Source organism: Panthera tigris, chromosome B1, assembly GCF_018350195.1.
Source record: "Panthera tigris isolate Pti1 chromosome B1, P.tigris_Pti1_mat1.1, whole genome shotgun sequence".
Lineage (NCBI taxonomy): Eukaryota > Metazoa > Chordata > Mammalia > Carnivora > Felidae > Panthera > Panthera tigris.
Window position 1 is genome coordinate 94478975 of NC_056663.1, and position 72089 is coordinate 94551063.

Genomic DNA, 72089 nt, shown 5'->3' on the forward strand with positions numbered 1-72089 from the left:
TAAGTTTCTCAAAAAAAAGGAAATAGCCTTAAAAATTGAGCAACACTGTCCTAGACCACCGTGAGTGGATTTTAAAAATCTGAATATGACTGTGGAAATGCCATGAGTAAGGATGTGATGCATTCCTGGGAAGCAATTCTGTGAACGCTTGGCTTAAGTCCAAAGAAGAGGGAAAATAAGTTCAGTGCTTGTGCCTAGTCCAGATTGCTTCACCAAGGTTGGGAGTTTCATGGGGTTTGGAATTAAAGCAGGTACATATGCCTGAACTGTCCAACCACTTGGGCATTTCTTCCTACTGAGAATCTCGTGGGTGTGGTGGCATGCTGGTCGAGGATCAAGTTTGGGTGGCCCTGTCTTCTTTATACACATGCAAAACCAACCACAACTTCAGTCAGTACCATCAGCTGCATCCTTATGCTACATGGAATTATGCGTGAAGATATTCTACTGCACATTTCCATTCCATCAAGTCATGATGCTGCCATCTGGATGTGTAAGATTCAAGCACAGCTCTCAACTCTAACGTTATGTCTAAAGCCATTAGAAAGGACAATATGAACTAAAAAACTAATATAATCTTACATTTGCAACTGATTGTCAGTTTGATATTGGGCACGTCCTTAATCTATTTGTGGTTAAGTAGATTCACTTCTGAGATGGGAATAATAATACCTGCATTATATACATTGTGGAGTAAATATGAGAATTGAAATTGAAAAGACATGAAGTATAAGAATATGCTTTTTTAAGCTAAGCAAAGTGCTACTTAACAATGTGAATTATACTTGTTGATATAACCAAATTGTGATGCAAAGATACAAAACATGAAAGAGTCTCATTTTTCTTGAGAGTGATATGGCCTGAGATCGTGCACTCCTTATTCATGGTTTCTACATTAGGGTAAAGAAAACACATTTTGATTGCTGAGTATTAGAATCACTTAGAAGCTCCGAAATGGCAGGCAAAGAGATGCCAAAAAAGTTACACATAATGCCATTCTGTTACATATGGTGTGTTCCAAATGGTAATATCTAAATATTTTCTAATTAATTCATCTATTACTCTCTCATGTTTAATAGCTATATCATCATTACCATGCAACCTGAACTTTCATTGTCAGCCTTTCCTTCCATACAGTTCTGTTTTTAAATGATTTAAATTTTTTAATGTTTATTTATTTTTGAGAGAGAGAGAGAGAGAGAGAGAGAAAGAGAGAAAGCAGGGATGGGGCAGAGAGGGAGGGAGGCAGAGAATCCAAGCAGGCTCCACGCTGTCAGCACAGAGCCTGACGCAGGGCTCGAACTCACATATCATGAGATCAGGACCTGAGACAAAGTCAGACACTTAAATGACTGAGCCACCCAGGTGTCCCCATACAGTTCTGTTTAAAAGTATGGTGATTAAGAGATTACAAATGTTCAAATTCCGGCTGTGTTACTTATTATAGGTTATATTGTCCAGTGGCTAACTCATAACTATTCTCTTCCTCAGTTTTCTGTCTTGAAAATGGAAATAATAAAAATACCAACCTATAGGGTTAATGTACGATTCATATAAATTGATATATATATATATATATATATAAAATGCTTCATAAATATTAGCATTTATTATTAATATCTTAGGAAGAAGCACATCATTTCTTAGGAAAAAATTTTAAAAAGACAAAAAAATTCAGAGTATACTCTTGATTCTTCTCTTTCTGTTATAATTGAAAACTGTGAGTTCTTCCTTCAAGGTATATCCTAAGTCTCACCTCCCTTATGTCTAAAACCCCCATAATTATCACTCAGCTTGCATCCTTGCTTTCTTTAACCAAACTACAATTTATTCCCCTGTCTCTGACAGAATGATGTCTCTCAAATCAAAATTATCCAGTGACTTATTTCTTCCCTAGGGTTAAATCTCAATTCCATATTTTGTCCTACAATATAAATCACATAAATATCTAACTGAGCAAATTTTAACTGTTTGTAAGACTTTATTGAGATATAATTGACATATAACATCCTGTAAATTAAAGATGTACAAAGTAGTGATTTTGTATATGTATATATTTCAAAATGATTACCATAATAAGATTAGTTAAAACATTATTGTCTGACATAGTTACATTTTTTTTGTATGGTGAAAATTTTTAAAATCTATTCTCTTAGTGCATTTCAATACACAATATATTATCATTACTTCCAGTCAGCATGTTGGACATTACATCTCCATTCATCTCATGATGAATCTTTTTGGTTTCTTTAGATTCCACATATAAGTGAGATCATATAAGATTTGTCTTTGAATTATTTCACTTAGTATATTGCCTCCCAAATTGACCCATGTTGTCACAAATGCCAAGATTTCCTTCTTTTTTAATGACTGAATATTGTTATTAGTATGTGTGTGTGTGTGCATGTGTGTGTGTGTGTGTGTGTGTAAATAATCACATTTTCTTTATTCGCTCGTCCATTCATGGACATTCAGGTTGTCTTCATGTCTTGCCTATTATAAATAATGCTGCAAATGGACATAGAGGTACAGATGAAAGTAAGCATATTTTTATCATAAGTATCTAAGAATAAAGACATGTTACTTCAGTATAAGAGATATTAGATACTACAAAATTTTTCAAAAGTTACAAGGAAAGATTATTCAAAATATTAAGATGTTTGATACACTAAGTATGTAATAGCTGTGCTTTTAGTACTCTGCTCTTAAAGGATGAGCAAATTAGTCTTAGGTTTCCTAATATTTTCATTATTTCCAATCCCATTTTATTTTACCATTTTTTTTCTGTGTAGGCTTATAACCTATACATGACTGATCTCAGCTAGTGTTCATATGTTTGTCTTTTATTTAAATATGTCAATGCTCAGACAGGACATCACTTTCAGTACATCTTCTTTGAATTCTTTATATTTTGATTGATCTTTTGGTTAACTAGATCTTTTTCATCATCAAGTTTTCATTTTCCAAAAAAGAAGGTATGTATTCTCTAACTTCTTGCATGCCTAAGCCTATCTACCCATTGTTTTCATGGTCAAATGGCAATATGAACAGTTATTAAATCCTTGAATCATAGAAATCAGATATATGGTTCAGGAATCTATACCAAACTCATATAATATACAACATTGATGAGATTAAGATAAATATTATAAAGGTGGAAAATAAAAGATGAGAAAAAAACACAAAGTAGTAACTCTTCTGGTGCACAAGAATATTTTCTTAGGCCATGATAGCCCAGCAGAAACAGGAGTGCTTTGGGGAGCCAAACTGGTGACCTTTGATCCAGCTTTCTCTTGTTCATTTCCTATGTGGCTAGACCTGTGATTGTCAGTACAGAGATTTATTCTTTTGGTAGATGTACAGTTTTATCAACCCTCCTCCTGTGGTATAAATGTTGGGGGTTGGAATATTGCCTTAGAACTTGAACAGTCATAGAAAATGTTCAATCAGGCTTTGACTGTCTTTGGCAGAAGCCCTCTTATACCAGTTAAGATTCCAGTATATTTTCTTTTCATTATGTCCACCATCAGCTACATTGCCCAAGTATTCATTTTGGGTCTAGAAATATTTGGCTCTTGACAATAGACTCTATAATTGGCATCAGTTTTGCATTGAATAAGATTCTAATACCTCTGAGTGGGAAGAGAATGATTATCTGTTCCTTGTACCTTGCTGGTATAAATTGCATTTTACAAATGAGAAAAGTCCTCTTCAACCAGAGATGGTTTAACAAGAGTGCTTGCAGATGGTATCTGGTAAAGGAAGATAATATTCAGCTAACTTACGTCTACTCTTATTTGCTGCTAACTCCCCCATCCCTAACACTGATTACATTAACTGTGATTTGAGGTATGACATTTTAGGGATTCCATCTGGTAAAATTTCCAAACAATCTCAGTAACTTTGGCATAAAGTCTCTCTCTTAGCATTTTTTTAAAATTTTTTTTAACGTTTATTTATTTTTGAGACAGAGAGAGACAGAGCATGAATGGGGGAGGGTCAGAGAGAGGGAGACACAGAATCGGAAGCAGGTTCCAGGCTCTGAGCCATCAGCCCAGAGCCCGATGCAGGGCTCGAACTCACGGACCGCGAGATCGTGACCTGAGCTGAAGTCCGACGCTTAACCGACTGAGCCACCCAGGCGCCCCTCTCTCAGCATTTAACAAAGTTATAATTTGTTTACCTTCCTCTCTCATACATAAAGCCTTTTTTACCTTCAGCATGAATTTGCTCCTTTCTTGTAGGATTTTAATGAATGCTATAAAAAATAGCCAATACAGACCTATGTTACGATCTAAGCACTAACCTAAAACAAGCCACTCTTCAACCATTTTGTTAAGGCATAATACATACTGATTCTTCCTAGCCTGAAAAAGCAGGGTTCTCTTTGCTCTATGTCCTAAGTTCAGCAAGGTGCGTATGTTAGGATCTGTTACTTTAAAAAATCCATATAATACAGATTTTTAATCTTCTCTAAGACTGTAATATCTTGTTCCTACTGCTGTAAAAGACTATATTTTTGGACAAATTTGTAATGTGGTTATATTTATAGAAATATCTTTCTCTGATCATAAGATAGAATTTGAGGAAAGGGCTTCTCAAAACAGTTTCACATAGATTTTGGTTTATATATCCTACAAAGGAACTGAGAAGAAGAATGAGAACAAAAGAAACTGTTCTGCACATAGCCTTGGGATATGTAAGAACACAATTCATGTCCCAAATAAACAAACAAACAAAAAAATCTTGGCCAATCCGGTTATTTAAAATTTAGGCTAACAAAAAATGAATTAAATCTTTATCTTTCTAAATTAAAAGTAGTATCTAGATAGGAAAAGCAATAAGTCAAGATTGGCTAAAACATATAGAATACTGGAATCAGTTCTGTATCATTTAGAATTTTGTTTTTCCTTCAAGTGACAGAGAGCTGATCACAGTAATTGAACAAATTTCTTTTCATGGCAAGAAGTCCACAGTAGGTGGTTACTGACACTAGGTCAGTAGTAGTACATGGCTTGGCCACTGTATTTGCAAATTATTTGTACTCCTCTCAGAATATCAAGGCTGCTGCAGCTATAGTAATTGCATTTATTTTTTTGTAGGATGGGGGGAAAAAAAAGATCAAATCTCATTATCAAAAAGAAAAAACTCCCAGGGGCATCACACTTGACTGTGACCCATATCTCATGGGCCAGAGTCATCTGACATGGCTCTTGTGTAAAAACTGACAAGAAAGCAAGGGGTTGGAATGATGGTTGGGTCAGTTAACAGCTGTAGACTGGACAGCCAGCTCCTGAATGTTCACAAAATCTGACTGGTAAACTTTCAGGAACTGTGAGAACCAGTTAAAGAGCCATTATTAAAAATTAAATTATATAGGGGTGTCTGGGTAGGTTAAGCATCTGACTTAGGTTCAGGTCATGATTTCATGGTTCGTGAGTTTGAGCCCCACATCGTGCTCTCTGCTGTCAGTGTGGAGCCTGCTTTGGATCCTCTGTTCCCCTCTTTCTCTGCCTCTCCCCTGCTCACTTGTTCTCTCTCTCTCTCTCTCAAAAATAAATTCCAAAAAAAAAATTAAATTATATGAATTTATATTAAAACAGAAATATTGAGTATTCATGTTTTCCTAATTATTATATTACATTGTTCTATTATTTATATTCTTGGGGCTATTTATTTCAATCACATCTTTATAGAGGAAATACTATTTAAGTGGTATGTTTCTGTGTGTCTCTTCTCAACTCTGCCTTCAAAGATGTCACATTGGTACCTCACTATTGAGAGCGTGGGAGTATTTATACCACAGAAATTAGAAAATCCTACACACAAGTTGGGTCCTTTTTTGTGTTTGTGGATTGTCCAGAGTTTAAAAAGTGAAAAAGAAAAATTTTCAAAAACCAGATTAAACTTAAAAGTTTTCCCTGCCCCTAGCTGTTGCATCATAATTAAACTTAAAAGTGTGTCTATGTCTACAGCTATTACATTCTGAACAACTCAAAAATTTGAGAAATATACTTGCAATGTTCGAAAACCATGATCCAATCCAGCGAAGAAATCCCTTATGTCATTGACGAAAGAACAAAGACTTAGGCCTTTGTTGTTCTACTTTCATCTTACTTATTAAAGTAAGCCAGCATACCAACCAACATTCATATCAAAACTGTATTCAGAGAGCCGGCTGTTAAACATTTACCAGTAGGCTACAGGACAATCAATTATGTTTACCACAAATTCCATGTCCCACAATGTAGAAGACATACAGTCCAAATGGGAGAGGTCCAGAAAGAAACAAAAAATAATAAAAGGATGTCATATAAAAAATAAGTTAATGTGCTTATGATGTCTTATTCTGTAAAATATAAGGTTCACAGTGTATAGTATAGTGTTTATCAAATAATTGAAGCTTTCAGACTTCCACAGCCCCAGTAGGTAGTCTCATCCATGGATATAGGCTAAACAGTGTACATATTTAATTCAATCTGAGGAAGAATTTTCTGGAATTCAAAACCTCCTCAAGATGGTAATTTATGATTTATGGTTTACCTTGGGAGGTAGTGCATTCCCCACTCCTAGAAGTGCTCAGATATGAATTTAATGTGATCAGAAGCATCTAACGTTCAAAGTTTTCTAGACTAGGTGAGTCTCTTTTGGTTCCTTGCAATATTAAGTCCATATAAGAATTAAGCCCAAGGATTAAGATATTTCTGAACATATTTATTTAGTGTCACATCAAATTTTATCTATTCATTCATTTAATATGCATTTTTTTTATATCAGACATAGTTCTGGATACCCGTGAGAGTCAACAACAAAACAAATAAATGCCGTCACCTGGTAAAGTTGGAAAAGACAAATGATGGACATATGAAAATATATGATATTTTTTCTTTTTAAAAGTTTTTTAACGTTTATTTATATTTGAGAGAGAGACACAGAGTGCGAGTGGGGGAGGGTCAGAGAGAGAGGGAGACACAGAATCTGAAGCAGGCTCCAGGCTCTGGGCTGTCAGCACAGACCTCAATGCAGGGCTCCAACTCACAAACTGTGAGATCATGACCTGAGCCAAAGTCGGATGCTCAACCAACTGAGCCACCCAGGTGTCCCTCTTTTATTAATGTTTATTTTTGAGGAAGAGACAGAGAGAGAGAAAGAGAGGATCTGAAGCAGGCTCTGCACTGACAGCAGAGAGCCTGATGTGGAACTCAAACTCATGAGCTTCAAGATCATGACCTGAGCCAAAGTTGGACACTTAACTGAGCCTCTCAGGTAAGTGATAATTTTAAGATAATTTTAAGATTTAAATTTAAATAGTGCTGGGTACTATAAAAGAAAATTTAACAATATAAGGGATAGAGAGTACTGGAATGGAATGAGGAAAGGTTACTTTGGCTAAGATTGTAGGGAATGAGTGTCTTACATACTCTCTGTGGAGATGTTATTTTAACAAAGAATTGTATAGTGAAAAATGGTGACCAGCTATAACAGCCTAGGGTAAAAATAGGAAGAAAGACTAGCAATTGTAAAGATCCTAAAACAGGAATGAGTTGTGAATATTTAAAATAAGGCCTTCGTGGCAAGAAAGAGAATAGTACACGTAAAGGTTAAAGAGGTGGTAAGGAAGTAGATGCTACACCGTCTTATGGGACATACTAAGGAGCTTAGATTTTAGCCCAACTTTAGGGGAAAACCATTGGAGGCTTTTAAGTAGGAGGTTCATGTGATTTAAATTATATTTTTAGAGATCAAATGGCTTATGTTCTGAAACAATTCAGAAACATCTGAATGTCAGATGTAGATAAAAATTGACAAGTGAAGCTAGATTTGAGAATGCCATTTGTATTTGAAGCCAAATCAGTAGAATTCTCTGCCTTGACATTCTAGATCCTGGATACACATGACCAAAGAACCCACAATCTTCAAGCTCTCTAAGCCTCAGTTGTATAATGGGAATGATGATGAGTACATACTTTATAAGCTTATGTGGGGATAAAATTAGATAAGAATGTAAAATCCATAGTATGATCAATGCTCAAAAAACATTAATCTGAAGCATAGTTAAGTAACATTTATTTGCCATTTTATTCTTTGGGGTCAGTGGCTCAACAAATTCTTTTATTCATTTTGTAAATCTTTGAGTTGAAGAAACATAGCAGTAATTTCATGGGCGAATATCAGGCATACCAGAAGAGAATATTTCAATATCAACTCCTTCTTTCTCCATATGTAAGATTTTTAAATAAGAATAGTTAAGAAATTTATTTTATTTTTATTCAATTAACCAAAACACATTTTGTATATTTAATATTATACTATTTTCTTGTTAAAATTGTTCCTATAAGAAAAATTCAGACACACACATATGCAGTGTAAATATTTTCCTATCTTACACGTATACTCATTGTTAACATGTGGTTCTATATTGGCTTCCTTTAAGGCAAATTATTACCCAAATGCTTTAATCTAGAGAAGACTGCTTTATAATGACTACATATTTGATTGTATTAGTAAATTAAAGAACTTTCTAAAATTTAATTGGAAACGTTTTGATAAAAAGAAAATATTATCTACCACAAATAGAAAACTTTAAGAAATATGACACCCAAAATATCACACAGAAATTTAGGTATCAATCACTTTAGTTGATGTGATATAGATAGAGCAGGATAAAATAACCAACCCTATATATATATATATATATATATATATATATATATATACCATTTCAAATAAAGTCTCACTACCATAAATCCCATACTTTCAGTTATACAAATTAGTGTGCTGTCCATGCCTAAGTGGAGTCAGACAAGAGTGGTAGGAAGGTATAACATAAGCCTAGTTGATCGCCTAAAAGAGATGCAATAAAATTTTCTCTCTTACTATCAACAAAACTTTATCATGGTGTGAAGAATGAATAGATCAGTTATTTGCAAATGTACTGTTTTGGTGGGAACATAAGATCTACCTGTTCATTTATTCAACCCTCCTCTATGTTAACATAATTATCTTATTGCATTTTATCCTTATAATTATTAAATTTTCATTGTTTCAGATAAAAAAAAATCTGAGCTTCAGAACAGTCAAATAAATGGTTTACTCAAAGTCACAGAATAAGTTACAGAAGTTGACATTAACCTCTGCTTTTTCCGTGAAAACATACTCTAATATCTTGATAATGAACACCAAGGTCATAGTTTCTTTAGCCTAAAGAGTATCTTCTGCTTGCAACCATAATGCTGGAACAACAGTTACCATGTCCCCCACTAACCAACACTCTCTCTTGCTCCCAGACTTGAGAAAACATGTTTTGCGCTCCCATGATCTAAAAGTGGCCTTTCTTAGGCCTTTGACAAAATCCAGCACCCTTTCTTAATAAAAACCCTTGAGAAAGTCGGGATAGAAGGAACATACTTAAAGATCATAAAGGCCATTTATGAAAAGCCCACAGCTAACATCATCCTCAACAGGGAAAAACTGAGAGCTTTTTCCCTGAGATCAGGAACACGACAGGGATGCCCACTGTCACCGCTGCTGTTTAATATAGTGCTGGAAGTTCTAGCATCAGCAATCAGACAACAAAAGGAAATCAAAGGCATCCAAATTGGCAAAGATGAAGTCAAGCTTTCGCTTTTTGCAGATGACATGATATTATACATGGAAAATCCGATAGACTCCACCAAAAGTCTGCTAGAACTGATACATGAATTCAGCAAAGTTGCAGGATACAAAATCAATGTGCAGAAATCAGTTGCATTCTTATACACTAACAATGAAGCAACAGAAAGACAAATGAAGAAACTGATCCCATTCACAATTGCACCAAGAAGCATAAAATACCTAGGAATAAATCTAACCAAAGATGTAAAAGATCTGTATGCTGAAAACTATAGAAAGCTTATGCAGGTAATTGAAGAAGATATAAAGAAATGGAAAGACATTCCCTGCTCATGGATTGGAAGAATAAATATTGTCAAAATGTCAATACTACCCAAAGCTATCTACACATTCAATGCAATCCCAATCAAAATTGCACCAGCATTCTTCTCGAAACTAGAACAAGCAATCCTAAAATTCATATGGAACCACAAAAGGCCCCGAATAGCCAAAGTAATTTTGAAGAAGAAGACCAAAGCAGGAGGCATCACAATCCCAGACTTTAGCCTCTACTACAAAGCTGTCATCATCAAGACAGCATGGTATTGGCATAAAAACAGACACATAGACCAATGGAATAGAATAGAAACCCCAGAACTAGACCCACAAACGTATGGCCAACTCATCTTTGACAAAGCAGGAAAGAACATCCAATGGAAAAAAGACAGTCTCTTTAACAAATGGTGCTGGGAGAACTGGACAGCAACATGCAGAAGGTTGAAACTAGACCACTTTCTCACACCATTCACAAAAATAAACTCAAAATGGATAAAGGACCTGAATGTGAGACAGGAAACCATCAAAACCTTAGAGGAGAAAGCAGGAAAAGACCTCTCTGACCTCAGCCGTAGCAATCTCTTACTCGGCACATCCCCAAAGGCAAGGGAATTAAAAGCAAAAGTGAATTACTGGGACCTTATGAAGATAAAAAGCTTCTGCACAGCAAAGGAAACAACCAACAAAACTAAAAGGCAACCAACGGAATGGGAAAAGATATTTGCAAATGACACATCGGACAAAGGGCTAGTATCCAAAATCTATAAAGAGCTCATCAAACTCCACACCCGAAAAACAAATAACCCAGTGAAGAAATGGGCAGAAAACATGAATAGACACTTCTCTAAAGAAGACATCCGGATGGCCAACAGGCACATGAAAAGATGTTCAACGTCGCTCCTTATCAGGGAAATACAAATCAAAACCACACTCAGATACCACCTCACGCCAGTCAGAGTGGCCAAAATGAAGAAATCAGGAGACTATAGATGCTGGAGAGGATGTGGAGAAACAGGAACCCTCTTGCACTGTTGGTGGGAATGCAAATTGGTGCAGCCGCTCTGGAAAGCAGTGTGGAGGTTCCTCAGAAAATTAAAAATAGACCTACCCTATGACCCAGCAATAGCACTGCTAGGAATTTATCCAAGGGATACAGGAGTACTGATGCATAGGGGCACCTGTACCCCAATGTTTATAGCGGCACTCTCAACAATAGCCAAATTATGGAAAGAGCCTAAATGTCCATCAACTGATGAATGGATAAAGAAATTGTGGTTTATATACACAATGGAATACTACGTGGCAATGAGAAAAAATGAAATATGGCCTTTTGTAGCAACATGGATGGAACTGGAGAGTGTGATGCTAAGTGAAATAAGCCATACAGAGAAAGACAGATACCATATGGTTTCACTCTTATGTGGATCCTGAGAAACATAACAGAAACCCATGGGGGAGGGGAAGGAAAAAAAAAAAAAAAAAAAAAAAGAGGTTAGAGTGGGAGAGAGCCAAAGCATTAGAGACTGTTAAAAACTGAGAACAAACTGAGGGTTGATGGGGGGTGGGAGGGAGGGCAGGGTGGGTGATGGGTATTGAGGAGGGCACCTTTTGGGATGAGCACTGGGTGTTGTATGGAAACCAATTTGACAGTAAATTTCATATATTAAAAAATAAAAAAAATAAAAAAAAATTAAAAAAAAAAAAAAAAGTGGCCTTTCTTACCAAACTGCAATATACTATATTGGAATTCAGAAAATAATATTTTCACTTTTAGCCACTTTACATTGTTTAGCATTAAACATATCCTCCACTCAAATGCAAGCTATTTTGAGTGCAGAGACCATCTTGTGCATTCTTTCTGAAAATTCCTCAGCTTTTCTCCAATAGTCTCACTCTCTGTAAATTTCTGTTTGTGCATTATATTTGCTAACCTCATGTGGAAAGGAGGCCCAGCTGTTAAGTCCAGTAGGACTGGAAGAGAATGTACATGGACCAAAAGATTGAATATTAGAAGCCTTTCCAAAGGAAGGTGAAGCAGAAAGATAGGTGCAAACTGTATCATTAGAGATGAGTTGTGCAGGCAGAACCAGTGTTTAATCTTAAAGCAAATGTTTAGAGCTGTGATTTGTGCTAAACCAGGAATCAAAGGGATGGAAGTGGAAGTTGTCTTGATACATTGCAGACATTATTACAGTAACTCTCAGAGGATTAAACATTATTTCAAGAACTTGCTTCCTTGGGTGGATTGGCATCATTTAAAGGGGCCAAAGGATAATAAATTCACATTGAATAAATGTTTAAAAAGCATGTCATGGGAAACAATGCATGATATGCTCTGCACAGTCACATATTTCATCACTGAACATGAAAAAGCTTACTGATTTTTCTCCTAACTTTTAAAGGATGAAACTTTGCCTTCTCCATTATTCTTCTATCATTACATCTTCTGCTCTTTTGGTGTTTCATGTCCCTTCCCAATAATCTAAAATTCCTTTTATTTAAGCCATTGAATCCCCACCGTGTACTTGTCCTAGATACTTCCACTGAGCTTTCATCCACCCATAATCCTTCCTCCCCCAGATCTTTCCCCATCTCCCTTCCTCCTGTTGACATCCCATTTTCTTTTCCCATTTCCCATCCTCTTTTCTATCTGGTCCCTTGGTGCAAAGAATGAACATCAACTCAGTGTGTTTTGGACAACTAGAAGGCAACATGCCTTTCAATTTGACCATATCGTCACAATCGTTTATGTATGTTGGGATATGGTCAGTTTTACAAAGTTTTAACAATTTCCTTTTAATGAAACATTACAATGGTATAACTTATTCAAGTCTAGGTTTTGTTTGTGAGTAGTTTTGTATCACTTGAGCATTAACCAAACTATAAAGTTGATTTTGTTAAAATTATAATCAAGGAATCATTTTAAAACCATGTGATATTTCATTCAAAGAATTATATAGCCTAGCAAATTCTCCTTCTTTATTTTAAAGGTTCTATTGTCATAAGTCAAGTCACAGTATCAAAACTGACCAGGATCAAAACTTCCAGCTACAGGGGCGCCTGGGTGGCTCAGTCGGTTAAGCGGCCGACTTCAGCTCAGGTCATGATCTCGCGGTCTGTGAGTTCGAGCCCCGCGTCGGGCTCTGTGCTGACAGCTCAGAGTCTGGAGCCTGTTTCAGAGTCTGTGTCTCCCTCTCTCTGACCCTCCCCCTCTCTCTGTCTCAAAAATAAAATAAACATTAAAAAAAAAAAAAGACTGATGATGTTGAACATCTTTAAAAAAAAAAAAAAAGACTTCCAGCTACAAATCAGTCCCCTTATCTGTCTTTCCACTTCCTTTTTCAAACCTCATCTCACAAATTTCCTCTCCCTATTGCTGCCAAAACTGTCTTTCTAAAATATAATACAATCATGTCAAGCTTCCATTTGTAATACATTAGTATTTCTATACTTTCTATGCAGTAGGTACAGCCTCCTTGGGGTGGTATTACAGCTTTCCATAATTACATGCACAACCCCTTTCATATACTTCATTCTGGTCATGCTAGGTAACTATTTTTTATCAGTGTCTAAACTTTTTTTTTTTTAAAGTAAGCTTCACACCCAGCACGGAGTCCAGTGTGGAGCTTGAACTCAAAACCCTGAGATCAAGACCTGAGCTGAAGGGAAGGAAAAATACGATAAAAACAGAAAGGGAGGCAAACCATAAGAGATTCCTAAAGATAGAGAACAAACTATGGGTTGATGGAGGGAAGGAGGTGGGGGATGGGCTGGATGGGTGATGGGCATTAAGGAGGGCACTTGTTGTGATGAGCATGGGTGTTGTATGTAAGTGATGAATCACTGAATTCTATTCCAGAAACCAATATTACACTGTATGTTAAATAACTTTAATTTAAAAAAAAAGACCTGAGCTGAGACCAAGAGCCAGATGCTTAACCAACTGAGCCACCTTAACTAACTGAGCCACCTTAACCAACTGAGCCACCTAGGCACCCCTATCAATTTCTAAAACTGTATTCTGCTTCTGTGATTTTCACCCTTTTGTATTTGAGCCACATTCCCCACCCATTTCTTCCTACCAATTTCCCCATTCTTCACAATTTTCTTCACCTCACAGTCTTTCCTTAGACCTAATTGTCTATTATTTCCTTCATGTCCTTAGTCTCATACCCATATCATGTTTTTACTGTAGTACTGATTGCATTATAATTTTTAACTTCCATGGCACTTTTCCTTAGACTCTAAACTTCTTGAGGGCAGGGAGTTTGTCAGATGTACCTTTGAATATTGATTATTGTGCTTAAAGCATTTAACAAACTTAATAGAAGTTTGCAGAATGACGGTAGGGTGGGTGAAAAAGAAATTCTGATTAATAAAGTATATGGAAATTAAGCAGACATTAAGAAAGAGTGTCACCAATCAGCAGAGGAAGATTTACCAACAAGTTGTGCTCTTCCCCCTTGTACAGCGTTAAAGGTAGTGAAAATTCCTAGGAGTTGTCAGGTATTCTAGAAGGGCAAGAATGGCAGAGTGCAATCGGCAAGCTCTTCGATGTTGAGTATTTATGATAGCTTGCTCAAGGGACTGAAACCTCCAAAGCCATGCTAATATGTTATATTTTATTTTCTGTTTTAAAGGGATGTTCATTTTTAAAACTAATTTTACACTAAAAAAATTGCGTACCTCTTCTTAAGAAAGATCTCCAAATTTTATAAGCTTCAAACTCTACAAAAACTCTATCCCACTCCTGCCAATCAGACAGGAAACTATGAAAATGAGAGTGAGATAGGCCAAAAGGAAAATTTCAGACATCTGTTCACAAATTTCTCCTTGGTAAAAAAATGGCATCCTGAACTTAACAATAAAATTGAGATAAAACAGGTTATAGGCTAAGACAGTTCCATTCAGAACTCAGGTATGCGTTATTTACCTGTGAATTAATTTTCATATAATGTCTTTGCCACCATACTCATTCCTACCTTGCTTAATTTAAATTTATCTTTAAATATCTATCTTCCCTTCAATGTGGTGAACCTTCCCAAGGAAAAGGTCATTTGCCATTTATGTTTGTGTTCAAAAGCAGCATTCAAAATATTTAATAACCAGTATGGTAACATAAATTTGTATGTTGTTCAAAAACTTTAAAACTGTATTGTCTTGATAGTCTAAATAAAAGTAAACTATATTATCAAACACTGTCAAAGAGATACACATTATGGTACTGATTTTTCATTAAATAATTCTAATGATTTCTGAAACAGTTGTTGGTCTTTAGAAATCATTGGAACTAGATTTGTTTGAAATGACTGTCAGAATCATGATTTGACATAAAGGAAAACATTAAATTTTTCAAAACTTCCTCATTAAATTGATAGACATTAGATGATTTTACATTCTCAACTTATCTTAATGTCAACAATATTATTCATAATTTCAAAACTTCTTATTTTATGGAACAGCAATTGTATTAAGGATTTTTATAGCTCTTAGATAAATAGCTGATATTTTAATATATTCAATGTATCTTTTATTTGAGATATTTTGTAGGTATTTTTGTGATAATACTGTAAAACCAGGGACCCCCCAAAATCAACGTGTTGCAAAAATAAGCATTACTCTTTCACTTATGGGTCCGCAGGTCCATTTAGGCTTTCACTGATCTAGAGTGGATTCTTCCAGGTTTTTCTGTTTAGTTTACACATTAGGGCCCAAACTGAAGGTTGGGTTCAGATCTGCTACATGTATCCAGCATCAGTCTCGAATCAGTCATTACTCAGGAAATCTCATTGCACATGAACCAAGTCTCAAAAATAGTTCATTGAAATATCAAATTTTACTAAAGTGAACCAACTTTGTTAGGTCAAATGAGAAAAAGTATATTGTGGGGAGTGGGCATATTATTATTATTAGGAGTATAGGTTTTATTGCCCAACTTCCTGGTGTCAAATTCTTGTTCTGCCACATAAGTTTAGATAATATCTCAATGTTTCAGTTTCGTCATCTGCACAATAGTACTCAGATTAGTTAAAATATATTTTGAACAAGTTCTGTCTCAAATTAAGTGCTTCATACATGCATTCATCCTTTTTTTAATTATTAAAATGAACATTGTTACTGAAATGACCATTAGGTTCATTTTAATGACCATCTCCCACTAAATAAAGGTAAATTTCAACCAGATAGTGGTAAGTGGAACCCATAACAAGCTAGGAATACCAGGTGCCTAATCACTCATCAAATTCCCATCATTTTTCCCAAATCCTGTCTCAGAAGTAAGTGTGAGCCATGCTTGCACAGCTGAGTATACCATACCAGAGCCTGAGGTGTTTCCATTGTTACCTATCTTCTCTCCAGGTTCTCCTCTGGAAAACAACTCAGCGTCTAAGAGCTGCAAAAGTTGTGGTTCCCACAAACAGCCGCATAAAGGTAATTTAGAGTTTGGAAAGGGCAAGTGGAAAGCCCCTAGCCGATGAAAGACAATCACAATTTCAGGAGCCAGATAGTCAAGGGACATAATCCCCCTAGATGCCAGCACAGCTAATAGGATTTTGGTCTATGGAGCTCTGGTCAGGGGGTTGTGTGTAAGACAGTTGCAGCCTGGAAGAAAGGTCCACAATGGTGCTCCAGTGGCAGGGCGGGGGGGTGGGGGTGGGAGGGATGGGGATTGGTTAGGCAGGGCACCCATTAGCCCTATAAGTTGGGCTAATAAAGGTGGCTGGTAGGCAAGATTTGCAAAAGAGGAATTGACTGGTTTCTGCATGAACAGAATATAGTTTCAGAATTGAAACAGAGCCATAGGAACCACTTAAGTGGGGTATAAAACTTCGGCTGCTTGATCACAGTAGAAACACCTCTGAGAAGAGGACCAGGGAACAATTGAAAAAGGGGAAGGAGAAAAACAATATTAACATACCATATGATTTGAATAATTGTAAACAGTAGACCTGAGACACACCAGAGAGATTCCAGCCCTGTTTAAATCACCAGTATCCAGAGCAATGCCTAACACATTGAAGATTTTAGTAATTGCCTATTAAGTTACTGTCACTCCAAAGAAATGTAATGCAATCCCTCATATCACAAATATCTTTTCATTTTAAAAAATGTAAACAAGTGTATCTGTGTTATATGTTTAACAGAGTTATTGCGAATGAAGAGTGAAGTAATAGACACTAAAGAGAGTCATAGGAAATAAAGTACTCATGTACATTGAAGTGAGAGAAAAGAGGAAGCACGACAGAGAGATGGCAGGGTGTGTGTGAGAGAAGAGAGGATAGGCGTGAGAGGAGAGAGGGTGAGAGAGAGAGAGAGAGAGAGAGAGACTTAGAGGAGAAGGGCAGGAGACATTAGAGCTTCTAGCCTATGATCAAATGACTCACTTTATCAAAGTTATTTCCTTTCTCTCAGAGAAGAAAAGTAGGCAGGTGACCTTGTTTAATCTTCCTGTTAACTGAGCCTCTAGATAAATAGACAAATGATATTTTCTAGAAGGAATAGTCCTCTTTTAAAGAAAGCTATGAGCAGAAGTTTGCTGCTTGAGTTGTTTTTAGTAAATAAACCCAAGATCTAGGATTTATGAGGATTGCCTTCCTGGATAATGTCTTCTAAGCTATGTAACACTCTGGGGCATAAAATGGAAAATGGAATACTCTTCCTGATTTGTGAGGTAAAAACTCACAAGGTCTCACTTGGAGGCTCTTCAATTACTCTGGGCCAAGGATGCAGGCCTGATGTGATAGAAAAGGACCTTGGGGACCACCCTAAAGGTGCCACAGTCCTCTTTTCTTCATCTCAATTTCTTGATGGTCATATCCTTGAAATCATTAGCAAATCTTAGTACTAACTAATATATTGGATTCATTTGAGCCTGACTTCTTAATCCAATTCTGGAACCATGTAGCACCTAAATAGTTTCATTTCCTCCCACCCCCCCTTTACTCACAGCAACATATGGAGTAGGAAAGTGATAAAAATGGAAATCTACCTCTCCTAGTTTTATGCCTACTGGGGATGAATTTAGGAATTCTGTTTCAGTATTAACAAAGTCCATTAATAATCTTTGTATACAAAAACATGTTACAAAAAAGGTATAGGGTAGAGAAAACAATTCCTCTGCAATACAAAGGAAAAAAATAAGTTTTCTGGAATGGAAGTACCCAGACAGTACTTGATGGAAATGCACTGGAAGCCCAGCCAACCTGGTATAAAATCTTTACCACATCAAACCTTCATTAGAGTCTGAAACATGGAAAGTGATTTTTAGGAGTAATTTCAATTTTAAATAATAATAATAATAATAATAATAATAAAAAGAACTGGATCTTACCTCTGTGTGAAATATTTTCCAGAAAGATGGCAACATGACCCACCATGGAACTAATTGAATGAAATTAAGAGATTAGAAATAAGATTGGAAAAGAAGAGAAGGAAGAGAAGGAAGAAGAAAAGGAAAGGAAGGAGAAGCTGCCATTCTTCACCCTAGAAACTCCATATAGATTTGTAGCGATTTAGGGATCTGTCTATGTGATGATTTTTATTTTTATTTTTTTTATGTGATGATTTTTAATCTATAGGTATAGAGAATCTCAGCTGACAGCCATGACAAATGTATAGCAGAGTCAATTTGATGCAACATTGATGACTGTAAAGTCCAAAGATTTTGGACAATGATTTAGAATATATGACTTTAAAGAAAACACATCTGACTCTCCTATCAGGATGGTGAAGAAATCCAAATGCTCTGATCCACTGACCTCATGGCTTCATCTATGCAATTATATCAAGGTAAGAACTTCCTCAGTAGAATGTATGACTGTAACATACAGTTTTATATTTTCATTTCTTCGGGTATCGTATTTACTTTTTAAATTTACTTATCTTGAATATACCACTATTCTTAAAGATTAATTCTAAAAATAATAAAATTAGTCATATATACTATCCCAGTTTTCCATTACTTTAATAAACTACCACAAAGGTTAGTGGTTTAGAACAACCACCCTTTTTAATATACATTGTAATTTTGTGGGGCAGCAACTGATGCAGTGTTTTCCTGGACAATTCTTTGGCTCCACATGTCAACAAGGGCAATGTAGTATCCAACTGATACCTAGGGGAGTCTAATGGGTCCAAGACAGCCTCACTCACATGTTTAGGATCTTGCCAAGGCTGAATTCAACTGAGCTTCCTATCTCTCCATGTAATTTTATGGTCTCTCCATACAGTTTTTTCAGATGGATAGCTGAACTTACACTGAAGCTTAGGTCTCTAACAGTGAGGATTCCACAAAACAGGAAGTGGAAGCAACCAGTCTCTTATGGTCTTGGTGCAGAAATTGACACAGCATCATTTCTGCTAGATTTTACTGCTAAGGCATTCACAGAGCCCCCAAGACTCAGGTGGAGGGAACCAAGAACCCTCCTTTCAATGAGAGGATTGTCAAATAGTTTATGGCCATCTTTAACCTACTAACCTAATTCTATCTAAAATTGTAATACTCCAGCTCATTTAATTCATATTATTGGTTTTATATTTATAACATTTTAATAAATTTTGGTTATTCTATCTTAAAACAATTGGTTGAAGGAGGCCCGTCTAAATATAAACACAAATTAGTGCTTTGTTAGCTACTTACCAATCCACCTAGCTCAGGCAATGCATGATCTTTTAAAAGTTGTTCTCTTTTTCTTAAAAAAAAAACCCTAAGAATTTATATGAGATGAAGGTTGACACCTCTGCAACTCTTTGTTTGGATTTGGAGTTGCATAGGGAAAAATAAGGAACATTTTCTTTTGTCAGGCAAAAACTGCAGAATATGAATTATGTTGATTCATAATAGACATGTCATTTCTAACCTTCCAGTCTTCACAGTCTGAAAAACAAATTCCACTAGTCATAAACATCCTCTTAACTGTACATATGCTCCACCTTAACCTTGTATCCCCTCCAGGTAATTCTCCATGCTGATTTGTTCTGGTCTGACATCTCCTTTGTGTGCTGGGATTTAAGTTAACCTTTTATACTTTTATAACAGATGCCGCATACACTCTAGTCAGGGATTTGGTTAATTGCTTCTCTGATGGAGAGACCATTCTCAGTTGCAAGGGATTTAAAAAGATTCAGGAAATCAACAACAGGTAAATTAGGAGAGGATCAGAGACTTCCCCACTGGAAAAAAATGTAAATGTTAAAAGCTTGATCTAATCCTCAGGCTCATGCATATTTCTAAAATAGGATTTGTCAACTGCAAATGCAAAGTAGCTCCAATTTGATATTAGTGACTTTGTCTGTTTTATATGCTGAAACCCTAAAGCAGCAGAACTGACTGCCAAGTATTGATGTAAAAGTATTGACAAAACAGAAGGCTTCACAGTGAGGACATCCTCTTATAAGGCTCTACACAGTGACTGTAGAATTACAGCCACGGTCTTTGCGTATCACATCCCTGGCCCACTGGCCTGTTAGACTTGGTTTCACCTTACACCCCACCCAACAATTTAAAAAAGGGGGTAGAGGGAGGGGAAGGAACCAATTAACTATACTATCTGTAGGAATACATTACCTGAAACAAATTATCTTTGTGAAATAAGGAAGGAAGAAAGATCCACCATAAAATGAGCAGTTAAGTTCTTTCCAAGACTTAGGAATAATGAATAACCTCTGCATCATATCTTTCATCGAATCACATGTCAGCAGTTCATGTTCATACAGGTCTACTATGACTTTTTAGAAAACTCGGGACGCCTGGGTGGCTCAGTCGGGTTAAGCGTCAGACTCAGTTTCAGCTCAGGTCATGATCTCACAGTTGGTGACCTGGAGCCCCAACTCTCTCCCTCTCTATCTGCCCCTCCCCTCCAGTCAAGCACAAGCACTCTATCTCTCTCAAAATAAATAAATAAACTAGAAGGAAGGAAGGAAGGAAGGAAGGAAGGAAGGAAGGGAGGGAAGGAGGGAGGAAGGAAGGAAGGAAGGAAGGAAGGAAGGAAGGAAGAAAAGTGTCCTCTGTAGTAGGGTGTGCTTACCCTTCAGTTTGACTAGGCTAACATTTCGGATACTAGCAGAAAATATTTGCACTTTTACTTATATTTATTTTAACGTTTTCCATTTTTAATGTTATTTATTTATTTATTTATTTATTTATTTATTTTGAGAGAGAGAGAAGGAGACAGAGCATGAATGGGAGGGGCAGAGTGAGAGAGAGAGACACAGAATCCTAAGCAGGCTCCAGGCTAGGAGCTGTCAGCACAGAGCCCGATGTGGGGCTGGAACTCATCAACCACTAGATCATGACCTGAGCCAAAGTCAGACAATTAACCGACTTAGCCACCCAGGCACCCTTAATTGCATTTATTTTTAATTCATACTTTTAAAGTTTTGTATATGTTTCATGATGTACATTACATTTTTATAGTCATACACATAACATACTTTACAAAAAAAGATGACAAATGTAAAGGAAATGAATACTCAAAAATTTTTTTTTAATTTATAGTGGTGCATGGTATCAAATGATTGGTGAACATGAGCCTCAGAGAGTGGAATTATTCTCAGGGTAAGGATGGTGTTCTGATTTTAACAAGAATGCCAAAAAGAATAAAAAGAATATAAGTTTTGGAATCAGCTAGGCTAGAGTAAGAGTTCCATTTCCATCTTTTAAAAAATAATAAGACCTTAAACCAGTTATTGACATACCTACAAATTTGGAATAATAAAAACAAGCTTCACAGAGATATACTCGGGATAAAATAAAACCAAACAGGTAAAATGACTTAAAATGTTGAACACACATGAGTGGTCTGTCAATGTTGGTTATGTTCTCTCCCCTCTCTCTGTTTCCTTGAGTTTCCTTTGGCCACTGTGTGCTATTCCGTATTTATGGATACATTCCATTGTTTCACTTGAATCTTTCTCACTACTAAATTCAGATATTTTGTAGGGTTATTTTCTTATTTTCTAATTTTACATGTAATATATTTTTTGTTCAAAAAACAATAGATGTCCACAACAAAAGTTATATTTCAGAACAACCGATATTGGATGAGGAAGAAAAAGGAGAGTTTTTTCTCTTGCCCATCAGTTCCTTGTTAACTCTTACCCAGCCCACTTGCCCACCATACCCTTCCCATGCAAGAGGCTGGTTTTTACCACACCTTCAAAGTATGTTTGCAATATTGGACCCTGCTCCACTCCATTTGGTTCCCCCCCTCTCTGGCAGGAAACCCTTCCCCTTCTCCATTTTCAGCTCCCCCTTGTGACAGGTTTCAAGTCAGCCTGGGCTCCAAATCCTCTCTCACAGGGGTTGAGGTTTGGTGTCAGTCACCCCACCTCTAGTCTAACCTTGTAAACTTCTCTTTATATCAAAAATAAAACAAAACTCCTCTTTTACCATTGCACTTTTATGTCCTTCTCTTTGCTTTCCTTTACCCTCATACTCTGATCCTTTGATTTATCTCTCCACCCAAACCCTTCTCCACTGTCCCCTCACCACAAAGCAGAAGCAACAGCAAATATTACAGCTCATTTTCAACTATAACTCCAAAGATTTAAATTTGAGCTACAACATTAAACTATTTTCTTTTAGGCACACTGTTGAGTTACCATCTCATTATTATTACTAGCAAAAGAAATATGTGAGCCTTACAAGACATGTAAGTAAGGAAGCACAATCAGTAACAGGCTCTAATATGTACTTCATCATATTGTAATAGAAAACCCAAATGGAGAATATAGGACAGGGGAAATAGACCAAGACATGCTGTAATAAAACCAGAGAGGATGGAGATGCACATAAAGGACAGTTATAGAGTCTCATTAAGAAAAAAAAAAATAATTATCTGCAAAGTAAAAGGAAAAAAAAATCACTTGACTCCCAAATGGTAGATGTGATCATGTCATATGATAAAGCTGCAATTAGCTAACTTACTGTTCTAACAATATATTGCCCTTGCTGGAGATGGCCAAGTAATTGACTCCAGTTAATTGTTTCCACTTTCAATGCCTCTTTTTATGTCCCTTTACATAAAGACATTTTAAATGGTAGAGTTGAAATAATTATCCAAATATTTCATGAATAAAATCTTCATTGATGTGCGTTTATTTAGGAGGGACTGAATTATCCCATTTTACCTATAAATATTGATCAGATTCACCCAAGCCTGTTGATATTTTCTCTTCTGTAATTGTGTAGGTAAATACAATACTGCTTATCCTTTTCTAATGTCCAAGTTTTAACTGTTGGGGATAGTCTAGCACTGGAAGTGACTGGGTGCAATGAGCTGTGAAGGATTTCAGATAGGTAGGAGAGTAAGGGATAAACCCCTGTGTAAAGTTTTCCTCCTGTGAGTTAGGACTATCTGCCTCAGAAACATTTAGCCTCATCATTCATAATAAATAATAATAATAACAAAAGAAGACTACAATATATTCAATTATTTTTTGTTTTTATTTTTATTTTTACTTTTATTTTTCATTTTTGTTTTTTGGTTTTTTTTGAAAGAGATAGAGAAAATGAATCCCAAGTAGGCTTGCAGAGCCCAACATGGGGCTTGAAATCACAAATGGTGAGATCATGACCTGAGCTGAAAGCCAGAGTTATACACTCAACTGACTGAGCCACCCAGGCACCCCTACAATATATTCAATCCTAATGGCATAGATTTTGAATAGTTCTAATGGCATAAATCTCCCTTTATAGTGTAGTTTCATGACTAAGAACAGGCTCTGGAGATAGACTGTGGGCCTTGTGACATAGCTCTGTGACATAATCAAGTTGTTTAACTTCTCTGCAGAGTTCTTGTGAGGGCTAAGTGAATACATAGAGTAAAGCACTTAAAAGAGTATAATCAATGTTCAGAAATTATTTTCTACTATTTTAATTACATCTTATAATAAAGATGGCACTACTTATAGGAGTTTCCTACCTAGAAATTCAGGAAAAGCTACCACATACCCTGAATTGCTACAGTGACATTGGTATGGATAATTCAAAATAAATATTAAGCTATAACAACATTAAAGTTAGAAAATGAGTTATGCATATGATGATGAGCATTCCACAAACAATCTCAGGACTTTTTAAGAGGACTAGAAGGTATACTTTAAAATCAGGTTAGCACCATTATAGATTATCACTCAATAAAAACACTTGAAATGTTGCAATGGGTCTATGATATTTCTATTTCTACCTCATGAAAACAAAATGCCTCAGACACATCAACATCATGAATAGAATATAGGTAGGCCAAGATACCCTATAAAGTTATTAACGTCATCTCCTTTTAACATAAAGGTGTATAATGTTCAAAATACGGAAGAAAAGAACCTAATCAAAATAATCTGTCACCTTACTTTGGACTCATTCCAGTGAGAAGTGTTCCCAGAGCAGAGGTAGGAATATCCCAAGGCTCTTGGAACCTATCCTTATTTTTATGCCTAAGATCATTTAACTATCTTTACTCTTTCTGATCACAAATATACACTAAAAAGACCATTTAGAAAATTGCTAAAGAAGATTTTAAAAGTCCAAATCTCATCCTGACATTGTCCCTCTTGAATTGTTTTTTATATCCCTAAATCAATGACTTAACAAAATATATAACAACAATAATCTGAGGAGCACACATTCTTCAGAGAGACAAAAGAAAAGGGGGGAGGAAAAAAAATATGAGTGGGATAAAAGATAAAGTGTGGATGTAGGACTGACCCTAAGGCAGTACAACATTTGGAGGTAAGACTCGTAAAGGAAATTAAGAAAGAGGAAGTAGTGAGGTAAAAGAAAAAGTAGGAGAATCTGTCTTTGAAGCCAAAAGAAGAAAGAATACTAGACAGACAAGAGCAGGCAAGAGTGTCTAATTCTGCTAAATCTGAATAACATGGAGATGTAACTACTGGCTTCAACACATGGAGATTGTTATGACATTATCAAGAACAGTGTAAGGGGTGGAGTGGAAAGATTTAGAGTAGATGAGGAAAAAAAAGAAAGAAAGAAAAGAAAGATGAAGCAATATAAATGATTGTAGAAATTTTAGCACCAGGCCCTTCTTACAGGCCCAGAAACCAGAGAGTTCAGGATGGCCTAATTATTTTCTTCCACTAACAAACTTCTACTTACTTTCTATTTCACCATCTTTTACTCCCTCAGGGAAACTCTTTCAGATCCTTATTTGTATTTGGAATTTTCTCTTTACTCTGCTAAAATTGTTGTTTTTATTTGGCTGTCTTTCAAACCAGTCAATAAGCGACTTGATGGTAGAGACTATGCCCTACTTGACTTTTCATCCAATGTCTAGCAAAATGTCTGGTATAAATCAGACATCAATACACATTTGATGAATAAATAATAAATGACATTCCTACTGGGAATATAACATGCTTTTCAGTCAGCACACATATTCTAGTCTTCTTGGCATTCTCTTTTATTCCTCATTACACAGTAATCCATGACTGGATATTAATATTTTGGTTTATTAGCTTGATCAAATCCCTTGCAATTTAAGAGAATGAATAAGATCCATTTATGGATTATGCAAATTTGGGAAGTAGGACCCTAATCCCAAGAGGCGGAGGCCCAACCACCTTCACTGGGTACCAACTTAACTAACACAGATAGTAAAAGTAATAATTTATGATGTCATCTCACAAATGTTGAATAAAAATATTTTCTTATTTTCTTGAGTGGCTTATATCCTTAAAATTTTAAATTATGTTTTGTTACATTTAACGTGGACATATAGTCTTCCTTTTAGCAATCATATAAAGCCAAATAATGAAACAATACACCCTGTCTCAATATAGGACAATTTTTCAAACATTTTATTTAATGTCCAGATAAGATTGGACCTAATTAAATAATAATAAAAAAGCTTTGGTGGTAAATTCTCATCTCTAGTCTTTATTGTTATAAAAATTGTCACTAAATGAATTAACTATAATAACTTTTAACATGTATTCTTATACCCATGGCTTAAAGAAGATACTCTGTTTTGAAATATTATTCATTTTTTGGTAAGTGTATTCCTCTGCTCTTTGATTCCTATTAATATTCAACTTGAAATATGATGCCTTTAAATACCAATAACCATCCCAGTTCATCCCTAATTCATAAATCTCTTTTTAACATGTAATCCATAGGTATTGGTATTGTCCATTGATTCTGGAATTCAAATGAGATAGAACAGTGGTGAGTAGTGCTGGAAAATAACTGTCAGTTCCTGCAGTCTTATAAAAATCAACTGTTTTGATGCAGTTCATATTAGCTCCATTTCAAGGAGGAAAAGCTATTAGAGGCACCCCACGGATCCAAATTCCACTTTATTTATTTTATTTACATTTTAACAATGTTTGATAAGGTAAAGTTCTTAAGAGAGACTGTATCATTTGCAAGAACGGTTGCTGAATCTTAAGAAGAAACTAGTCCTACCCATGACAAATGCCATTCTCAAAAATGAATTAAAAAAAAAAATATTTACAGCTGGCAGTCCAAATACATGCCTATGCGATTACTACTCCAAAGTGGAAAAAATAATGCGTGGGTGAAATGTTGTATCTGTATTAAATTAATCAAAGAGCAGTTCTAAAAATAGCAGAGGCATCCCTTTAAGGGCTAAGATGCTTTTATAACACTTTACTTAATTCTCCTAATGATGAATGAAGCTTTACTTCACTATAGATAAAAATATTTCAGTTCTAGAGATGCCTCAAGTAATTTAATTCACTTCCATATTGCACGATATAATGTTAACAGCGATCACCTATATTTCAGATACGTTCAAGCTAAAGAAATGCTTTTTTAGTCAGGACATTATCATGGCATAATCTCTGAGATATGTTGATTAATCAAAATTCTGTAAATGGTAGGGCTAAAAATGATATTTGTATTTTATCCAAACTTTTAGTCTCACGTTTCTTAAAATGCTGATTGTATATTCTAAATAAAAGTTAGGAGGATATCTCGTGAAAATTATGAGTTTTTCATGTCAATGTGCGGGTGACAAACGAGGACACAGACTTCTCTCTTCTTCACTCACTCTGCTTCAGTCACTTACATCTGTTTCTTTCAGGGTTTGAACAAGGAAACAAGACCACCATGATGATTACCAAATAAGGAGTGTATTTAACTTTAGTAATTGTGGGAGACATTCAGCTTCATCGTTAAATAAGCCATACTCATCCCCACCAGAGTGTCTTTCCCTTTTTCTGAGACTTCTTTTCCCCCTATGGCTGGTTCATAAATTCATCCATGTCTCAACAGAAATGCCACCTTCTCAGCAAAGACTGTATGGCTATCCCATCTAGTGAGGTATCCTCCACAACTTGATATCCCTTTAATACACTTTATTTTTATTCACTTTATATATTTATACACTTATCATTTCTCTTGATATTTCACATTAAAGAAATAAATTTCAAGTTAAATAAAGCTATACTTGAAAATTAAAACTACAACATAGAGTTACGTACATGATATGAAATTTTATCCAGCTTTCATACATTAAAATATAGAGTTACATATTATAAAAGAAATAGTTGAATTTATGACATAGAATCAGATTACATCATAAACATATATGCAGAACAAACCCCAAACTAACACAGTTTCCATTGGAATTTCAAGAATTTAATCTTTCCTTAGAGTCTGCCACCTAGGTTCCAGTGAATAACCAATCAAAGTGTAAATAACTAAAAAATGTATGACTTGAGAAACTGAGTGAAAGGGATAGAAAAAATTATCAAACCAAAAACTCAACTAATAGTCTGTAATGTATGCTTTGTCCACCCGTTAAAAAAATGCACAAATATTTTGAATATTTTAGTAATGTTCTCCTCTGCTACACTGCCCCCATCCCCTCACCCTGTGCTATAATGAATATTCATGTTAAATCAGATCATCAATACTAATGTCCTTGAACATAACTGATAAAAACAGCTTTGAAGTAATGCTCATCCAGTAAAAATTTTCTTGACTAAAAGCAGTGAAAGGATAAGAAGAACATACCCATATCATGGAGAAGGAGAGAGCCAAAATTAGGTAAGTGAGAGTGGAGAGGGCAAATAAATGTTGAAACTTGCCCTTAAGAGTGTGGCACAAATGTGAATGAGAGAAGAACCCTAGCAATCTGAGATGTCACTTGCCATACACACACACACACACACACACACACACACACACATTAGATTTCTATGAAATGGCATAAGACTTATGTGGGTGTTTTTCAAAAGCATCTGAGTAAGTCAAGGTAGTCCTAGGAAGGTCAATGGCTGACTAGTCACCAAGAGACCTCACATAGTGATATTAACTTGGTAATTCCACCATGCTCAGATGCTGCTCTTGAGTTTTGCTAAAATTAGGTCTCTCCAATACCTGAAAGCCAAGAATGGCTTCTGAAAAATGATACTCACAAATGACAAAAGGAATAAGTGAGGACCCAGCTGACTTCTTCAACTGCTAGACCAGTAAATATAGTTTTCAGGTAGAGTCTTCTCATGGGTGTGCATCTTGAAAACAAAGGAATCAAAATAATGAGAGTTAGTTATACAATTCAGATGACTAATTGCATCATACTATGGGACCTAGTACTTCTAAGTCTACCACAAAGATACACAAGTGGATAGAATGACTCATCCATTCTTTCTCAGAATTCCCCTCTCCTCCCTCTCTCCCTCTCTCTCCAGATATTTCTCCTCTCCAGAATTTACTTGGGTACTTTTTTCCTTTTTGATTAACCCATTCAGTCAAGACTATCTCCAATATGAGAACAATTTGCCTCTGCTCTTATCCAATCTTAGTTTTCTTATTTCCAAATTCTTGGAGGAAAGTGGTGGTGGTAGAGCTTACAATCATACATTTATCATCTACATTTTCTATAATGCCCCATACTATTGTTAAGTCACTTTCAGATTTATGATTGGTGTTGGTACGCATAAGCAGATGGAAGTTTCTCAAGCTCCTTTACAACCTTTTGAGAACATCCACATTTCTACTTGCAATGCTAAAGATACTGTGAACATCTTATATGTGACATTGATCTGATTAGCCCCTGTATTTTGAATGTATATAAACCAATAAGGAGAAACTAAATAAATATTGATGTAATGCTACTGATGTTAATAAACTTCTCTCTTGCTAATCCTTTAAATAATGATCATGGATAAAATCACTAATGGCATCTTATGTCACCAAAATTATTCTTATGTATAGTAATCTTGGTTAAACAGGTTTTAGGTTGAATTTTTCACAAAATTCAATTTTGCATTTATTCAGCTGTTGAAATAAATCAGCCTGATGTTTAATAACACCCTGCCCTAAATATCTGTAGTAATGTTTTCAGAACTGAAGAAGTTAGACATATAGGCATGTTCATATGCTCAGTGGTCAGAAGAACTACAAAAATAAGATTTTAAAGCAAAACCGCTAAATGTAAATATTTATTAAATTTAAATAGTACTCCCATGTCATTAAATCATAAAATAACACTCTTTTACATGTCTATGTTTTTACAGTTTACTTTTAAAATTAATTATTTATTTGATCTTTATCACAAAGAAAGGTTAGTATCTCTACTTACAAAAAGGTAAACACACTCATAGAGATTAAGCAGTGTACCCAAAATGATTCAACTAACAAGTAAGTAGCAGATGAAACTGAGGGCTAAAACCAGAACCCATAGAAATTGAATCAAAATCTAGAGCAATTTTCAATATACCAATAACACAGTGTCACTTGCCTCTCTTAGAAAGAAAAGTTATTTTTAAAAAAATGTGTTGTATAAATATCCTACATTCTTCTCCTTAACTTTGTTTCAAATATAAAATGCCAAAACTCCTTCTAATGTTATCTTCTAATCATGAAATAATAATCAGTGAGCCCTCATTATAATAGTATTAACGTATAAAAGAAGACATTACAGTGATATCATATGTACATTATATGAAGACCAGTGTTACCAACAGAATTAGAAACCCCAAATGGATGAAAAACAAGTCTACAATAAAACCCATGTTCTGAGCTCAATTCTGTGTTTTTAAAATTGCTGAGAGTCACAATGAGGCTTACTATAAGTGAAAGGTCTTATTATCTGTTCCTTTAGACCTAGGCTTGGAGTATCAAAAGTAAATAATGGCCTTGTACTTTTCATGAAGCTTCTGCAACTCTTTCCCAAAGGCTACTAGTAATGACTTCTTGTCAAAAGGAATAGAGGAAACATTTTTTCAATTCCTCTGGAAGTAGTTCTGCATTGATTTCAGAGATATCGTCATGCACCTGGCCAAGTTGGCAAGTGGACACACAGTGCCCTCCAGCTCTCTGAGGCAAATCAGAACCTTAAATTACAGCAGCAGCCCAAACACTCTCTTGTTCCCTTCAGATTTTCTAGTATCACTATTACAGCACTATAATTGATTTCACTGTCACAGATTTGGTGTGTTATGCTCAAATTATACACATAAACATAGTATCCCTTATATCTTAACATTAAACATAGTATCCCTTATATCAACATTAAACATCAAATCCCTTATATATTAACATTAAAATGTCTAATATGTATAAATGTATATGTATTTGAATTCAGGCTTTCTGTTGTCAGTTTGTTTTCTTGGGTAGAGTCATTCTTTGACTATAGCAAGTTTTTATTCCAACAGTCTGTGATACCAAATGAGATTATTTTATTTTAGATCTTTTGAAGTTTTCATTTAAGTGATTTATTGTGAAAACCTAGATCCAGATTCTGGTCATTTCACTTACTTGCTATGTGGATTTGGGAGCACTGATTAATATATTTAGATACCAGTAAGATACTGGAAAAATGATATACTTATTGGAAAATAGTGATAACACTCATTTTGTAGATTTGTTAAAGTAAATAATCTATAAGAAGCACTCACAGGAGCACCTGGGTGGCTCAGTTAGTTGAGCGTCCAACTTCAGCTCAGGTCATGATCTCTTGATTCCTGAGTTGGAGCCCCACATCAGGCTCTGTGCTGACAGCTTGGAGCCTGGAGCTTGCTTCAGATTCTGTGTCTCCCTCTCTTTCTGTCTTTACCCCACTCATGCTCTGTCTCTCTCTGTCTCTCTCTCTAGAAAATAAATAGACATTAAAAAATTAAAAAAAAAAAAGAAGCACTGATAGTGTCCGGCAAATAGTACATACAAAGGAAATATTAGTTTTAGCTTAAGTTAGTTCTACTATTGATAAGTATCTCAAATACATATTAGCAATTAAGATTTGTAAGATAATCTTATCTTCCTTGTAAAATTTTTGTTACTTTTGCTGTTTCTTTGTTTTGTTTGATTAACATGCATATTTCAGATAGATAATTTGCATTTAAGTTGTTTTAAAATGGAAATAACTATTAAAATAATAAATAAAAACCACTTTGTCATATAGGCTTACCCTTCAGGGTTAAAATAACTGTAGATGAATCAAAATTACTAGTGTGTTTGCAGTAAGATAGATAAATCATAATTATCAGCAGAAAAACAAACATTTTGAAACATCATAAAGTAATACCCTATAATATCAGCAATAAGTTTCTTTCTTCTAACCATATATTCCCTGTGAAACACTTGACTTTCAGTGAAGATAATGATTATTGCTTATTTGGATAGCGAACCTAGTCTCCTCATCTAGGCTACCAATACTTCTGAATGAACAAAATTTTAGAATGACAAATAGTTTTCTGGAGTCACCCAAGACAGTTTGTCACCCATCCTGAGATAATAGACAACAGAGTCTGGAACCACTGTTTCATGCAGCTCTCAGCCTTACTATAAAGTATGGGCTAGAGTGGCTTTAGAACCAGCTCTGAATTACTGCCTATGCCCTATGGCTACAGAAAGGAAGATCTTTCTCATGGCCTAAACATGTATGCCCAAAGTGATGCCAATAGCCACATTTAAATTTGTTTTCATTCATTTAAGTTGAATTAAATAAAAATGTAAATGTATTTCCTCAGTTGTACTATGAACCACATTTCATATGCTCAGTAGTGGGCAGTGGCCACCAGATTGGATTAAAAAAATATAGACCATTTTCATCATTACAAAAAGTTCTACTGGTTAGCACCGACCTAGACCTTGAAAGAACAAAAACAGAAACAAAGCCTCCTGTCAAATATTACAGACCATTTTCAGGGTATAATGAGAGCTAGTCAACACTGACTTCTTGTTCTTATATTTGTTCATATAATTTCCTTCCCAAATTAGTCTTGATTTCTCATTTGTTGTGTTGTTATTTGTAACTTTATAAATGTAAGTCAATGAATATCATTTCCACTTGTGGAAGGATGACAATAATATACTCCATGTATGGATTTCTGGGATCCAGAGGAAACTACTTGGTTCTTTTATTTACATTTTACATCATGTTGATGGTAAAATTCTTCCTTACCCCTGTTATGTTTTTGGATACACTGTGGCTCCTCAAAACTTCACTGACTGAATTTCATTCCATTTGGGAATACTTTAAGATAGTATCACTATATAAAACTGCCTATTTAGCTTTTCAGAGGACTTCCCTGAATGTCCCTCTTATAGGTTAACAAGGTTTTAGTCACAATGCCTAATATTAATATCTTGCCCTTACCAGTCTCATTATTATAGCTATCAAGATAAGCCATGGCTGTAAGACTTTAGAGAATAGCACATTTGAAACATGTTAAGCAAATGTCCTTCCCTAAATTCTGATGATAAAAGGCATCCTAGAGGAAGGGCTACATTAAATGTTCAGATGATATTCTGCTTGCCAAAGAGAGCCAGCTGTTTATACTTGGTGGCATACTGCAGCAGAATTATCTCATTTGCAAATCTTGGAATACGGAGATGCAGATAAATGTTAGCACTATAAACCAGCAAATGTAGAGTGAGCTGTATTCTTAGTTTTTGGAGAAAGATTTCATATTTCATATTTGTACATATGGAGCTTTAAAACTTATTCGTAAACATGCCATCTGAGCAACATGGCACATAAGGCATTTTTAATATGGCCAAAGCTGTATTAAGATACTTCCTTATATAATGTTATACAAACAAATATTTTATCATTCCACTTGTATAAAATGTTAATAAGGTGGTTAGCAGCAGAAACAAAAGTGTGTCTGCTGTGTTTTCATAATAAAATGAGTGTTTTCTGCCAACCAAGTGTCATAGCTAAAGACAATATTACTCTCTCTTAGAGACAAAAGGTCACATCAGAATTTCTTTGGTAAATTTACATGGTTCACAGATTCAATCTAAGCCTTCACAAAAAAATAAGTTTATCATTCAAGAGGAAAAAGTGTGCTCATAAGAAATTTGTTTGTGGGTCTGAAAAAAAATGTCAAGAATTCAAAGGATTGGGTGATGACAATTTTTTTTTTAAATACGAGATTTCATTTTAGCTTAAGCATTTTTTTTTCTACTTCGGAGAAAAAGACTCTTCATTTATAGTAAAACATTATTACTTATCCTTGAGTGGAAAGAAATTTGGCCATCACTACTAATAGCTAAGCAAGGGAAAATCTGTTCTTTTCCCTTTAGTTGAAAAGAACCCATTCTGGATCTGTTAATCAAATCATTCTTTTCCCTCAAGCTGGAACACTCTTAAAAATACAAATCCAATCACATGGAATGCTTAATTAAAACACTACAATGTCTTCCATTGTCCATAGGAAAAACATCTAAACCTTTAACTCTTAACATGGTCTACAAAGTACCGCTTGCTTATTCTTTCCTGCATCTACACCTGCCATGACACTCCCATAGTTTCACAGAATGACTAATATCCAGAGGCACCATATAACTATTGAATGAATGAGGAAACAAGCTTTATAATTTTTTTTCCTCAGGCAAGAAACAAGCAGAGAAAAAAGATGAGTGGGATATGTACATTCACCACCCTATATAATATAGGAACATCTTTGTCTCCATCTCCTTATTATGTTTCGTTTTCCCTATAGCACAACACCTGACATTTATTCCCATGTGTACGTAAATTCCATAATGCCAAAGATGTTGTCTGGCTTATCCATTCATATATCTCCTAAAGACTTAAAAGAATTTGACATTGGAGTAGAATCTTGATAAATCCCTGCTGAATTAATGAATGAAGGAATAACTCTTCTCCTTAAGTCCTTATTTGAGTCATCTGTTAAATGGCCCAAAAGCATTTTTCAAGGCCACTTCATCTTGTCATTATCTTTCTTCCTATCTACTATTCCTCTCTCCATTTTTGAGTAATTCATTTATTTAATCATCGCAAAGATCCTTTTGTTCTTTCCTCACTTAAAAGAATTTTATTGGCACTCTGTCTCCAGAATAAAGTTCACAATACTTAGCCTAGCCACATGACGTGGCCCAAGCTAACTTCTACTTTCCTCCCACACTTTGCATGTTACAGACAAGCTGATCATCTCTCAGTTTTTCAGGCCCACCCTACCTTCCGTCACCCACTGGTGTGTCTTTGCATAAACTGTTTCCTCTGGACAACACCTTTTAGCTGGATAAATTCTTAATTTTTATGATGGTTTGTGCTTTAGAGTAACTTCCTCAGGGAAGGCTTCTCTGGACCTCAAATACTGCAGGACATGCCCTGCTTTGTATTTTCCTGCTGCTGCCTACTTTCCATATAGTATGATATTTACCCTCCTTTCATTTGATTACTTCACTTGTCTGTGTTTCCCCTAAAGGGCTAGACTCTTGATGGCATAGGTGATTATTGTTTACACACAATGGCTGTGCCTAGAGTATTTGCTGAATGAGGACATGGAAGTAAATATCTCTGAGTTCTAAATCAGCTGCAGATCTCAGGCAGTCACTTTTTAGATGGGGACTGCAGTATACTTTTTCCCTAAGACCTGAAACAATACTGGGGACATGATAAGGACCTATGGTATACCACAAAAAGAGAGAGAAAAATGGTTGATTGCCTGATTGACCTGTATTGATTGATGTGTAAAGAAGTTCAACTTAGTTGGGGGACACACTGACATTGTCCAGAGAGAAACTGAACTCATCACCAGCAAATTGCTTGAAAAAAACTAATTCTTTATCATCTTAACTAACACACCCAACTCTCCATAGGATATTATTTCCAAACCTGGTGTCACTCTTCTCAGTCCTATAAAGCTTCAAAAAAAAAAAAAAAAGCCGTAAGAAGCAAGAAAATGTAGGAAAAATCCAGAAAAACATAGTATAAGAACTTGTGGCATTATTTTTCTGATTAGTCTTTGATTTTTCTAGATTATATTATCCTTGGGATAAACTCATAGACTTCACCCCACAGCATTTATATGGACACATAACATAGCTTCTAAGATTACAATATTATATTGCTACAAGTGTCAGAATGGATAAGAATGGAATGTTAGCATATCAAAATCTGTCTCTAACAACACACAGCAAAGCTAAATTCTACATCCTCTTGTAAGATTATTTGGACAAACTGACTCAGCACTAAGAGGAGCTGCATACATTTTCTTGGCCACGACAGCAATGGGAAGACAAGTCTCTTCTTCTAACCTGATAATAACAATTTGTGATCATAAATCAAGAACTGCCTTAGGAAACAACTGGAAATATTGAATAATTACTGGGAGAAAGAATAGTTCAGCATCAAATGAGCCAAAACTCAAATATCCATTTTGAGACAGATGTACTTAAGTTTCCATGTAGACACCATCTGATATAATTCCCTAACACATTTTTAGTTTTTGGAGTGTTCTTTGCCTCTCTTGACCTCAATTTCCTCATGAAAATGGGGATAATAATGTCTGCCTCACTGGTTTTTTTTGTGGAAATTCAATTAGATAGGAAACATAAAGTATTTAGCACACTATTGGCATATACTAGCTCAGCAATAATTGGTTGATATGCTGTTTAGATATTTTTTATGCCTTCCCAATCAAGCGTGCTAATTTAATTTTAAAATGACCCTTGATTTTCTCGTTGTATGGGAATAGAGGAAGGGGAGGGTGCAATAATGAAGAAATGAGTGTGTGGTATGAAGGTGGAGGAATTATGGGGAGCCCAGAATGAGTTTTCTTTTTTTTTTTTAATTTTTTTAATGTTTATTTATTTTTGAGACAGAGAGAGACAGAGCATGAACGGGGGAGGGTCAGAGAGAGAGGGAGACACAGAATCCGAAGCAGGCTCCAGGCTCTGAGCTGTCAGCACAGAGCCCATGCAGGGCTCAAACTCACGGACCGTGAGATCATGACCTAAGCCGAAGTCGGACGCTTAACCGACTGAGCCACCTAGGCGCCCCAGAATGAGTTTTCTATATTCAAGATGTTTCACTGACCTGGGGCACCTGGGTGGCTCGGTTGAGTGTCCAACTTCAGCTCAGGTCATGATCTCACAGTTCGTGAGTTTGAACCCCACATCAGGCTGTGCTGACAGCTCAGAGCCTGGAGCCTGTTTCGGATTCTGTGTCTCCCTCTATTTCTGCCCCTCCGCCACTTGCTCTGTGTCTGTCTCTCTCAAAAATAAACATTAAAAAAAAAAGTTTCACTGGCCAAATGGGCTGAGAAAGCAAATGTTGGCTTTAAGCAGGTCACTATAGATAAGCAACCTTTTAGAGAACGAATTTGTCAGTGATTAAGCCAACAGACTATATGAAAGGTTTGCTATTCTTAAAATGTGTTAATTTCCAGTAAGTTGTCAAAGAATCAGCTCTATTTGACTAACAGTTACTTCTAGGATTTGTAAAAAAGATTAAATTAGATAATATGTAAAAATTCTGTGTAGCTATCTCCAAAGATGGTATCCCAATGAAGCACACCTCCTGTAGCCATGCCCTTATGTAGTGTCCGCACTCCCCTTGACTAGAAGTGAACTGTGACTCACTCTTGACCACAGGAATGCAGAGGAGGTGATGTTATGGTCATAATGCCCAGAAGCTGAACAGAAAAAGCCTTATAGCTTCAGACAGAGACTCTTGGGAGCATTTACTTGTGGAATGCTACCTCTCAGAAAACTAAACCCATTCTATGAAGCCCAAGCCACACAAAGAGGTCAATGAAGGCATTCCAGCTGAAATCCTCAGCTGAGTTCTATTTAACCCAATAGCTACCATCAACTGTCAGCTTTGTGAATGAGTAATCTTGGAAGCCCAGCTCAGCTGAGTCTTAGTTTTACTATGATTCCAGCCAGTATTAATTATAACTGTATGACACATCCCAAGTAAGAATTGTCCAGCTAAGCTCAAACAACTCAGAGAAACCAAGTAAAATAATAATAAATTATTGTTTAAGCATCCTGAGTTTGGGGTAGTTTTTATGCAGCAAAAGACAACAGGAATGAATGCCTGTCAAAACTCTTGGTACAGATAAAAAGGTATAGATAAAATAAGTTTGGTTGATAGAACCAGAAATTTATCAGTTTAATTTTGAATCAATTGCTGTTCAGTTGATGTCAGAAACTTGGTAAATTATATGGTATTACAATTCTAAGATGAACACAGTTTAATTTCCCTAAAATTAAGATGCATCTTGCAATCAATGAGGTTGTATAATTGACATTTATTTTTCTTAGAAGTACTGAAAGATGTTTCTTATAATTGATGGCATCTTAGATCTTGGAATACAATATATTGGATGGATAGTCTAAAAGACTCCGCCTTAGTCCAACTTCCTCAGAATCTCCTAGAGAATAAGTTTAAGTAGATTTCTAGTCCTCACTAAATCAGAATATCTTGGGGCAGGTCCAGGCATTTGTATTTAAGTTTTCCAAATGATCCTTATGTGTAATAATATTTGGAAAACACTGATTCACATATCAAAATCTCTGTCCTAGACTAGAAAAATAAGTGAACACATATCTTTACTTTAGCTGCCCATTGACACATGTTCATTCTGGATTTCAAACTATACTACACAGCTGTAGTAATCAGAACAGTATGGTACTGGCACAAAAAAACAAATACATAGACCAAAGGGATGAAATAGAAAGCCCAGAAATAAACCTCTGCTTATATGGTTAGTTATTATATGACAAAGGAGGCAAGAATACAGAAGAGGGAGAATATAGTCTCTTCCATAAATGGTGTTAGGAACACTGGACAGCCACATGCAAAATAAAACTGGACCACTTTCTTACATTCTATACAAAAATAAACCCAAAATTGATTAAAGACTTATGTAAGAACTGAAACAATAAAACTCCCAGAAGAAAACACAGGTAGTAAGCTCTTTGACATCAGCCTTAGCAATGTTTTTTTGGATCTGAGGTCTCCTCAGGCAAGGAAAACAAAAGCTAAAATAAACAAATGAGACTAGGTCAAACCAAAATGCTTTTGCACAGTGAAGGTAAGCACCAACAAAATGAAAAGACAACCTACTAAATGGGAGAAAATATTCACAAGTGATATATCTGATAAGGAGTTAATATCCAAAGTATATAAAGAACTATAATTCAATATCAAAAAGACACAAATAATCTGAGTTAAAAATGAGCAGAGAACCTGAATCATCATTTTTCCAAAGAAGACATACAAATGGTCAATAGTCACATGAAAAGATGCCCAACATCACTAACCATCAGAGAAATGAAAATCATAACCACAATGAAATATCACTTCACATCTGTCAGAACAGCTTTTATCAAAAAGACAAGAAATAACCACTATCGGTTATGTGAAATGTGAAAAAAAGAATGTGAAAAAAGAATGTGAAAAAAAGGAAACTCCCGTGCACTATTTGTGGGAATGTAAACTGATGCGGCCACTATAGAAAATGTTAAGGAAGTTCCTCAGAAAATTAAAAATAGAACTAGCATATAGTCCAGCAATTCCCCTTCTAGGTATTTATTCAAAGAAAACATAAACACTAGTTTGAAAAACATATGCACCTCTATATTCACTAAAGCATTATTTACAAGAGCCAAGATATGGAAGTAAACTAAATTTAATAAATATACATTATATATATTATATATTACTCAGCCAAGAAAAAAACCAAAAAACAATGAAATCCTGCCATTTGTGACAACAACCTAGAGGGTACTATGCCAAGTGAAATAAGTGAGACAGAGTAAGACAAATACCATACAATTTCACTTATATGTGGAATCTGTATAAAAGCAAAACAAAACAAAACAATACAAAACAAAACAGAAACTAACTCATAGATACAAAGAACAATCTGATGCTTGTCAAAGGGGAGAGAAATGAGGGGGATGAACAAAATAGGTGAAGGGGATTAAAAAGTATAATCTTCTAGTTATAAAATAAATAAGTCATGGGGATATAATGTACAGTATAGGTATATAGTCAATAATATTTTAATAACTTTATACAGTAACAGATGGTAATTAGACTTATTGTGTTAATTATTTTGTAAAGTACATAAATTTTGAATCACTGTTATATATCTAAGACAAACATACTATTATATGTTAATCATTTTTCAATAAAAAATATTTCAATGTTTGAATTGCATAGAGAAGTGGTTGTTTTGCAAACATCTAACATATTACCTCCATATTACATATGGAATATCTACTGAACAGCTCTTTAACTCTCTTTCCCTAGAAATGTAGAAATTGTTGAGTCAATTGTGAAACTAAATTTGACATTTCATATCCTGATACTCATGTTGCTAGTTATTTGTGGTTCCTTTTTGTGCACTAAAATGCAGCTTGAAGGCAAATACACCATAATAGTACCAGAGCGATCAGCAACCTTGGTAGTCAACCTTTCTATTTGGTGAAAAATTAAAGCTACTACAATAGCTTTGTAGTATTGCAGTCATCTCTTCCCATCACATGCAAAATATGTTTTCCAGAATTTTATTTTTGAGATAGCTTGTTTAAATTCGAACTTTGAGAACATGGGGACAAGAATATATGTTAATAAAGTTGTAAGGAGGGAATTCAGCTTCACATGGTGGCTGGAAAGGAGAGCAGATAATTGTATAACAATTATCTTTACCTTATGGCATTGTACACAGAACTGCATTTTGTATAGCAATTCAAATTTAACAGTTATTCAACAAATGTTTATTTAGTAAGTTTTCTAAATAGAGTAACAGTCAATGTAGGTATGAATATGCTGCAAAAGAAAGAATCGGCTTGGGGCAATAATATATTTTTTATTCAAATGTATATTGATGATTGATTGATTGATTGATTGATTTAAAGAGAGAGAGAGAGAGAGAGAGAGAGAGCACAAGTCAGAAAAAGGCAGAGAGAAAGCGAGAGAAATCCCAAGCAGGCTCTGCACTGTCAGTGTAGAGTCTCATGCAGGGCTTGAAGTCATGAACTGTGAGATCATGACCTGAGCCGAAACCAAGAGTCAGACACTTAACCAACTGAGCTACCTAGGTGCCCCAATAATATTTTTGAAGTTAAAAATTTTGGAATTTTTTAAAAATCTATTTATTAATTTTGAGAGAGAGAGAGTGCATGCGTGTGAGCAAGGGTGGGGCAGGGAGAGAATCCCAAGCAGGCTCTGGACTGCTAGCACAGATCTCAAGAACCCTGAGATCATGACATGAGCCAAAATCAAGAGTCAGATGCTTAACCAACTGAGCCATCCAGGCGTTCCTGCAATTTTATTAGTTTTTAATGTATTTTTAAATATTTTTTTTAATTTTATTTTTTATTTTTTAAAATTTACATCCAAATTAGTTAAGCATATAGTGCAACAATGATTTCAGGAGTAGATTCCTTAATGCTCCTTACCCATTTAGCCCATCCCCCCTCACACTACCCCTCCAGTAACCCTCAGTTTGTTCTCCGTATTTATGAGTCTCTTTTGTTTTGTACCCTTCCCTGTTTTTATGTTATTTTTGTTTCCCTTCCCTTATGTTCATCTGTTTTGTCTCTTAAAGTCCTCATATGAGTGAAGTCATATGATATTTGTCTTTCTCTGACTAATTTCACTTAGCATAATACCCTCCAGTTCCATCCACACAGTTGCGAATGGCAAGATTTCATTTTTTTGCTTGCCAAAAAATACTCCACTGTGTATATATATATATATATATATATATATATATATATCACTTTTCTTTATCCATACATCCATCAATAGACATTTGGGATCTTTCCATACTTTGGCTATTGTTGAGAGTGCTGCTATAAACATGGGGGGTGTATGTGTCCCTTCGAAACAGCACATATGTATCCCTTGGATAAATACCTAATGATGCAATTGCTGGGTCATAGGGTAGTTCTATTTTTAGTTTTTTGAGGAACCTCCATACCGTTTTCCACAGTGGCTGCACCAGCTTGCATTCCCACCAACAATGCAAAAGAGATCCTGTTTCTCCACATCCTCACCAACATCTGTTGTTGCCTGAGTTGTTAATGTTAGCCATTCTGACAGGTGTAAGGTGATATCTCATTGTGGTTTTGATTTGTATTTCCCTGATGATGAGTGAAGTTGAGCATTTTTTCATGTGTTGGTTAGCCATTCGGATGTCTTCTTTGCAGAAATGTCTATTCATGTCTTTTGCCCATTTCTTCACTGGATTATTTGTTTTTTGGGTGTTGAGTTTGATAAGTTCTTTAGAGATTTTGGATACTAACCCTTTATCTGATATGTGATTTGAAAATATCTTCTCCCATTCCATTGGTTGCCTTTTAGTTTTGCTGATTGTTTCCTTTGCTGTGCAGAAGGTTTTTATTTTGATGAGGTCCCAGTAATTCATTTTTGCTTTTGTTTCCCTTGCCTCCGGAGACATACTGAGTAAGAAGTTGCTGTGGCCAAGATCAAAGAGGTTTTTGCCTGCTTTTTCCTTGAGGATTTTGATGGCTTTCTGTCTCACATTGAGGTCTTTCATCCATTTTGAGTTTATTTTTGTGTATGGTGTAAGAAGTGGTCCAGGTTCATTCTTCTGCATATCTCTGTCTAGTTTTCCAAGCACCAGTTGTTGAAGAGACTGTCTTTATTCCATTGGATATTCTTTCCTGCTTTGTCAAAGATTAGTTGGCAATACGTTTGTGGGTCATTTCTGGGTTCTCTATTCTGTTCCATTGATCTGAGTGTCAGTTCTTGTGCCAGTACCATACTGTCTTGATGGTTACAGCTTTGTAGTTTAACTTGAAGTCTGGGATTGTGATGCCTCTCGCTTTCGCTTTCTTTTTCAAGATTGTTTTGGCTATTCAGGGTTTTTTTCTGGTTCCATACAAATTTTAGGACTATTTGTTTTAGCTCTGTGAAGAATACTGGTGTTATTTTGATAGGGATTTCATTTAATATGTAGATTGCTTTGGGTAGTACCAAAATTTTAACAACATTTGTACTTGCTATCCAGGAGCATGGAATATTTTTCCTTTGTGTGTGTGTGTGTGTGTGTGTGTGTGTGTGTGTCTTCTTCAATTTCTTTCATAAGCTTTCTATAGTTTTTAGCATATAGATTTTTCACCTCTTTGGTTAGATTTATTCCTAGGTATTTTATGTTTTTTTGTGCAACTGTAAATGGCATTGATTCCTTGATTTCTCTTTCTGTCACTTCATTGTTGGTATATAGGAATGTAACCGATTTCTGTGCATTCATTTTATATCCTGCAACTTTGCTGAATTCATGAATCAATTCTAGCAGTTTTTTGGTGGAATCTTTTGGGTTTTCCATATAGAGTATCATGTCATCTGTGAATAGTGAAGATTTGACTTCCTCCTGGCCGATTTGGAAGATTAGAGCAGAAATTAATGTTATCGAAATCAAGAAAACAGTAGAACAGATCACTGAAACCAGAAGCTGGTTCTTTGAAAGAATTAACAAAATTGATAAACCACTAGCCAGTTTTATCAAAAATAAAAAGGAAAGGACCCAGATAAATAAAATCAAGAATGAAAGAAGAGAGATCACAACCAACACAGCAGAAATAAAAACAATAATAACAGAATATTATGAGAAATTATATGTCAATAAAATGGGCAATCTGGAAGAAATGGACAAATTCCTAGAAACATATACACTACCAAAACTGAAACACGAAGAAATAGAAAATTTGAACAGACCCATAACCAGTAAAGAAATCAAATTAGTAATTGAGAATCTCCCAAAAAACAAGAGTCCAGGGCCAGATGGCTTTCCAGGGGAATTCTACCAAACATTTAAGGAAGAGTTAACACCTATTCTCTTGAGGCTGTTCCAAAGAATAGAAATGGAAGGAAAACTTCCAAAGTCTTTCTATGAAGAGATCATTTCATTGATTCCAAAACCAGACAAAGACCCCACTAAAAAGGAAAACTATAGATCAATTTCCCTGATGGACATGGATGCAAAATCCTCAACAAGATATTAGCCAACCGGATGCAACAATACATTAAAAAATTATTCACCATGACCAAGTGGGATTTACACCTGGGATGCAGGGCTGGTTCAATACCCACAAAACAACGTGATTTATCACATCAATAAAAGAAAGAACAAGAACCATATTATCCTCTCAATAGATGCAGAGAAAGCATGTGACAAAATACAGCATACTTTCTTGATAAAAACCCTCAAGAAAGTAGGGATACAAGGATCATACCTCGAGATGATAAAAGCCATATATGAATGACCCAACACTAATATCATCCTCAATGGGAAAAAAACTGAGATCTTTCCCCCTAAGGTCAGGAACAAGACAGGGATGTCCACTCTCACCACTGTTATTCAACATAGTATTGGAAGTCTTAGCCTCTGCAACCAGACAACACAAAGAAATAAAATGCAATTATTTTTAAATTACCACTTATTTCAATAAGAAACAAAGGGAGAAAGTTCACATTAGAAAACAGATATATCCAGGGATCAAAGTTCATCTAGAATTACACACTCAAATATACCACAGAATATTTTGGGTTTTGTACAAGTATTAACATAATATTTATTACAAATATCCACTGTCTTTCTGATTAGGAATTTGAATGCTAATGTTCTTTCTAAAAGCAATCATGTTTAAGCAGTTGATGACACTTAAAATTCTTCCTTTCAACCAAATTTGGATAACATAAATTTTTTCTGCATTATTTCACAGTGCAAGAGAGGTTTATTATCTACCAAACCAATGGCAACCCAAATTAAAGGAATTTCATTTGATGATGAGTAACATTAACTGTTAGATGTTTGATCTATCACAGCCCAAGAACATCATACATACCTTGAGTACTGAGCTGGGGCAATAAAAATGCTCTAAAAATTGGGCTTAATAATGAATAATGTCTGATAAAAGAGCATTTCAATCTTTTGAGTCATAAAATACCGAAGGACATAAGAACAACCAAATAACTTAGTCCATCTTACAGTTATGTATGTTCATCAATTATCTTTTACATTTCTATGAGTTTTATTCTTTCTTTTTCTTCTAATCTAAGTAGTAGTGGATGGAGTGCTGGTACTAAAATAGTGGTTTTACTGACAATTACAATAATATAAGTAAAGACTATCACTTTTCGAACATTTACTGTATGCTTAGCACTGGCTTACATGAATCACTTTGAGAGGTTAAGGAAATTTCCTAAGGTTCTATAGCTATTAAATGAGAAAAGTAGGTTACGAACACCTACTCTGTCTGACTGAAATTTGCACCTTTACCAAAGAAATACTATGTAAGAAATATGACTTTGTCTATAAACTTTAAGAAATTTCACAAAAAAACCCCACATCTTATTAAAATTTAATCATGATAATATATTCTGGCTCACATAGAATAATATATTTCACATTTGAGTAATTATTTTGTCAATATTTTTAATAGTGACCTATAGTTGCACAGAATAGTATTCCCCCACATTATAGTTATTATTTTAAGTTTTCAGTTCTCCGTATTGTCAGAGAATGTGAATCAAGCCACTGTAGGAATTAGTTTATACTTAGAATGTGGAAATGAATGGGCAGATTCCATTAAAGTAGGAGAAGAATTAAAAACTGTGAGATTCACAGTCAAGTGAATCAGTAACAAAGGAGTCTGAGTCAAGGTTCTAAAAGAGAGGCTGGTTTGTTTCAGAGAAGTCTAAAATATTAACATTCAAAATTTTAAGACTTCAGATTTTCATCCAATGTACTAGACAGACTCTACAGAATACTTGCTTAATTGAGCAGATATCTAATAGGTAAATGTGGTCCATAAATCTGATCATCCACTAAGGATCTAACACCTGATGAAGAATAGTAGGAGAGGCCAAATGAAACCAAAAAAGGGTCAGATAAAACAGAGAATCAAGACTAGGACTCTCTGCACATGCTTGACTGACTCACAAGATAAAGTACGTCTCCAATTCAAAAAACATGATTCGGTAAGATGTGTCCAAACAAGCTAAATTATTGAAGAGAACTGCAAAGTCTGCATATGAAAAGATGCACATGAACCTTGAAAATGCTTTTGTTGCATTATTTAGAATAGTTATAAATGTCAGGTTACTGCTGGTGGTACTGTTCTTAAGAATGGCATTTGCAAAATAATGTTTGCCAAAGTTCATGTCACTATTTCTGGGAAAACTGTAGGCAAACTTCCTTTTACACAAAGTTATGTATTCCCTTAACGAAGATACTATAACTGAGACTAGTATCACTATTATTTTAGTTGTTCTTACATAATAGACCTGAATTACTATATGCCTAAAATGTCTTAAATACATATTTTAGCTTTTTATGAATGACACAATTGTCCAGTAAGGTAAGTACTTTAATTAAAATTGTTTGACAGACTACCAAAGCCACTGTAAATGTTCATGGAGCAGCCCATTAAACATTCAAAAGGTCATTTGTTCAAAATATTTTAATAGTTTTTATACTGAAAAATGCTCAAAATGTGTGTTATACATTATACTTTCCTTGTTCTACTACTCATGGACAAAATAATGACTCATAGATTACTATTATTAGATCTGTTATTATTTTGTAATTTATATTAGAATTAAGAAATGTCAGCACATATATTCAAGACAAGCATATACTTAACATAATTTAGTTTTGAAAAATAATAATGAAGAATAAAAATCCTGCATGATAAAATTTATTTAGTGGCATCTGAGTGGCTCGGTCTGTTGAGCCTCCAACTCTTGATTTCAGTTCAGGTCATGATCTCGTGGTTGGTGGGATGATCAAGCCCCATGTCAGGCTCCACACTGACAGCGTGAAGCCTGCTTGGGATTCTTTCTCCCTCTCTCTCTCTGCCCCTCCTCAGCTGGCATTCTCTGTCTCTCTCTCAAAATAAATAAATAAATACTTTTTAAAAACGTTTAAAAATTATATTGTTGAGAATAGTTAAATAATATTTAACAAATGAATATATGGGTTCAAATAGGCAGAAAATGGTGGTACCAGATTCAAATAAAGGATATGTTGAAACAGAGATAAAATCTATATATTTGCAAAAACTGCTATTTTTAGCACTCATGAAAGTTTAGTGAATTTAGAAGTGATATTTTATAGGATATTAATGTTGTGAATTTAGTTTTTATAAAAATCAAACTTTTACAAAATTTTGTATCACGCATTTTATATCCATGCATTTTTCAGAAATATGACAAGAGAAATTCCATTTACATTTATACATTTACTCCCAATGGTAACATCTTGCAAAACTATGATACAATATTACAACCAGGATGTTGACATTGAGACAGTCAAGACACAGAGCATTTCTTTCACCATAGGGATCTGTCATGTTACCCTTTTATGGCCACACCTACTTCCATCTCACTAAGCACTCCCTCCCCATCAGTCTCCTTAATTCCTGGCAACAGATATTCTCTTCATTTCTCTAACTTTGTCATTCCCAAGTGTTGTATAAATATAATCACTCTATATAATCTTTTGGGATTAGTTTATTTCACTCAACAAAATTCTCTGAAGATTCATTGAAGATGTTGTATTTTATTAATAGTTCGTTCCTGTTTATTGCTGGGGAATATCCCAGGTGTGAATATATCACACTCTGGTTAACATCCACCCATTGGAGGACATTTGGGTTGGTTCCAGTTTGAGGCTATTTTGAATAGAGTTTCTATAAGCATTTGTGCAGAGGTTTTTGTGAGACCACAAGTTTTCATTTATCTGGGATAAATGTCCAGGAGTATAATTGATGGGTAGTATAGAAATTGCATGGTTAGTTTGTAAAGAAATTGCCTAGCTAATTTCCAGGTGGCTGTTCCATTTATATTCTCACCAATAATACTGAGCGATGATCCAGTTTTTCCACATCCTCACCAATATTTGATGTTGCCATCATTTTTTTTTTTCATTTAGCAATTCGGATATGCATATAGTAAGATCTCATAGTGGTTTTCAATTCCATTTCCCTAATGGATAATGATGTTGAATATTTTTCTTGTGCTAATTTGCAATCTGTATGTCCTCTTCAGTGAAATGTTTGTCTTTACCAATTTTCTAATTAGGTTGTTTTATTTTTAACTGTTGAGTTTTGAGAATTGTTTAAATATTCTATATACCATTCCTTTGTTGAATATGTGGCTTGCAAATATTTTCTCACAGTCTGCAGTTAATCTTTTTATTACCTGTCTATGCTCATAACGGGGTCTTTTACAGAGAAAAAGTATTAATTTGGAAGTCCAATTTACCATTTTATTCTTTTATGGATCATGTTTTTTGTGGCAAGTGCCCAGCCCTAGATCCCAAAGATTTTTCTCCTATTTTTAAAAGTTGTTATAGTTTCATGTTTTATATTTTAATTTCATAATACATTTTGAGTTATTTTTGTAAGATTTAATTTGAGACCATTTTTTTTTTACCTATAGCTGTCCAATTGCTCTAATGCTATATTTTTGAAAGGGTTATCTTTCCTCTATTAAACTGCAAGGGTTATCTTTCCTCTATTAAACTTTGTCAAAAATCAATTAAGGATATTTATGTGGATCTATTTATGTGTTCTCTGCTGGTTCCCATTGATCTATGTGTCAATCTTTCTACCAGAACCACACAGTATTAGCTATAGTAAGTCTTGAAATCAGGTAGACAGATTTTGTCCCACTTTACAATTCTTTTTCAAAATTGTTTTAGCTATTCTGGTTCTTTTGGGTTTCCATAAAAATTTTTACATAACTTTGTCTATATCTATAAAATATCTTCCTGAGATTTTTATACAAATTGCTATTAAATCAATATATCATTTTTGGGAGAATTGATATCTTTATTAAGTCTTTCAATATATAAACTTGGTATACCTCTCCATTTACTTACATCTTCTGAAATTGTTTTTATCTACACTTTGTAGTTTTCAATTTGTAAACTATGTACATGTTTTTGTTATATTTCACTTAAGTATTTCATTTTTTAGTGGTTTTAAACGGTGTTATTTTTAATTTCAGTGTCCATATGCTAATTGGTTGTATACAGAAATATAATTAATTTTTGTGTTTATTTTTTACACACTTGCAAACTTGGTTAAGTCACTTGTTACTTATAAAGGTTTTTGTGTAAATTTCTACAAAATGTCTACATAGACAATCATGTTATTTGAAAAAAAAAACAGTTCTATTTCTTCCTTTCTAACATATGCCTTTCATTAATTTTTCTTGCCTTATTGCAGTGGTTAGAACTTCCAACACGAAGCTGAATAAGAATGGTGAAACACAGGGGTACCTGTGTGACTCAGTCAGTTGAGCTTCTGACCCCAACTCAGGTCATGATCTCAAGGTTCATGGCTTTGAGCATTGCATCGTCCTCTGTGCTGACAGCTCAGAGCCTGGAACCTGCTTCAGATTCTGGGTCTCCCTCTATCTCTGCCCTCCCCCACTCACACTCTGTCTCTCTTCCTCAAAAATAAACATTAGAAAAAATTAACAATTGTGAAACCCAGCATTTTTGCTTTCTTTCCATCTAAGGGGGAAAACATTCAGTCTTTTAGCATTAGGTATAATGTTAGCACTAGTATTTGTTTGTTTGTTTGTTTGTTTGTTTTGGAAATGTTCTGTGCCACATTGGGGAAATTCCTACCTATTTTTATTTTTCTGAGAGTTAGATTTTATCATAAATGGATATTCAATTTTGTCAAATGTTTTCCTTCATTGATTGATATAATCATTTAATCTTTTTTTTATTTTGCTAATATAGAAAATTGCATAAATTAATTTTCAAATATTTAAAACATCCTTGCCTCTGTAGTGTAGAATTCACTCAGAGTGTATAATTATTTTTATATATTGCTGAATTACATTTGCTTATATATTTTTCAAAATTTTTATGTGTATCTTCATGAGGAATATTAGTGTGTAGTTTTATTTTTCTTTTTTGTATTGTATTTGTTGGGTTTTGTTATAAAGGTAATATTAACTTGATAAAGTCAACTGGGAAGTGTTTCCTACTCTCCTATTTGCTGAAAGGGATTGTGTAGGGTTCGTTTTTATTCTTTAAATGTTTGATAGAATTCTGCAGTGAAATCAACTGAACCTAGAATTTTCTCTTTCCAGATATTTTATTATAAAATTAACCTTCTTAATAGCTGTAGATACTTTCAAATTTTCCTTTTATAGTGAGTGAATTGAGGAAATTTGGATTTTTGCTGCAATTGGTTAATTTTATCTATATTGTTAAATTTATGCATGTAGAGTTTTTCATAGTATTTCCTTCTGACGTTGGCAGATATCCTTTGTTTCATTCCCAGTTGTATTATTCGTATATTTTCTGTTTATTTCTTTGTCATTTTTGCTTGTCAATTTTAATGATCTTTTCAAGAAACTATGTTTTTTTTTTCCTTTCATTTATTTTCAATGAAACTCAATGTTTCTGTTTTCATGGTCATTGATTTCTACTCTTATTATTTCCTTCTTTCTACTGGCTTTGGGTTTATTTTGCTCTTACTTTCTTGGTTATTTAGATGAAAGCATTCATTATTAATTTGACTTCTCCTCTTTTCTAATGTAGGCATTTTCCCTGTATCACTCTTATAGTCGTATCCAAAATTTTTGGTATGTTGGGTTTTCATTAAGTTCAATGTGTTTGGCGATTTTCTTCAGAAAAATTTCTTTGAGACATCCTCCTTAAACCATGGATTATGTAGAAATGTGTTGCTTGGTTTCCAAGTAAATGGATGTGTTCCTGTTGTCTATCTGCTATTGATTACTAGTTTTATTCTATTGTTTTTGATGAAGACCTTCTGCATGATTTAACTTACATTAAATATGTTGAGATGTGCATTATGGCCCAGGATTTGGTCTATTTTGACACATGTTCTATGGGAACTTGAAAAGAACATATATTCAGCTGCTGTTGGTCAGAGTATTCTATCAGTGTTGATTAGATCCTCTTGGTTGATGGTGTTGTTTAATTCTTCCATATATTTTCTGGCTGTCTAGTTTTATCAATTATTGAGAGAGCCCATAAAAATACTAGGATGAAACACAAGCTATCCAGGGGTTATGACTCATCCAAAAGTCACTGTGCTATTATACAATCATTCTGAGTCATATAACATATATTTTGGTCATTCATGTACTCCACAACATGTAATTAAAGATATTTCTGAGTTATCTAGTGTACCTAGTGTATTTAACAAGTTTTAACCCCAGAAATAGAACCAGAAGAGGATATATATTATAAGTGTTATTGGGGTGCCTGGATGTTGGTTGTCTGATCTTGATTTCATCTCAGGTCAGGATCTCATGGTTCATGGGTTAAAGCCCTGCATCAGGCTCCACGCTGATAACATGGTGCATCCTGCTTGAGACTCTTACTCTTTCCCACTCTCTGCCTGTCCCATGCTCCCTCTCTCTCTCTCTCAAAAATAAGTAAACATTAAAACATTAAAAAAATAATAATAAATAAATAAATAAATGTGTGATGCTAGGTAAAAGCATCTTTATTCTTCATTTTTTTTATGTTTCACTACTGACTTTCCAAAGTGAATTTATTACGTTATGATTAAAAACTGGGTTACAATAAATAAATAAAATATGCATATGCTTTGACACAGCAATTTTGTTTCTAGTAATTTATCCTAAAGAAATGATTAAGGATGTGCATAAAGATTTATGTGTATAATGTTCATTGTAGCATTGTTTATTATAACAAAAATGGAAAATAGCCAATCCTGCAATATGAGTATAGTTAAATAAATTACAGTACATCCATTTTATGAATATCATGTATTCATTAAAATGATGCTGTGGAGGTTTTCTCCTAACATGATGTATCACCCTTTCTTAAGAAGTTTAAGAAAAAGGAGTAGTTATAAAATAGTATGTGTGGTAGGCCCACATTTTGATTAAACATAAGCATTTTTTACAGATGTCTATATGTCAAATTCTTAATAGATTGCCTCTGTTTAGTTGGTTTCTGACTGGTTTTTACATTCTTCCTTATGCAATTATGTAATTTTTAAAATTTCTGCAAAAATGTGCATTGTTTTTAAAAAAACCCAATGTTACAAAAATAATTTATGTCTTATTTAAAATATGGGAAATTTTCCTGCATGAGAAAATAAAAGGCTAACAAGTTTAGTGTAAAGTTTATAAATATGTCCTGGTCCAGATTTTTATTAGTAACACCAAAAAGGGTAATTTACTATACTGAAACAGAGGAAGCAGAAACAAAATCCAACATCTGTCAAGATAAAGTTGGAAAAAATCAGGATCACTGGGGAAAGACTGAGAATTGAGTCTGAATGAAGGCAAATATCTAATCTTAAAATACATAATAATTTAGTAAAAATTAACAAACTTTACTTTTATTATTGTTATGTCACTTCACTTGGTTTCAAAATAATTATAATAATTACCATTTGCCAAGTGTTTGCTATACGATTTTTACATAATCCTTACAACACTTCTATGATAGGCCTTAATATCCACCTTTGTGGATATTTTGCCAAAACTAAATGGAATATCATAGAGGCTTTAAAAATTGCTCAAATATATACAGTTAGTGAACAGTACAGCTGGAATATAATCAGATTTCTTTGATCCCAAACTCAATATACTTTCTTTTATCTCCCCAGCCTGAGAAGATATTTTACTACTTGTATTAAACAAACCCGGTGTCCAGATATGTTCTGGACATTGGGACACTTGAAGGAATAAATCCAGGTAATGGGTATGTGTGAGGGATAACTGGGGTTATAAACCCAGGATGGTTATAGAAGAAAATAAAATTGGGGGAAAAACTTTAGTTAGAAGAGTTTAGATAAAACCTCTACAATTTAAAAGAGTGACTAAAGAACAGTTTTGAGTCTTCATGGAATAATTTGCTTAATCCCTTTTCTTCTAAGCTGAAAATTTTAAGAATGGCAGTTAAGGACTTCTTTGGGCAAATTAATTATTTAGCAATTTCAGCTCTTTCTCACTCACAAAAGAACAATGGTGAGGACAATAGAAAACATATGTCATGAGGATTCCCTGTTTTTTGGCTCACAGGAATTTGGTAGACACCTGAAGGAATCCAATGACAGCCAGCATAAGTGGCATCTTGACAAAGGCAGCAGTAGAGTTAATGAAGGCTACAGTATTGGAATTAGCTTTAGCTGAAGAGCAGTACTGAGGAAGTAGCTGGACTGGGAAACATGGTAGGAAAAGCCCCAGAAGAAGTTTACTCGTTGTATGAATACCTGTCTATGACAGGAGCCTAGGAAAGGAGGCCAGAGTCATTCAACTTGTCATACTAAGCAGAGCAATAGGAAAGGGGAGTAACCTAGAGGATGGGCCCATTTACTAAATCTTAAAGTAAATCCCTCCCCCTCAAGAAGGAATTAAAACGAGAATTGTGTTAGAATTGTCCAAATGCCACAATACCAGCTATGGAAAATGTGAAGATATGAACTAATATCTTTTTTCCACAAGAATATAAAATATCATAGATTTTTATTACTTTGTAATGTATAACAAAATTAAAGATGAAAGCAGTCTATCATGATCAAATAATCTCTATCCCATTGGTGTTTAGCAAACCTGTCTATATGAATATGTTTAGTAATTTTGAAATCTCATAACTTTGTATCCTTTTGTATCCTTTTAGAACCTTTAGGATATGTTTCCCCTAGTAACTGTGACTAGATGAAGTCATTGGTTAAAAAAAAAGTCAACCACCTCTCCTTTTTACCGGTGCAATAATTCAGTTCCTAAACTTAACCAAGAGGCTCCTTTCATTTCACTCTCTTTTCCTCCCTCTGTTTTTCCCCACCACTATCTCTTCTATTCCCTGAGTCAAAAAACAAAAAACAAAACAAAACAAAAAAACAAAAAATGAAAAACAAAACAAACAAACAAAAAAGACAGCAGTGTCCATGGGTTGAAAGGGATCAAAACAATAGTGCATTAGCAACGACTCTGAACTATATAAACATGTGGGAGGGAGTAAAAAGCAATCATGTTATATCTGTCTTAATATTATGAATTCCTATTCTTCAGCAAGAAATACTGTGCAGAATGAGATTACCAAGGGGACAAGTATAGATAGAGGAGAAAAGTCCATGGACTGAGCCATTAAGACCTTGCAAGAAAGACTGAAAATCAACGGCCAGAAAGACTGGGGAAAAATTAAGAAAAAAAGAGGATAGGTGTTTCAAGGAGAGAGTGATCAAGTAGGTCAAATGCTGTTGATGGATAAAATAAGTGAGAATTGGCATTTGGATTAGCAATACAGTGGCTATTGGTGACTTTGATTAAGTTCTTTAAGTAGAGTCATCTGGGAGTGAAAATAAAATGGAGCGTCCAAGAGACAATGGAAGAGGAGAGGCTAGAAGGTTGGAAAACTCTTCTGAGGAGCTTTACTGTCAATGGTAGAAAATAAACAGGGTATTCGCTATAGACAAAGTGTAATCAAGCAAGAATTCTTTTCAAATGGGAGAAATAATAGCATGCTTATATGCTAATGGCAATGATCCAACAGAGAGGGAAATGTGAGGATGAGATAAGAGGGGGGAATTGTAATTGAGTAGACAAGAATGCTGTGATCTAGTGCACAAGAGGAGTACCTGGTGTTAGCAAGGAGCACACACTCAACTGTATTATCAAAAGGAAGGTAGGGAATATGGGCATAGAAATGGTTAAGTTGGGTAGCTACCTTGATGGAAGTGTTCCTCTAAGAGTTTCCATTTTCTCAGTGAATTACAAGATAAAATCTGAGAGTGATGATGATGGAGAAAGTATTGGGAGACTAGAGGAGAGAGAAGACATGAAATAGGTATTTAGGACAATAGGACTCAGAAATTACTTGGGAAATACAGAGTGATTACTGAAAACATTTATGGGCCTCTTGAGGTAAATTACTATGAATTTAGGGGTACCTGGGTGGCTTAGTTATTAAGCATCCCACTCTTGATTTTTGACTCAGGTCATGATCTCATGGTTCAGGGGATGGAACCCTACATCGGGCTCTGTGGTGACAGTGTGGAGTCAGCTTGGATTCTCTCTGTCCCTCTCTCTCTGCCCCTCCCCCCACTGGCATGCACTCTCTTTCTTTCTCTCTCTCTCAAAATAAATAAATAAACTGTAAAAGATAATTATGAATTTAAAGTGAGACATGTATATATCTGTTGTGCAGGGCAAGCACCAAGGAAGAACAGAGTTGGATTTCACCAGGGCCACGGTATAGTCAGGAGAGTAAAGTCAGGAAAGTAAGAGAGGCACAAGGAAATGCTGGTATGTGCACAGGACTAGTTATCATGGCTGACCATGGGCAGAAAGCTGGGTTAGGAGGAAAGAAAACAAATAAGGTGAGAAATGGTGAAAGGTGATGGATAAATTCTTCACAGGTTTTATTAAGATGTTTGGATTGTAGGCAGTGACATATTAGAGAGAGTAAGCTGAAAAAGCAAAAAGAGGGTGGTCACAGACTGAGAAAAAATATTTGTTAACTTAATGAAAATCAGAGACAGTGATGAAACAGTGCTTGTGTTTGTCTCAGCTGATGGACCTAACCACAAAAAGATCCCACTTAGTATTTGCATCACAGGTATTTCAAAATTGGTAAAAACAATTCATTTCGTTGAGTCTATGAGTGTTTTGTGAGATATTTCATAAGATACCTGAGAGGATTCAAACGCCTCAGTTGTAGCTTCTTATGCTTACACCAGCACCAACAAAAATATTAACCAAAAACACTGGGATAAAATATATATATATATATATATATATATATATATATATATATGTTTTTTGCCTGACACTCGCTGTGTGTAGCTGAAGCTAATAAAGCTCTTCTCTATAGATGAATTTATATCTTTAAAATTTTTTATGTTTATTTATTTTTCAGAGAGAGAGAGAGAGAGTGCAAACCGGGGAGGAGCAGAGGAAGAGGGAGAGAGAGAATCACAAGCAGGCTCCAAGACTTCAGTGCAGAGCCTGATGTGGGGCTCAAACCCACAAACCACAAGATCAAGACCTGAGTTGAAACCAAGAGTCAGTCTCTCAACCGACTGAGCCACCCAGGTGTCCCAGAATTTACATCTTTTAATCCGGTATTTAAATGGAATTAAAAAGCTCTTTTCTATTGAATTGTAATTTAATCTAACTAATCCAGTTATTTAAAAGATATATTCCTTTGCTGTGCATTATAGCTGTGAAGTTGATTGGTATCCTGATTCACTGAAGTTCACCTTCTCTCTAAAGAAAACGTCAAGGAGGTTTTGTGCACAGGTGGTGAGGATCACTTGTAGAAAACATGGGCATTTCCAAGCTCAATGCATTTAAGTATGCCAAACTTTTCAGTTTGACTAATTCTTGATTAAACTGCATTTCAGTTTTAACACTGGCCCATCTTGGCCAGATGGGGAGAATATATACAAAAACATCTGCCTATATTATGACTACATCTAAGGTTGTAGGACTTGTGTGTGAGAAAGAAGAAAGTAATTAATCTTATAAGCACTTAGGTGGTCATGAGTAGGCAATCTGTGAATTATGAGGCAACAGAGTGGTCTTCCTTTTAAACTCAGCTATCTTCAGTTATTCAAAAAGGGTAAGGAAAACTTGGAAATCTATGTTTCCAGCTAGCCCTCTGTCTTGCCAACCAGGACCAATTACCTGACAAACTGTCAGAGTCTTAGCCATACTGTCATGAACAGAACCACAGTGAGTAAATTATATCCTTTCGTTCATAAATTCAATAGTATTTCAGTCTCCTGCAAAACCCTTATATCAGCCTTCCCTGACAACTGGTAAGAGATACTTAGTTACTAATAACAAAATGTAAGTATTGTCTTTGCATTCTGCAGCTACCTTCTCCAGCCCTCACCTCTGTCAAACAAAACTGTCTAGTCTAAGTAGTATAAAACAATAACTGTATGGGCTTAATGACAAAAGAAATGTGCTATCAAGCTATAACATTTGTCAGGCCAGATGTACTCACACATGAGTCTTCTCTTATAGGTTTCTGAGGCCTAAATCTACAATAATAAATTCATCAGTAATAAAATACAACAATGATAAAAATGGTAGGGTTTGTTGTCCAGAAGCTGTAAGATAGGTAAATGGCACAGTAAAAAGTCATATCATATTTTCAACACATATCTATTGACCAAGCTACTATGCCAAGTATCAGTTAGAGGGTATGGACTTTTTTTAATGTTTATTTATTTTTGAGAGAGAGAGAGAGAGTGAGGACACAAGCAGGGGAGAGGCAGAGAGAGGGAGAGCGAGGATCCAAAGCAGCTCCACGCTAGAGAAGAGAGCCCAATGTGGGGTTCAACTCAGGAACCATGAGATTATCACCATGAGCCGACTGGAGTTGGACACTTAACTAGCTGAACCACCCAGGGGCCCCAAGAATTTGAAGAAAACGAATGATGGAATCTTAAAGTAATAAGGGAAGCAAAATACAAATATTATGCAAGAAGAAAATGATGCTTGCTAAATAAAAGGATTGCAGAAAGTTTACTAAAGAGAATTAAAAGAATTTAGACAAGCACCAGTAGTGTAAAAGAAGATGGAGGAGGGAAAAGTGGGTGGAAAACTTAGATGCAGGGAGTCTAGAGTCTGTGTTTGGACAAGAGTATTGTTCACTGTGGCAGGACCGTAAGATTTACTATAAAATAACAGGAAATCAAATTAGAAAGGTTGATTGTGCTGTATGTATATGCACAGACCAGCAGTTCTCAAGGTAGCATCCAGAAACAATCAGGGTCAGTGAGATTATTCCAGGGAGTCTGTGAGAACAAAATGATTTTGATAATAATATTAAGATATAACTTTCATTCTTTCTTGAGTGTATACTGGTGTGTTCAAGAGGACACAAGCCATGTGATATCTGAACTGATGGAATGCAAACAAGAGAAATCAGTGGTCTCCTATAAATCCAGACATTCACAAAACTTATGGAGACTATAGAACAATGAGATTCTTCTCACTGTTTTGTTGTTGTTTGTTTGGGGGAAAATCGCTATTTTTTGTAATATTGTTAACTTGTAATATGTTTATTCCTTTATTTTTAAATATTTTCAACCTATTTTATAATTTCTGTTTTAATTTCTAATATGGTAAATATGAGTATATGCAACCTGTATTAACAACAGCACTTTGAGACTTTCAATGATTTTTAAAAATATAAAGTGGTCCTGGGACCAAATGTTTGAGAAATGCTAGCATAGAAGAAGGAATTTGGATGTCCTCCCTAAGGATGGGGTGAAGAGGAAGTGGTCATTGAAATTTATTGAAAGTGAGAGGACGTGCTCAGAGTTTAAAGCTCTGCCGTATTTACCTGCTGTATTTCACTGTAAAATCTGTTCTGTAGCATTTATAAATTTGTCCATTTAGCTTTTGTAAATAATTTTCCTTCTACATTAAAGAGCATACAACATTGGCATTGGACACCTCTTGCATCCCAATTCAAAACCTATTGGCCCTTCATATCCCAACTGCTGTTGTCATTACTAGTCTTGAACAGGCTTCAACACATTTGCCTGGGTGCCATCAATCTTGATCCAGACCTGTACCACCTACATCACTCTTCCCTCCCTGGGCTTCTCTGAACCAGTGTGGGATGACCACAGGAACCCACTTTGCACTCATGCGTATTCCCTTTCCAGAAAGGTTAGGCACTACCATTGAACAATAAATAATGAGGACCAATAAGTAAACATTTCCACTTTTTTTCCCCCTGAGTGGAAACATTTGAAACAGGTTCCCTTCGTTTTTGCTTTTTTTTTTCTTTTTTAAGGATTATTTATTTTTGAGAGACAGCATGCGGGGTATGGGCAGAGAGAAGGGGCAGAGGATCCAAATCGGGCTCTGTGTGCTAACAGCACTGAGCCTGATGAGGGGCTCGAACTTGCCAACCATGAGATCATGACCTGAGCTGAAGTTGGACACTCAATGGACTGAGCCACCCAGGTGCCCGGAAACAGGTTTCATAAGGCTTCTCACAAAGTGCTAGGGAAACCTGTTTGTGTGAACAACTTCTTAACCCATCTTTGTTTGGCTTTTCCTCCTTCCTGGTTTTACCTTCTCTCCAGTCCTTACTTCTGCTTCCTGGGATGATGTTTGCAAATGAAAATAAGTGTTTGTTTCAGCTTCTGCTCTGGGGGACACCCAAGCTAAAATAATAAGAGGCCTTTTTTTTTTTTTTTTGGTCGAAAAATCTAAGTATTTTCCTGCCATGCTAATTGAAATCCAGTCTGTTTCCTGTTAGTAAAAACTGAAAAGTGCCATGGAAAGTATATATCTGTAGACCAAGAGAAGCAAATGTGAAATGCATCTTTTACAAACAAATGCTCTCATGTGCATTTTTGCTCCCATGTTTTAAATGAAGACAAATAATAAGTTGATAATATAGTAGTTCAGCCATAAAATGGATCCTTTGATTAAATTAAGCTTCTATTAGATACAGGAAAAATTTAAATAAAAAGAAGTACCCAATGAAACAGGAAAATAAAGTGCTTTAAGCCTTTAAGATCTTTTTCCATATCAGGCCTGAAGAATAATGGTCAAGTATCTAATTTAACATTTCCCAGTGCCCTAGAATTTTGCATACTTTTTTGGTCCTTAGCAGAAGCATTTCTCCCATGAATTCAATTTCATGCCATCCCATTAATACCATGTAGTGACATCTCATAGGTCATCATTAACTTCCAGAATCTCCTCTGGCATAAAGCCCTCTTCTCAGGATTTCCACTCAGGGTTTTGGCCCCATCTGAATATGCTGAACATACTTAGAAGAAATAAACCTATCCCAGTTGTATTAATAAGTCAGAGACTATGACCCTCTCATTTAAAACATCTTGCTTAGTAATTATTAAATAACTATTGAGGGAAGTTTGATGCCCTTTTAGTAACCTACCTCACTCATACTGTTGGCCTTGTGGTCAAGATTGACATAGTTTTAAATATAATCACTGGTTCACCAAGAATTATTATTCCATTTGCTTGTTCTTCTTGTTCATTACATATAAATCTCACTACCTATTGCTTGAAATATGCAATTATGTGAGGCATAATAGAAAATAAGCCTCAAATTTGTCATTTCTAATTATCTGAAAATGTCAATGTTCTTGGAAATATTTTTCCTGTGTATGTATAGATTTTGTAGATTCTCTGGTAAATATCAAACCAGCATGAAAAATTGCTCAAATAACATCCCTCTTTGAAAGCTTACTTGATCAAATCTACCCACTAGGTACAGGTAGATTTTTACTTCTGTTCTCCTCCTTAACATATAAAATTGTGTCACATTTTATTACACGTAATGATTAGCATATTTGTCTCTCTCGTTAAGTGCTTTAGCAGCAGATACATGCTGTACATACTTCTGCAGGTGCAGTGTATAGATCAGTGCCTAAGAAATAGAAAATGTTAAAAAAAATAAGTGTATGAATAAATGGGTGAAAGAGTACATCAACCAATACATGAATGAATATATAAATGGAATAACAAATAAACAAATAATTGAAACGAGTAGGCTTACTAGAGTACCAGAGTCAGAATTCCAGAGGCACGCAATGGAAAAGTCCAGACCAATTAAGAAGTTTTTTTTTTTTTTTCTTTTCTTCTAGTTTCCATTTCAGTGTTTAAATTGTTTCTGATTTAGTGGAAATGAAAGGAAGATTTTTCACTGAGCTAATTTTTCTTTTTCAATGTTCTTTCTGACTTTAATTAAATATCCTCCATAAGCTTGTCTTTTGCCTTCTCTTTCTCCCAGAAGTGAAGCAGTGAATGCTCAACTCACAGGCTTCACGAAGATTTCACAGCTCTATTTTTAATGCTTGCAGGAGGCATACATCTAAGAATTTTTTTAAGTCTTATTATTAATTCCAACAAACTGTTACAAAGAAAGGATTGTTCTGATCAGAATTATACCAATTAATTTTACATAATCAGGCCTTTGCCATCACTGCAACCTTGTGTGTTCCTACAATTTGTCATTCTCTGCTGGATGCCGAATCCGCACCTTCGTGCTCTTACCCTTGCAGCAGCTGTGTGCTGTGATGGAGATGTGCTGTGCTCTAGATGCCTGGACTTAGAGCTTTAGAAATAGGCATATAGAAGATAAAAGAAGAATTATAGCTTCTTGATTAAAATTGCTATTTAGAATTATACAAAGTTTTGTTTGCTGATCTTTCTTTTGTTTCTTGGGGGATAGGTGTGGAGTGGGGAGTCTCTTTTGGGTAAGTTCTGTTGCCTTGTGTATTGTTGGCATGGCAGGAGGTAAACCACAGTATGTGACAGCTTTGGTAAAGTTTACTTTTCAGTAATTGGACTTAAGAATTTGCTTCTGGCCATTTATCTAGAACTATTTCACTTTCCCAGAGCTTTTGAAATCATCAATCTTATATACATCACTTGGATAGCTAGCTTGACAGTTTTGATGGGCCATTATTGTAGTTTAAATTTTATTTTTGGAAGATTTCATTTGACATTTCAGGCTTATTATACTACCTTGAAAGCTGGAGTTCCATAGGGCTCTGCCTTTGATCTCAGGTCATCATTAGTTAATGTCAGTGATCCACAGCATCCCCCTCCTGTGAACATTAACTCCAAAAAACTTGTGAAGTATCATTTCATTGTGGCTTTTTTTTTCATTAGTAATTATATTGGACAGTTTGAGAACAGTCTATATGTATTATAGAAATTCTCCCAATGTAATTTCACTAATTACGAAGATGAATAATAATTAGAGATTACAGTTGTGTTTGATTAAGGATAAATAATGAAGTTATGATTAAAGTGATACTTCCTTTTCATAAAAATTGAAAGGAGGAAAAGGAAATGCAGACTACAGAGTCCCTGGTTTCATTTCTTTCCCTCTTTGCTGCCACTGAAAAGAATTTTTATAGCTGCATGAAACCAAGCCTGAGTGTGACTGTAATTAATACTATTATATAAAAAAGGTCATTTATAGGTTTATTTTGCTTTCAGCAAAGTTTCTGTAAAGAATATATTAAAGAAAAATGAGGTAAATGGTCATTCTAACAAATATTCACCATATCTGTCATTCACTGGAATAACTTGTGAATACTTGGTATTCACAAATACCTTTTCCTTAAAAAGAATTCTGCTTTTTTTGAAAAGATTGAGTGGTTCACAAAAAATTATTTATACACTTTGTAATGGCATAAGGTATTGTGTGTAATATATGAAATATATAACAATGTAAGTCATTATTATTACCAAATAATATTTTCTTAATTTCATATTAGAAATTTTCATATTTATTTATTTATAAGCAAGGAAGAATGTTCTGAATTACAGTTTTATATCCTGGCATGTAGAAATTATTGTTCCTCAATTTTCCTTGTTCACTCATGAAATTCTGAACATTCAGAACACTTTCACCTACATAACTAAGAACAATCTGGTTTGGGCTGATAGGTAGGAGGGTGCTTGATTCAATGCCATAGCATCATTAGTTTTCTTGGGGTCATATCTTCTAGGTATTATGTTTGTTTTTGTTTTTGTTTAATTCTCCCCAAACACCTTGAAATCACAATATACCACTGGCATTACTTCCATCTACCATGTAAATAATCGTTATTCTATATACCAATCTATAACAATGCTTATGATTCCTATTATAATGCCAAATGATTGCCTTCAAACACAATTGACCACTGCATTTCATCCTCAGGACACGACACTATTTCTTTCAAGTTGCCTTAGCCCTCAATAAAGCCTTCCCTTTACATCTTTACCTCTTCACTGTCAAATCTACATTTTATTTCATTTTATTTCCTTATGTATTGTCATTTTGGGTCGGGGCATTTTTCAGAGAACAAAATAAATGGTAAGAGCTGTAGTAGAGAAATAATGCATCAGAGAAGACTGCACAGGGTACAGAAGAGTGCTATTTGGCTGAGAGCATTTGTGGCACAGTCCTCTAACGCTCACTGGCCAAAAGGCTAATGTTGGCCTGCTACACCACTCTCCTGGGCTGAGAATGTGTGATAACACTTAACACGTGCATGGGAGGGTGTGTCCGTGTGCGTGTGTGTGAACAGGGTACCATAATAGAAGTATGTGTATATGAATAAAATAATGTTTTTATTAATCTATTATGCAGAAAAATAATAAATCAGAGATGTATGAAGTGAAGTTAATCTAGTTATGTGTGTAATACCCACCAAGTTTGCAGAGCCCAAAGGAATTGAAATGGTAAGAAAATAGCACATCTTTCTCTCCTTCTGTTCTCAAATACAATTTTTTATGTGCTAATTAACTACTGGGGGACTATATTTTCCTTCTATTTTCTTTTGATCATGTGAACTGAGAAGGCATTTTACAGAAATATACTGATGTTAACAGAATCCCGTTACAACAAGACAATACATGTGACCACATGAGATTGCATTAAAAGGATTTATTTCCATTGTTGTCAGAATCATCTTTGTATTCAGCTTTAAGGTGTAAGAGCAGATTTAGAAAATGTAATCGATAATATGCATTAGAGAATTTACCTATAGGTGTCATAATGGTGATGTACATTTCTGTTTCAATTAACCTCAGGAGAAATAAACTAGGTTTAATTATGTGCAAAATTTACTGGAATGAAAATCTCCCACTAAGGATACAGAGTGTTACTGTGCTGAAAACAGTAGGTATACTTTTGTTTGCTCAGATTAGACTCTGATGAAGATGTGCCCTTCCATATTAGGCCAAAATTCCAGCTAAATATTTACCTCCCAGTGCATACCCCGTACCTTCTAAGCAACAGAAAATTGCTGACTTCCCATTATACTTTCCTTTCTCCTTTCTTCAGCTAACTGAACAGTTCTTCCTTGCGGGAAATCCCTTTGTCACCAATGCAAGGCTAAGGTGATGAGTCAGTCTACAGCTACCAGAGAGCCCTATCTACCTGGTCACATTGGCGGTTAAGAGAGACAAACCAAGGCATCAGAGCCCTTTGCTTAACCACTCGAGAAAGAGGCTTTCTCTCTTTATCCACTTTACTATCTCTCTTTACTATCCAAGATAATGGACACCTGGAGTTAGCATCAGACCGATATCTTTGCTACAACATGGGTGGAGACTGCCTAAGAATGAAGCCAACTCTGAGCAAAGCATCAGAAATAATTAGTTCTGATTATTTCCTCAGAAAAGTGAGAGGAGTAGCCTCATAAAGTTGTTTGGAACCCTCACATGGTAGTACCTCAGTAAGGTTTATTCCTTGGAAAACCTCCCCTGCAACCAATTGTATGAGACGATAAATTCTCACTACGGCCTTTTTAGTTTGAATGCGTTGTCACTTGCAACTGAAAAATTTGTTAACACATATGCGCACGTGCGCACACACACACACACACACACACTCACAGATTTAACACTTGACATGTTGAACACACAGGATGGCATATCTTATCTTGGAAGTGTTGGAAGTTAACTTTTAAAAATCGAGAACTGGGGGCGCCTGGGTGGCGCAGTCGGTTGAGCGTCCGACTTCAGCCAGGTCACGATCTCACGGTCCGTGAGTTCGAGCCCCGCGTCAGGCTCTGGGCTGATGGCTCGGAGCCTGGAGCCTGTTTCCGATTCTGTGTCTCCCTCTCTCTCTGCCCCTCCCCCGTTCATGCTATGTCTCTCTCTGTCCCAAAAATAAATTAAAAAACGTTGAAAAAAAAATTAAAAAAAAAAAAAATCGAGAACTGTTCCCGAATTTTAGTCTGAGACAATGAAAGGGTATCTTAGGGGGTAAAAAAATAAGTAACATGATATACTGTTAACCTAACATAGTGTTTCTTGGGAGAAACATTGATCTGTTGTATCCCAAGCCTTGATTGTGATGCTCAACTGGGCTCCAAAGCAGCCTCCAATCCCAGAATTTTCTTGTTGAAGAAGTCCACACTGTTGCTAACGTTACCAGACTCCTTTGCTTTTTACCACATGCTCAGCCTGACCAGTAAGTGAGTAGCAAAGAATAATTGTATGTAGCTTCTTCCCAATTCTGATATAAAATGAATCCACAAAATTAGCTTTATTTTTAATTCCCAGAGTTATGGGTGATATCTTTATGTATCACCTTACTTCAGAACGCTAACATCTAAGCTCCCTTTTGTGACCACATGTGGAAGGGTAGGTGTTATATACAGGCTGACTGTAGAAAATGGCAGGAGGGATAAAGAGGCTTCCTCTCAGCCTTACCTTACCTTTACCTTTAGGTAAACACGAGGTGAAACACCCTTTGGAAAAATGCATAAGCCTTTTCCATTTTAAATAAAAAATGATTTGATTATAATTTTTACTTTCAGAAAATCCAGAGGAGGGGGCCTGGGTGGCTCAGTCGGTTAAGCATCTGACTTCAGCTCAGGTCATGATCTCACAGTTCATGAATTTGAGCACTGCATCAGGCTCTGTGCTGACAGCTCAGAGCCTGGAGCCTGCTTCCAATTCTGTGCCTCCCTCTCTCTCTGCCTCTCCCCTGTTCACGTTCTCTCTTGAAAATAAATAAACATTAAAAAAATTGAAATAAAAGAAAACCCAAAGGAAAAAAATTGAATCCTTACTAAGTGGAGGGGAAAGAAGAGCTTAGATTCTAAGACAAGGTGTAATCCATTAGGTATATGACAAAAGCTAGAAAGAAGAGGGTACTCAGTTTAAAAATTAAAACAAAAAACAATTCCTTGGTGTAGCCGTATTCTTAGGACTCCACCCACATCCACCCACTTTACCATTTTAGTGTCTGCTTAACATCCTTCCAACTTCTACTGCCTGTATTCTTTGCTGTGGCCAGTGCTCTGCTTGTGTTTGTGGTGTGCAGCCAGAAGTTCTGGGGAATATGGCAGTCCTCAACAATTGCCTGACAAGAGTTAGTATATAAATACCTTAGTCTCCTTATACTTCAGGTGGAAAAAAAATAAGAGCTATGTATTCTATATACTGTTTCTCCTAGCTCCTCAGGATTAATTTACAGTTGGCCACAATGATACCTTAATAGGTAATGCACCCTTTAATGAGTCCTCTTTCCTATGTAAATTTGACACTTCTCTACTGCTGCTTTCTAGAATTACTTCACAGTTCAATTCCAAACCCTTGTCCCTTGTTTGCTTTTTTAGGATCCCAAACCAAAATACCTACAAATATTAACCTTTATTTTAGACCCCATCCCATTCATGGCAGATGATGCCATGGATAGGTGATATCTAATATCCTCTGAATTTGGCCAAATTATGCATCATTAATATTATTTTACCCAAAAACATTTGTTTATATAACTCACTATTTCTTCTTTGTTTATCATGTTTATTTATATCTTATTCCTTTTTCTGGATGTGGTTTCATTCTTCCCATAGTATAATATATGATATACATTTTGGTAAGAGTTTGTTTACATCCATAACTCATAGGTTTTTGGGTTTTTTTCTAGAAAGTTCTTTGCCATTTCCCGAATAAGTCTTTATCTAGGTATAAAATTCAGCTAATTACTAGGTACAAAATTTTAAGTTGCAGGCTGTATTCTCTCAGCATTTTAATTTCTTTTCACTGTCATCTGTGTCTATTAGTATTAGTGTACTAAGTTCACTTGTTGTAACTAGTATGTCTTTTATGTATGATTGCTTTTAAACAACACAATTTTTCTTGAATACTCTGTATTTCATTAGAGTGTGTCTAAATGTAAATTTCTGTTTATTCTTTCTGTTTAGTATTTATCATGATTCATAAACATGAGAAATCAAGATTTTTTTCAACTTCAGAAACTTTGCAGGAACTACGTCTTTCACATTATCTTTTTTCTACTCTTTGTATTCACTTTTTGTTACTAAGAAATATCTTTGTCTGTCTTCTCCATTCTTCCATATTTCCTAAGATTGCTTTCATTTTATTTTATCCCTTTAACTCTCTGTGTTTCATTCTGAATAATTTATGCAGCTCTTTTTTTCCATTTGCACTTTTTTCAACAGCTGTATCTAATCTGCCATTTAAGTGTTCTATTAAGTATTTCTCTCAAGATTACATTTTCAATTTTATAAGTCAATTTTTATTTATCTTAAATTTTGTTCTGGGGTGCCTTGGTGGGTCAGTTGGTTAAGTGTCCAACTTCAGCTCAGGTCATGATTTCACCATTCACTGAGTTTGAGCCCCCTGTCAGGCTCTGCACAAACAGCTCAGAGCCTGCTTGGGATTCTTTGTCTCCCTCTCTCTCTGCCCCACCCCTCTCAAATATAAGTAAATAAACATTTTATAAATGCCTCTATTAAAAACATAAAATAAATATTGTTCTGATTATTTTATAGATTCTTGTTTTTGCTTATTTTCAATTTAATATTTCATTTTTCAAGACATTTAAATATACTCCTATTTTTTATCTTATAATTGCAATATCTATTAAATCTGTGTTTAATTTCACTCTTTATCACTGCTAATTCTTATTTATCATGTCTTATTTTATGTAATTTGGGGTCATGAATTAATTGTCAGGAGCTTTTTCTGTAAGAACCCTGTGCAGCTTAAATTGTGTTTTGTCCAGAAAGCACCCAAACTTGCTTCTTCTAGTGCCAGGGCAATAATAATAAAGAATTAATTTGTTCACCTTAGATGTCCTTGACTTCTCTGGCAATATATATTGAAAGTCTAAAACTTTATGAGGGCAAGATTTATTTACAAACTCTCAGAAGCTTTTGTTGTTCTCCTCTCAGAGCCTGGGAGTTGGTGTGAAAGTCCAAAGGTTCTGACTTTATGCAGTTCCAGCCAGGTCTCTACCTGGCCAAAGCCTGGTACCCAGCACTGTGGGAATGTGGAAAACTGAAAATTTTAGAGATCTACACTACCAAGCAGCTTCCCACCATGTGGAAGCCACACCTTCAGCTCTCACTTTTCATGCATATCATCAATTTTCTTTCACTTTATAGTTTCTGGGAATTTTTCTTACTCTCTTTTTAATTGAAGTATGTATTTAAAAGTATTTTAGCAGAGGGGCACCTAGGTGGCTCCGTTGGTTAAGCATCCAACTCTTGATTTCGGCTCAGGTCATGATCTCATGGTCGTGAGATGAAGCCAGGCATCGGGGCTCTGTGCTGAGAATTGAGCCTGCTTGGGATTCTCTCTCTCCCTCTCTCTCTCTTGCCCTTCTCTGCCCTGCTCATGCTCTTTCAAAGATAAAAAAATAAATATTAAATAAATAAACATTTTTAAAAAATAAATAAAAGTATTTTATTGTATTTTATCCAATGTTTCTAAATGTGTTAAAGAAGGGTTTTTATATTATCTATAAAGTTGAGCCATATGAAAATTCCATTTTTTGTCACTTCAAAACAATTGAAATTCATTGATTTCACATGGTTCAGTCTAAGTGCTACCTATATTAATGGAAATAAATATTTCTCTAGTCTTTCAGTGTGTTAAATAAATGGCATTTATTGGAAATAGCCTTATCAGACTCTAAGTTGAAAAATACCTCAATCAAATCTTCAAGACTGAATGATTCAATTTACAGTGTGGTCAATAAGTGCCCAAACCATTCCTTGGATATGTTTAGGAAATTTTACTGTATTTAGGTACGCATGATTTAAAAATAAATATTTTAAAATATACCATTAATTTCTTTCATCAGAAAGTGAAGAAATAATTTCTCTGAAGGAAGTAAACTCTTGGTGACCTACCCATTTGCATCATAGTTTTCTTCTTAGGAAATATTTATATTTATCCCTAATTTTAAAAACTGACATATATTGGTCACCAAGTGATAGGTCTGACTACACCAAATATGCCAAATGTACTAAATTGTTATTGAAATAAATTATTGAGCAAGATAACTGAAATTTCAAGAATGGCCTTTACAGCCATTTTTAGTGTCAGGAATAAGTGTTTTTTGTTTGTTCATTTCTTAATCTCATTTCTTTTGTAAAAAATCATCATATTTTTTACAGTCTTGGTGCAACAGGTTAGGAAGCAAAGTCATAGCTTAATAGCCATTTCAGAGACCACACAAAAATACATGCAGACAACATGACTGTAATTTGATCCTATTCACAATTTTGCCTATTTTATTCAACAGTGGTTTAAGATCAGCGGGCATTTTTGTAAGTCAGAAATGTCTAAAGAACAAAACGATGCATAAATTGGCACTGCAGTATAGCCACCACAATTCAGTTCATAAAAGTCCTTAATTAAAGGAGAAACCCCCTCTGTATCATCTTTTCTCGATAATGAGCAACACAAAACACATTGAACACATCTCCGTCATATGCATAGGCGGAGTGTTGATTCACACTTGCCATCTCAGTGTACCTTCCACAAGTAAACATAATGATAGCATGTATACTGCTTGGTAACAGCTCCTCCACAGTGCATACTTGTGATATTCTGCAAAGACATATGTGTCAGCTGATGAGTGTATTCTCCCCATAGTGTGTTCTGCTTTTCCTCACGTGATCATATTTATCATTAACTGGTTTGTGAGGTGCTTAAAAAATGACAAGAGTTGTATTTTTTTATTATAAAGACTAAAACTTGGAACGGTAAACATTGCTGAGGGGTAAACATTGTCCTCTATTTGAATGAATTAATTTCACACAGAAAATGATGACTTTCATCCTGTACAGGTAAAAATCCAATCATTTCACCATAGATGTAACTATGCTTTGTTTTAAATTGACATGTAAGTGGGTGCCTGGGTGGCTCAGTTGGTTAAGAGTCCCTTGGACTCTTGATTTCAATTCAGGTCATGATCTCATGGTTTGTGTTTCGAGAGCCATGTTGGGCTCTCTGCTGACAGCTTGGAGCCCTGGGATTCTCTCTCTCCCTCTCTGCCCCTCCCCCACTCACATGCGCAGGCTTCTCTCTCTCTCTCTTAGAATAAATAAACATTTTTTTTTAAAAGAAGCTAAAAAAAGGGAGAAAAAAATAAACCGAAGATGAAGGAAAGAAATACTAAACAAGTCAGAAAATCAATGAAATAAAAAGAGACAAAAAGAGGGGCACCTGGGTGACTCAGCTGGTTGAGCATCCGAATTCGGCTCAGGTCAGGATCTCAGGGTCTTTGAGTTTGAGCCCCACGTAGGTCTCTGTGCTGACAGCTCAGAGCCTGGAGCCTGCTTCAGATTCTGTCTATCCCTTGCTCTCAGCCCCTCCCCTGTTCACACACTCTCTCTCTCAAAAATAAACATTAAAAAAATTTTAATAAAAATTAAAAAAATAAATTGTCACATAAGCAATGAAGCCCCATGCCACTGCAACTTGCTATAAATGGCTACCAGTTAAACAAATTTAATTTAAGTTTACCTTCTTTGAAAAATTCCTATTTGCAATTTTCTTTTGCTGCTACATTTATGGAATCATTATATGTTTAGTTTTGTTCTAAGAACAAATTCGCATTCTTTAACACAAATCCTAGTCGATGTTTATATTTATGACTTTATTCTATGTTGCAATATTTATGATCTTATTTTATCACCACCTTCATGCTTTAATGAGTGACTTTTAAGCTATCGATCCTTCTCTGTGAGTTGGGGATACAATAAAGCAATATCCCAGTTACAATAAAAATGCAAATTTTACAAATTTAATTAATAAAATGTAATTTATATGAAAATACCTTAGTCAAGGCAAATTACTTCTTATTAAATGAATGTTAGCCTAGAAAACTGTCCAGCACAATACTTATAGTCCATTATTAAAAACTTAACAGTTATTATGGATGTAATAGAATTTCTGTGAAAAATAGTTAATCTCAAATTTCAAATGTATGAAATATATGTGAACAAAAGGCTTCATATTTTTATATTCATAGAAAATTGTCAAATCTCCATTGGACAATTGATAGTCTGCCACACTTTAAGAAGACGACTTCAGTCAATAAAGAGCCATTCTGTAGAGGAGAGACACAACCTTCATAAGCATAACATACTCTAGAGATTGTTTCAAAGGTTCAAATGATACACAATAGGGTATGAATTTGGACATGAATAATTAGAAAATGGTAATGGATCTGCATCACAGAGCCATTTTGGTATAAAATCCAGTCTCCTTTTCCTATTTATAGTCTTTTTTTACCTACTTCAATTAGGCATTTGCGGCCACCAGTCTACTGAAACAGAAGGGTAGCATATTACTTTGGTGTTGTCCAATACAATTATCAGAGATCTGTTCCCACCTATCTTACTTGACTCATTAACAACATTGGACTCACAGAAAACACTATCCTCTTGGCTTCCATGACCCTACACTTCCTTCCTACATCTGACTGAGCCTCAGACTTAGTCAAGCTCACTTGGTATTAACTTTTTCATGCCTAAAAACTATTGAAAAATTGAACTCAATACCTGGGTCCTTTGCTTCCCTAGGCTTCTTCACATCAATAAAAGTCATTATAACCGAGCCCATTATGCAAATCCTTCTTCCTTACTTATCATTAAAGCCTATCAATACTAACTCCAAAACATATCCAAAATTAATCTCCATTATTACCACTCTAAGCCAAACAAACCACCATCAGCTATCAATTGGGCTGTTCCCTACCTTCCTTAAGAAAACACACTGCACACACACACACACACACACACACACACAAGCTTCCTAGCTTCTTTGTTAGTTTGTATGATACTAGATGTTAAAAAATTAAGAAATAAAAATTTGAATATCTCTATTTTAAGATATCTCTTTTTAAGATAGAGGAAACTTGAACATATTTATAAATCAAGAAGAACTGGCCAAGAAGTGGGGGAAAAATACAAGATGCAAGTCAAAGAGAGGTTAAGATGTAACCCAGGGAGGGGCAGACAAAATGTATATCAATAGAGTGCTTATGGAATCATTGAGAGGACATTCTGAAACCAGGGATGGACTTTATCACCTAAATATCATGGGGGTAAAGTGGATAGGTAAACCGTATTTATTATGCGTTGAAGCTCTATAAAGATCATGTTAGAGAAGCACATTCAACAGGGCAGTGTGAGTAAGATACCGTTAACAAATTCTCCTTGGCACTTCACTAGTTATGTGATCATTGTGAACTGTTTTACTTGCATAGCAACTACCTGTTCATTTGTCTTGAGCAGTCATATTGCCCACATCCTCTCGATTTAAAAGAAAAAAAGATAATTAATAACCAATTACAAAAAAAGATTATAGAGCACATTTTTGAACCTCATTTTGCTCAAATAATAGGACTTTACTATGCCCAAGACAGAACCAGTATAATTGTTGGTAGCGTCTCCTTTTCTCCCAAATGTGTCCTAGTTTTGGATGATAAACACTGTGATTTATAGTCACCTTCTGTAAAAAAACATAATAGCAAAACAATGTATAACATTTTAACAATAACTTGTAGTAGAGCTAAAATATAAAATCGCACTGAGCAACACCCAGCTATTCGTAACTAAGAAGAAAATGGGCAACAGACTTTATCCCAGTTTGTGACTTGTCAAGTTGAGTCATGGAATACAAGGGGTGGCTAAGCGATTCAGTCAGTTAACCATACAAGTTAGACTCCACCTTCAGCTCAGGTCATGATTTCACGGTTCATGAGTTCAAGCCCCACATCGGGCTCTGTGCTGACAGCTTAGAGCCTGAAGCCTGCTTTGGATTCAGTGTGTGTCTCTTTCCTCCCCTGCTCTCTCTCTCTCTCTCTCTCTCTCTCAGAAATAAAAATAAACAATAAAAAATTATAAAAGAGTCATAGAATACAATAATTTCAATATGTATCAAGCAGGATGTTCCAGGCACAGCTCTACACTGTTAACATGTATAATCTCATTTAACCCCAAGGCAAAGGAGAGGTCTTTTATAATTCCCTCTTGGCAGATGATTAAGGCACTAGAGCAGCAAATGGTAGAACTTACAATCAAAAGCAGACAGTTCAGGAGGCGCCTGGGTGGCTGAGTTGGTTGAGGGTCTGACTTTGGTTTTGGCTTGGGTCATGGTCCCAGGGTTGTGGAATCGAGCCCT